The following is a 72,089-nucleotide window of genomic DNA, read 5'->3' as shown; positions in this document are numbered from 1 at the left end:
GTTCGAGTCTTTGATTGATAATTTAGCACGTTTAATTGGCACTCCAAGGTATTTGAAAGGTAATTTGCCTTCAATGCAAACTGAAACCCGAACTATTTCCCTTCCGACTTCACTAGCTACTCCATTAAAAAACACATTTGACTTTCCCCTACTCATCCAAGTCCCGATGCTTGAGAAAAGGTTGAGAAAGTGCGTAGCAAGATCATAATGGAACCCACATCCCCTTTAGAGAAGAGCAACAAATCATCTGCAAACACTAAGCTACTCAATTTCATTGATTTGCAAAGAGGGTGAAACTCGAATTCCATTGTAGAGGTAGTATAGGATAGCAACGGTAAGATATTCCATACAAATTGTAAAGAGCAAAGGTGACAAAGGATCTCCTTGTCTTAATCCTCTTTGTCCCTTAAACCAGCCAAAGCTATCCCCATTCAAATTCAAGGTATAAGTGGCAGTGGTGACACATTCCTTAATGAGAGCAATAAAACCAATTTGGAATATTTAATTCATGTAGCATCCGAAAAAGGAAACTCCACTCCACCGAGTCATAAGCCTTCTCGCAGTCTATTTTGAATAGACATCTAGGGAGACACTCTTCCTTCCATAAAGTTTAACAAGATCTTGGCAAATTAGTATGTTCTCCATAATGCTTCTACCTTGAATAAAACCTCCTTGAGTGACAGAAATTATATGGGGGAGAACCAAAGCAAGTCTTGCACAAAGAAGTTTTGAAATGCATTTGTATACCACATTACAACATGCAATGGGCCCGAATTGCATTACGGTCAAATGATTTGGCACCTTAGGGATTAAAGTAACATTAGTAGCATTCAACCGCTGAGCATTTTGCCATTCCTAAAGAATTCATGGATCGCAAAGACATACATCCCCTCCAACAAGATCCCAACTAGTTTTAAAGAAATGACTAGAGTAGCCATCTGGACCCGGAGCTTTGTCATCCGGTATATCAAGATAGTGCTTTTGATTTTCGCATCGAATTGGCATTAGTAGCATCCGGTGGTGAGACTCATCACATTTATTACCTTCTCGTACTACTCGGGACTAACGGGGTTGTGGGGTGAGACGGCCTAACAACCGGGTATAGAATCTTAGAAAACTCTCCGAACCCCCTCCTTATCGGTGTGATGATTTCCCGTTGATCGCTTATCTCAGTCTTGTCTCGATTTTGTCTCCTCCTAGTCTTCAAGATGCCAGGGAAGAATGAAGTATTTGCATCCCCATCTGCACTCCATTTCATCTTTGCCTTTTGTTGCAGGAACTGGTTCTGAGCCTCAGCCAACTGTTGATAAATTTCTCTAGCTTCACATTCCTGTTGAATAAGGCTCAGGTCCTGAGGATTCACTCCACTAGTAGAAAAAACCCCTATCACGACACAGTTATCGTGGCGGTTCTAATAGAAACGACGCGAAAAGCTCAAAAAATTGGCGGGAATGAAATTTTTATGTATGTAGGAGGTCTATAGTGGCGGTTTAAGTAAGAACCGACGTGATAACATAAGCTTTTTATGGCGGTTCCAAATAGGAAACGTCGCTATAGGTTAATTGTGGCGGTTCTATTAACAACCGACGTTAAAAATGACGCTAAAAGTTAATCCAAAGTTATACTTTTTTGGGCTAAAAAACCGCCATAATATGTTTTTATGTCGGTTTCTAATTAAAACCGAGTTAGCATTATACGATTAGTTTCCTCTTAAACGCCTTAGCATTATACGCGATTAGTTTTCTCTTAAACCCGTTTCTTTGTCTTCTTCAATTTCTCAGACTCCATTCTTGTTTCTCTCTCGAAACGCCCATGCTCCACTCTCCTACCGCCACCACCATAACCCTCACTCCCTTCAACACCTCTCGGATCTGCACGCTCGCTCACCATGTCACCCTCGCTAACGTCGTGCCTCTCATCATCCCCATCATTGCTGCTTTCATTCAACGCTCCGATCATGGCTGCAACTGCTCCCAAACACACCGCCGGTATGATTCAAAACACTATATTAATAATAATTTCTTAATCTAATTCAGACCCAAATTCATCATCCCCATACCCGAAACCCTAATTAATTTTATTTTTAATCTAATTTGATTGTTTAGACGATGTAAATTTGGTGGTAGAGTTGTACTATATCGATTTTGTTAAGTGATAATGTTAAGTAGTACTCCCTCCTTTCGGTCCAATTCACTCGATTTGACCAAATGTAGTGAATTGGGCCGAACAAAGATAGTAGTAAGATTATGTGGAAGTTATTGTTACTATGGTAGTTTCTATCATCAAGATTTAAAATTTGTTTTCTAATTGAATGATAATGTTGTTTCACACCTCTTTAAGTACTTAGTATATAGTTTAGTGGAGATTATTGTTCCTTTGATGATATTGTTCTTTTGATGAATTGATCATAGGGTAAATTTTGCGGTTTGATTGTAAAATTGTATGTCTTTTTGAGTGTTAATGTTGGCTAATTGCGTGGTTGTCATGGCAAATTTGGTTATTATACATGTACGCTTAGATAGTTTTTAATTTTTAATCTCTTTTTTTTATCATATTCTCGCTCCTTTTCTTCCTTTGGTTGTCCTACCATTTTATATGTTGGTGTGCAACGGTTCATGACAGTTTCAAATGAGTCTTAATCATTTTGGGATTAAGACTCTAATGTTGTTGTTGTTGTTGGCAACTTTGGTTTTTGTGGTCTGAAGTTTTGAACTTGATGCTTTCATCGGAGAAGGTGAACATCATGCTGTCGTGTTGACTGTTGCACTTACGGTATCATTTTTAAGCTAATTGAGTTTGTCCTATTGTTTTTCTTTCAAATTTACCTGTTAATTGAATTATCAGGGTTGGAAAGCTTTCTGGATTCCATGAATAAATACCAAAACTTGATTCAATCAAACTACTATATGAGATAGCCAATCCAAAATCATTTTGGGACTAATTTCTTGTTGTGATAGTGGCTGTTGAAGGCGTTGTGTCTTAACACTCTAATTTCTGAGTAGTATCTGTAAGTTATAGCGACGACTCTCATGTGGTTGTTTGCACCATTTTGACTCAGCTACAAGTATTATCTGCGACGGTGTTGATGTTTGACACGACTATTTGTGAAGAAAGTTTCAGGTTTTTGTACTAAAAGGTAGTGATGTAGTATTATGTTGAGTCAGATGGTTAGGGAGTTAGACACGCAGTAGTAGCTAAAGTGAAGTTTCAAAGTACTTGACCATGATGCCATTCAGGATGGTAGTGCTGAACTGCCAGTAGAGTTGGCTGGTGATCTTGTGCTTTTCTCTATAGAAAGCATTGGAACTAGGAAATTTGAGAACTATGTTTATTTAAACTGATACGCTCATAAATCTTCTGAATGTTAGATTTTGTTTCTCGATGTTTCTGGAATTGAACTGAGGTGTCGTCAACTGTAGTTATGCACGTTACTGTGTGCAGTTAACTAGATATTCACCAAATGGCGATTTGATATATGCAGGGTGTACCTCTCTTCACCAAAATCCTCTGTAAGTGCTGGATCACTTTTTTCGGTCCATGAAACCAAAGCTTGCATCACTCATGAGTCTTCTGCTTCAAAAGGATCACTCAACGCTTTTATGTTACTCAAAGAAAACCCTGCTGCTCAGGTATACTCACTCCCCTTTAATCTTATAATATGTCATCTCTTTGAATGGTTAATGTGAACTTTAGTGTGAGCTATATGTTGTTGCGTCTGTTATGCTTGGTTTTATCATTAATCTATTTATATTCAAGCTGTTCTTGTATCTTGAGCCCCTTGAATCCTAGTCCGGTTACTTGATCTCATACTTATATCTTCCTCTGATGTTGTGCTTAAACTGTAAAGCTCTTTTATGGTCACCTGTAATACACGTCGCTGTAGAATAGTGCTGGGTGGCAACGAAAAACAAGGAACTGTTGTGACTGTAAATTGCGCTAGAGTAGTGTTTATTTCTTACTTTCTCCATCCGCTGTGATGGTATGTACAAGGAACTGTTATGCCTTACTCTAGAATGATTCTTCAAAAAATATGTGCTTAATAGCCGAGGACTCATGATACTGTTGAACTATGGCTATACGTCTATACATCAGTCAGTAGGACTTCTTCTTATGACTGTAAATATGGACTGATGGAACCTTTTCTTTTTATATTTCATTTATAGTAAACGTGTGATAAATGGAGTCAGCTTTGGGTGATTTTGGGTCTATTGCTAAGGTCATTGCTGGTTCAAGTTATTTTCAATTGTGTCTTTACAACTCTTGCCAACCAAGTTTTTTTTGGTCATTTCAATCATGCCTGTAAAGGTTTGCCTTGGGTAATTTTTTAGTCAATCTGGATTCAGGATTATGTTGGGTTGTTAGTTTTGGGTTTGGGCGGCTCCATCAATCATATCGGAGATTATTGTTTCTTTGCCTTTTTCAATTTCTGCAGTGTCAACCAGGTCAGAAAGAGTGCCTTGGTTATGCCCACCCATTCCAAATAGCACTAGATTATTGTTGTAGCCTTGTCTAAATTGATCTTTTGTTTTTTGCAGATTTTTTAGAATGGCATTCTCTGTCTCTCTAACGCTTGAATCGCATTTTCCTTATGTATTTCTTAATTGTTTTTTTCATGTCTCTCTAACGCTTGAATCGCATTTTCCTTATGTATTTCTTAATTATTTTTTTCATGTATTTCTTAATTGTTTTTTTCATGTACAAAGCTATGCTTCCGACTCCCCAGAGCACCAGATTATGCACAGACCAAGATTTGGAAGCATTGGCAGGTGGTGTATCTATTAGAAAGGTTTCTATTAGAAACACAGATGAGGCATTTTATCAATATGCTGTAAGTTTTCTACTTGGGAGTGTCAAATCTCTTATTGCTGGCTTAGAAAGTGTTTAAAAAAATTCCAATCCGATGTTGTCTTGGCAGGTTAACATTATGTCTAAAGATGGTGCACTAATTGAGCGCAAGTGAAGGTCAAAGAGTACGAGTTGCTAAGGACGAGTTTCAGCGACACTACTGGCTGGCTGCTTTTGGATTCATTTATCGAGATGGCAAGGATACTCTTACGGCTAAGTATTAATTTGAAATTGGAGTCGTCGTCGCATTATTTTTGTTGATATGTTTGTTAGTTGAAGATCTTTTGGTAATTGACTTGGAATAATCGGTTAATTGTATAAAGATATTTGTTATTGATTATCGAATCATATTTGGAATTATCAAGTTTTTGGGGAGGTGCTGCTGAAATTTTCGTACAAAATTATTTTTTAAAAAAATAAATTTTTTTACGACGGTTCCTGCAGAAACGACGTGAAAAAAATTAAATAATTAGAAAATATTCCGCCTTTCATGGCGGTTCTTTGCCAAACAACCGTTGTTATAATTACCTTTAGTGGCGTTTCTGTAACAACAACCGTTGTTATTCCAACCTTGTACGACGGTTTTGTCAAAACAACCGTCGTTATAGGGAATATGTAGTGGGGCAATGATATTATTGAAATACCTATGGTGGCGGTTTTCAAACAATAACCGCCATTATAGATTAGTTATAGCGGCGGTTCTGGTCTAACAACCGTCGTTTTAAATAAGCCTATTATGGCGGTTTTGTTTAAAAACCGCCATCGTAGTAAAAGCTATAGTGGCGGTTGTACAACCGCCGCAAAGGCTATACAACCCCGTGATATACGGCGCACCCAAAATCTGTAAAAACCGCCATAAAAAGGTCATTTACAACCGCCACTGTAGGGGTTTTTTGTACTAGTGCTCCCAAGCTTTGCTGTATTTTATGTAGTTTAGTGAGAGCCACCTCAGCATTATTCTCAATATCAGCAAACCTGGACTGTTCAAATTGTTTGAGTCCCCGCTCGATTCTTCAATTTCTTAGCTAGCTCATACAACTTAGTTCTAGTTTGCATACACGTCCAACCAGCTTGAACAGTCTCTTTAAAGTTGGGAGCCAGGCTCCACATATTAAAATATTTAAAGGGTCTGGCTTTCTTTTCATCAGTTGCATTAGCCTGTACCACACAAGGAGTGTGTTCAAAGATCCCCTCAGGCAAAAAATGTGCATACAGGAGAGGGTAATCATTGAGCCATTCCTGGTTCACTAGGAAACGATCCGATCGCTATACACTCTGTCGGTGGGCATTGTTTGTTATTCCATGTGTACAGAGCTCCCATGGCAGGACTATCTATCACTTCACATTGATGCAAGCATTGCTCGAAATCTTCTCGCATCCCGCCTAGAAAAAGATCCTCCCACTCTCTCATCCTCAGTCAACACACAGTTGAAGTCTCCTCCAATGGCCCATGGTCCTGAAATGTTATTTGCTAGTCTGCTTAAGTTAGCCCAAAGGGACTGTCTCTCAATGCTGCCATTAAAAGCATAGACCATGGTGACATGAAACCGTGCATTAGTACTCTTATGATGTACTGTCATATGGATATACTGGGCATCATACTCTAGAAAGTCAATATCCCATTCATGCACCTGACACAAAATCCAAATTCTACCTCCTTGATGGTATGCTGAGTTTGTGGAAATACTCCAATTGCTAAAGGAATTCATGGTTGTGTGCAATTTATTTGGTTTAATTTTAGTCTCTAATAAAGCAAAGAAATTAACATTATTATTTATCAAAAATCTATGTATAACCTGTTGCTTACTCCTCCTATTCATACCCCGCACATTCCAAAATCCTAGCTTAATCATTGATCAGGATTATGGATGGGGTGTCCCTCTGAGCTATTAACCTTCTCTCGTTGAATCAAGAAGAAGCACTACTGATAGTCCCTCATTCTTTTACTTGGTGTACGCATTGTCAATGGGGGAAACTCTTTAATTTGAACCGTAATGGCTCTTCCTCCACCCGGGTGCGGGAACCCTAGGTGTGACTAAGATGTCGCATTTCCTGCTCCGATGTTTTGGGCTTCTCCACTTTTCTCCAAACCCGTTTAATGAGGTTTAATTGGTTGGACTTTGTTAGTGGTTTGATTTTTCCCTCTTCTGCAAGTGCTTTGATCATGCCCCAGTGTCTTGAATTGAGTACGAGCACCTTTGGTTTCCATTCATATTCAAGTTTAATCTCCACAGTTGCTTCTTTTCATCATGAAATTTCACCGCCTCTCAGAAATTTTTGATCAATTTGTACCTCCACCAAAACTCGGCATATGCTAGTCTTGTTTTCATCTCTCGTAGCATTGTCTTTTTGGATATATTTGCCTACCGATCCTGCTATTTTTGGCAAACTTTGTCCCCAAAATTTCAATGGTAATCGGTGTAGCCTTAGCCATGTTGGTACATTCTTAACATGCTCCTTCTCCAGTGCCACGTTCTCCTGCCATGGCTTAATGATGACAGGTTTACTATCAAATAAGTAGTGACTCGCATTTAACACCCGATCCCGCATGTCTTTCGTGTGTGAAACCCGACAATAAATATCCTATTTGGCATGAAAGAGATCTTGTCTATGGTATGCTTGTGCCATATTCTCCTCAAATATCCTTCCAAAGACCGCCATGGGTGGGTTGGCTTCCAATACATAGCCATAAATGTACCGCTTCTAATATTCAAGTTCGTCATGCACGTCCTCATCAGATAATTGAAGCAATGGTTCTGCCTCCTCTACCGCCTTAGGACTCTTACTCTTGGATACGTGCACCCAGTCTCCTTGCTCCTCAGTATCTGGTACTACCTCTCCCTGTGATGCTATATCAGTTTCTTTCATTGGTTCTGCATCCTCAAGGGAAAAAGCAGGGATACCTATGATATTCTGCATGCTCCCATGCTTCACAGCATCCTCCTCATTAGGTATAGGGTTCGTTGTTTTTGCAATTTTAGTAACCTTGGACTTCTCTTTAGATGTTACCCCTTTCCTCCTCGTGATGTTGCGTAGTTTTGCAGACTTTGAGGCTGAATTCCTCGCCATTAATGCAAGAGATTCACCTTACGTGGTCGGCAAAATCGCCTTCTCAGAGGAGCATTAGGGTTTTTTTTTGTTGGGTCTTGTTGAATTAAATACTAGTTACTTTAACTTTTTTGGTTAATATTATCTGACTCTTTTTTCACAAACCACCCACAAAAATAAAACTGCAATTACACACTACAACAATAGTTGAATAATAACAGATTAGTAATATTTATAAAAAGCAGTTCCACTTTTCAGTTTTCATTAAAAACAGTTACCTAACCTAATCTAATATAATTACAGAAAACCGTTTATATTCCCCAAGCCCCTATAAATACGCTATTGCATGGTTTTTTTTTTAAAAAACACACACACACCTTTGAATAAGCACGAAAAAACTGTTTGTATTCCGGGAAAAACTCGCATCTCCTCGCAAAAGGTAATTTCTTATCTTTTTTTTTTTTTTGTTGGTACACAGGTAATTTCTTATCTTTCTATACTTGATTACAGAAAAACTGTTTCTATTCCCCAAGCCCTTATAAATACTGCTACTTCGAGTAAAAAAACAAACACACACACACTGAAAAAGTCCATTCCAAAAAAAAAACTTTATCTCCTTTGCAAAAAGGTAATTTCTTATCTTTCTATTCTTTATTTTACTATGATGTTTATTTTTCTTATCTGTCACACTATACTCTATCTTTTAAAAGGTAATTCTCTTTCTTTCGCTTTGGTTTGCTTTTAATTTGGTTGAAATATTTTAAACATCTTTTTATAATGCAAAAAGTTTCATACTTCCAAAGCTGCAGGATGAGTGACGAATCGACGATAGCCGAAGGTCCCCGACAAGGCAGGAAATCGATGAAGCCAAACGGACGATAGAGTCCCTCACGATAGAGTTGATCGACACAAGGACAAATTTAGAGGCAACAGAAACCCGTGAAGAGGCCTTAATAAGAGAGGTCGACAGTGTAAAGGCACTGATTGAAGGTTGCTGAACTTCAAAATGAACGTATGCGAGAAAAGTTGAAGGAAAAGAAAAATAGGAACTACACGGAAGCCGACATGGACAATCAATTCATTGCTGGTGTGAATGCTCAGAGGAAGTATTACATCGAAGCCGATATTTCAATCTCGGCCATTGGACACCGCCGAAAGCCATGGAACTTATGGAAGCCTACAAAAACCCTTTTGAGGATGAGTCGGTGGAAGTTGAGAGCACTTGTCCAAGGACCCGGCGCGCAGCGTCGAGAATAGAATAAAGATATAAAAATCTAACGATGATGGTCCAGGGCTGCTGCTTTTAAATATGTTTAAAATATTTATTGCTTTAGAAATAATGGCTTTAATATTTTAGAACGTTAATGTTTATTATGTAAGTACTATCTTTAAGTGCTATTTACAACTATTTTTAAGTAATGTTGGAATAACAGAAGTCTTTGCAAGAATAATAATGCAACAACAGCATAATAACTGCTAATTATGCAGAATAATACTGCAATAACAGCAGAATAATGGTAGAATAACAGTGTAATAAAAGCAGTCTAAACCACTGCTTTTACACTTGACTAAATTTACACTTGGATAAAAATGAATAGTTTTAACAAAATAATGTTGGACTAACAGTGGAATAACAGCAGAATAAACTACTTGTTATGCGGAATAATAGTGCAAAAAGAGAAGAATAACGGTGCAATAACAATAGAATCACAGTTGAGAAAAAAAAAACCATTGTGAGTTGAATAGAAAATGCATATTCTTCGTAGAAATTGGATAGTGTTTGTAAACCTTAATTAAAACTAGTGGAATAACAGCAGAATAAGTGTAGACTAATAGTACAATAACAGCAGAGTAGCTGCTTATTATGCGGAGTAATACCGCATAATGAGAATAATGGTAGAATAACACTGGCAAAAACGCAGACTAAACCACTGCTTTTACACTTGACTAAATTTACACTTGAATAGAAATGGATAGTGTTTCTAGAAAACAAAGGTAATAAGAAAGCTTAATTAGACTAAAATAACTGTAGACTAATTGTGCAATAACAAAGACAACAAACCGCTCATTATCCCGAATAATGAGAATAACGGTGCGATTAGAGTAAAAATGGATGGTGTTTGAAAAAAGTACAAGTAATATGAAAACTCAATTAAATTAGAGTACACCTTTGGAATAACACTAGAGTAATACGGGAATAACAAAGACAATAAACTAGTAATTATACGAATAACGGTGCAATAACAGCATACTAATAGTTTGACAACACAGTTTACACTAACTTAGTCTGACTTCCCTGGATACACAACATTCAAAGGTACTGCATTCATGACGATGCCTGACTCTTCACTACCAGCAGATGATTGGGGTTGCACTTCGGGGGGCACTTCTGGCAACTTGTTCCTTGCTGCCGCCAAACCCAACGTCTTCGGCCTTTCAGTCTCACAAGCCTTCACTTTGTCAAGAACTACTTGCCTATAAAGATTAATATCCGCCAAGATCAGGGAAGCCGACATTTCAACACAGAAGCTTCGACGAGCAATCTTCTTTGTGAAGATTGCACTCAAACACGCTTCCACCATATTCCGCCATCGTGTACAAAGAAGAAACACCCCGACTCCGAATTCAAAGTAGTTCCTTCTTTTTCCATTTAAAAGGCACATCAACGATTTCGAAATTGCGGCAATCTTCAGACTTCAGAACATTATGACCCTCCATAAAAACACGCATATAGTTTGCCACAATCTCGACCAATCTTCTGTAATCGGCTATTTGCTTGGAATCATGAGTCATGTTGTCCAAAATATCAATCGATTCATTCAAAAAGTTGATGCAGAAACAAGAGTAATGATCATTGTACAGAATCGGCACAAACACAAGGTCGGAGTTCAGACGACATCTTCCATTGCAGGAATCGAAAAACACATTCCAGAATGCCAACAGCTTCTTACCCGGACCGTCAAGAGGACTTGAGGAATCAAAGTTCTCTAAGAGTGAATAAAGAGGATCCTTCAAAAGAGAAAGCATAAACAACCAAAAATAGTGCACAAGTGTTAACTTTATATCAATACTTGTGAGTCAATCTGTAGGTAATAACGCAAAATAACAAAGGAAAAAACAAAATACCATATGACGAACTCCGAAAAACATTGAGCTTGGTTCTGAGCGTTCCTCAAACTCCAACGAATTAAAAAGAACCGACCAAACATCAACTACTCTTGTTGTCATCATAGTAGCTGCATCTACAATGGAAATAATATCCCCCTTGTCCAAAAACACGCCGACATCGTCGTTGTACAACACTAACATCTCCCTGCATTCACAAAAAATAACATATGATGAGAACAGTGGGATTACAGTGGTATAACAGCAGAATAACAATTCAATAACAGAACAATAACAGCGAAATAATAGTGGTATAACAGCAGAATAACAAAACGGGATTGACAGTGGGATTACAGTGGACTAACAGCGGAATAATAGTGGTATAACAGTACAATAACAGGTCAATAACAGCAAAATAACAAAGGGACCTAACAGTGAAATTAGACGACTCGCTAGGTTGACAAAAATAACAGCATAATAACAGCAGATTAACAGCAGACTAACAGTGGGAAACAGAAAGACTAACTGAACAGGAACACCACAATCAAAGAAATGAAAATCGACACATACTCTTCATCAATCGAGCGTCTTCACGAAGAACAAAGTCCACCACTTGCTTCCGCACCTTCAAAGATCTTAGAGAACTGTTTTTTGTTCTTCCGAAACAAATCCGACACCGCAACAAACCTACTCGTCCTCTCGGTCCGCAATCCATAGAGCAACCCTTGACCCGTCGTCCGCCTTACCCCTTTTACGACTACCCAAAGCCGACTTTGGACTCACGGGGCTATCCACACCCCTGCTTCCCACTTGACAGCTGGCAGTAGGGGTCTTTCTAGAGAATTTAGTGTTGTCAATGACAGTAGGAGAAGCGACGGGCTCGACAACAGGCTGCGACGTCTTAACCTTCTTACCAACAGTTTTCACCCTGCCGGAACCACGACGTTTCTTACCGCTTTGAGAAGTCCTCTTTTCCGCATCCTCATTACGCCGTCAATCTTCAAGCACACTCAGGGTGTTCTTTCTTGTCTTGTTCAACTCCTCCAAACTTTTCAACACATCTCCCCTGGACTCGTTCATATCAGACAGCACCAACAAGGCAACGATCTCGGTAGCGGTAGAGGGTTCTTGAATCAGAATTACCCAAGTCACAATCAAAAACAGTTCCACGGTAAAAGAGCATATGCAACATCGTATATACACCGCAGTCCAAATTTTCAATCGCAGCCGTTTGCCAGGTAAAAGGGACGTTGACAATTTTATAATCTTTAACCTCCCCACCTCGGGCAACTCCTTTGTGGACCAGGAAATCAGACATCAAGTTCACCTTTTTTTTAAAAAAGGAAAAAGAAAACATAATTACTAACAATACTTAAACAAACTAGGCTAAACACCAAGAGAAAATTAAAACACAATAAATGACTTACAGCAGTTTGACAATACACCAAACGTACACACGCCTGTTGATCATCAGCAAACATCGCCTCTTGAAATACATTATCAAGATATTCAACCCTCTTCGAAATGAAATTGATGCACAAACAGCTAAAGTGCTCAAGCAAAAGAATTTGGATGAAAATCTGGGAAAATATTTGGCCAAAAAAAAATTATTACTAATTATGTGGTTCTTTTAAAAAGCGAAACACATCGAATAACATGAGAGTAATAGTAGACTAACAAAGGTAGAATAGTAGTAGAAAACACACAAAGTACAGAAAACATACCATATCAGAAGTAAGATCACACTCTTTCTTGTTGTTATTGACAAAGACAGTAAATGACAATTTGACTTCCGCACATAAATCACTCCTGGAAGCCTTATCATCTTTCGACGGCATACAAAGTTGCCGCAATGGATACTAAACAAGAAGTGGAGAAAAGATTTGAAACGTGATCCAAACATGAAAAATAAAGTAAAAGAAAAGATAAGATAGAATAACTAACCGTTGCACCCATCTCAAAGAAAAGTCGACTTGGGCTTCCTCTTATACAAGTATCATTAAGAAAGAGGGACCACCAGTGCACAACACCAAGCATTATCATTGTATCTGGAACCATCGATTCCATATCCTCACGATTCAGGTAACTGTCCTCACCCCAAGTGACAAGATTCTCCCTTCAAAACCGAATAAACAGGCAAAATAAGAGTCACATGAATATATTTTTGAAGAACAAAAAGCAGTATAATATATTAAACAGAAAGCCAAAAATTTTTACAATAAAAACAAGCTCTTACCCTTGCGAAATGTTATGATCATTCAAGAAGCAGTAGTCTGCAACCACTTTCCGCTTCAATAGCATTGGGTTGAAAACATGTCCCATCGTTATCATTGATTTTGACAGGATAACTAGCTGAGGAGCCACAGGACCACAATCATAGGTGAATCCAAAATTCTGAGGCACAACGGACAACAATAGCTCCTCATGTGCAGCAGAGTGCAGCAAATAACTTGTACAGATAGTAGGAGCATTCAACCCAGCAACGCCATTGTCCTCTGGGACAGCCTCACCAACAACAGTACCAGCCTCCGACACAACCTCGGAATCTCGTTTATCGATTTTTCTATCTCGACGCAACGACCCCAAGCAACAAGTCCGCATGACAAGACATCACCACATCCGCTACCTTCTCTTCTCGATCCACGAATGCTTTATCGCCAATTTGACTGGAATCTTTGAGTGTCATTACGCAATGGAATGTCAGCACCGGTATCCATCACCTCCGTCTCAGGCAAACAAGCATCAGTCTTTGGAATTTCAGTTGCTTGAACCTCTACCGGTGTACACTCAACAGTATTAGCCACCTCCTCTGGCGGATTATCAACAAGATAGTCTTCAACTTGAATGTTAACGTCCTCCACATCATTGTTAACATCCTCCACGTCAATGGTAATATTCCCAACATCAACTACTTTCTCACCGACATCAGCTGGCTCTCCATAACAAAACTGAATGTCAGCACAGATATCCGTCGTAATAGAATCTAAACCGAGTGGTGACAATTGTGGAGTCCCCACCTTTGCACTTTGTTGAATGACGGGACTATGTTCAACACCCTTCTTTTCAGCTACACCCTTCTTTTCAGATATAGTCGGCCGCACATCCGATGACCCGACACACTCCTCATAGAATTGAGAAAACAGGTTAAATGATGGGGGTTCAATGATGACATCTTCATGTCTAGCTTTTTTGGAAGCTCGTTCTTCAGGAACAGTTGATCGCGATTTATTGGCCGCTTGCATAGCCAATACATGCTTTACCCGTTCGTCCAGCTCACGGATAACTTGATCCGTGAAGAAAGATGGAGTGGCAACCAAATTCTCTGACCCTTCACAACCAACTTTTTCTGACTGTTTGTTTGTGCTTTCTTTAGCAGCTCGTCGGGTTACTTGGCTGGGCAACTTAGCAGCAGGTGCTTGACCCATAGCCTGCTGGGTCTTCTTCATCATCTTCGACTTTATAAGTTCCGCCCGTTCCAAGTATCGGCGGCATAAAATCTGAGAGTCCCTCTCATTAAGAAGTATAAGTTGATGAACATCCTGTCAAGTTAAAATCCCAAAATTTTACTTAAAACAGTACAATAATAGTAGAATAACAGAGGAATAATAGTACACTAACAGCAAAATAGATAACAGTGGATTAATAGTAGAATGACAGTGAAGTAATAAAATAACAAAGGAATAACAGTACACTAACAGCAGAATAAATAACAGTGGAGTAGTAGTAGAATAATAGTAGAATAACAGTGGAGTAACACTTGGAATGAAATTTAGAATAACAGTGGAATGACAAGAGGGAAAACCGAGGAATAACGGTGGAATAATAGTAAAATAATAGCGGTATGACAACTAATGCTTGAGGACAATAATGAGAATAACATTTTAGAATGATTCGTTTAAAAACAATCAAACAGGTGCTTACGTCGACCGCTGCGGACTGTACTTGCTCATCCGTAAGAATATCATCAGGTAGATCCAGAACAAGACATCGACGTTGAGTACGTTGACCAGAGCCAACGATGTTTGGGCGAGACAATGGTAAAGCAACGTCTGAACGCTCCCCAGTGCCCAGAGCACAGCAGCTGCCTCACGCTGCAACCTCTCATTGAATGACTTAAAATCTCAATGTTTAATGAGCGGCAGCTCATTATTCACCTGATCACCGCTAAAGAAATAACGGTGAAAATAGGTGATAGCCAACAACACTACACTACAACGAATATTTTTCCTCCCGATAAGGGCTTCACGCACAGAAGTCACCAAGTCTGAGAAGACAAACTGACACCAATTAAGTTCCTTGATCCTAGAAACATCTTCCACAGCGCTTAGAAGTCTAAGATCAAGCACATAACCCGACACAGGAGCAAGGAAACACGACATGGCAAGCAGAACAAAAGTCTTCTTAAACTCATCGTCCGCAACCAAAGACTCTAGCAGGGTCTCCTGAACTTTGTTAAATGGTATCCCACTTTTGTTATTGGCGATACCATACTTCTCACGCCAAGCACGCTTCAAAGCTTCTCCTTCAGCGTCTGCAGAACCAGGAAACCCAGTAATAACCAAATCCACTTTCGCACCAGAATTTGGTAAACCAAACACATCGTGCACATCATCTGCAGTCAACTCGAACTTCTCCGTTTCAGATATTTCAAAATACTTCCCACTGCTAAAAGCATATATAAACTCCCGGAACATGGTATGGGGGAGGGAAGAAAGCTTCAACTCAAGCAAACCCCCGAATCCCATTTTCCTAACAGCCTCCTTCTGCTCCTCGGTGAGGGCTTCAATAACTTTGAAAAGAAAAGCAGGCCGACAGCAGCTAGTAAATGGATCGGCACTGTGCACACAAAAGGGGAAAAAAATATACAATGCATTAAAACATTTAAGATAACATAAGCAAAAGCAGCAGAATAATAGCAAAATAACAGGAAAGCATCAAAAAATAACACGAAAAGTAACATATTAATGGCTAAATAACAGCAAAATAAAAGTAGAATAACAGTAGTACATACAGTGGGATATTTCCTACAGCAACTCCAGCCTGAGGTTGCTTGCTACTTACCACAATTCCCTTCTCATGCTTAACTTTGCCAGTCAACTTACTACTAGTCTTGGGTGGACTAGACGACAATTTCGCAAGTTGGGTCTCGGCCTTTCGTTTGGTTTTTTTCGTGGGTGGTTCGGTTGTACATATTTCTTGACTACGAGTACTCCTTCTCTGAGAAGCAGTGCTCTTTGATGGAGATGTGACACGGGATTTGGATGGAGACGGACCAGGAGAATTTGATGATGACGGTTGAGTAGACTTTGATGAAGCGGTGGATTTGATTCTTAACTTCATTTTCTGCTTTACTATCCAGAAAATAAAGATAAGGATCACTTTCAATGATAAATAGGTATTCAGCTAGACTTTTTTAATAATGACGCCAGAATGAGAGTACCGTAACAGCAGAATAACAGAACACTAACAATTAGTAAAACAAATAACAGCAGCGAAAACACAAAAAGAACATGATGGATGTGTATACAAAAACACGAAAGAGAATCAAAAGAAAAGCCTCTTTGAATAAAGAGTCAAAGACAGTTTCAAAATTACATACGACCTACATAAGCCTTCATAAAAACAAAATTGCGTACTAAATTACAGCCAGAAACGGTTTCGAAGTACATAAAACCCAAAATACATTCTTTCCCACAAAGAACCAAAATGTACTTCCGAAAATACAGGACATAACATAAAAAGTCAGTCAACGTCAACAACATCGACTGACTTATAATACAATTGGTGAGCAAGATCATAAGCAGAAGGAAAGTCCCTGAGTGCGTCAAAGTACTCGTGAATTAGACTGATCCGTTCAGATACAGGACCATTAAGGATCTTGTCATAATCGTATATATACTGGCAAGCATGCAACACCGCCTTTCCTGGCTCACTTGCAAGCATATAGCACTTGCATCGTTTGGAAACTACTGTCGAGCCCCTTGACAAAATCTTAAAACCTTGACTGTGACTTGTTGTTAGAACTTTCATATATTCGGCGTGAACATCGGGCGCACTTTTATGAAATAGGAACATTTGTGACCATTTATTACAAACAAGAGACATATTGCTCTTGTCCAAAGTAGTCTCTACAAAATCGAAAACTCTTTCCATTAGGTCCTGGCTATTTAAAACTGCCGACATTGATTGATTACGACGACGAACTCGTACATTAACTTCAAAGCACTTCTCACTCTCATCTTCCAATAACCATCCCAATTTTTTTTTCTTTTCAGTAGCGAACTCTCTAGCAAATAACAATTTATCTTCATTCACTATATTTATTGCCCATCCCTCACAAACTAAGTCCATTAGTGATGCTGAAACCTACAAACAAACAAAGACAAACAAACAAAACCACTAGAATAACAGCAGAATAACAGGAAAAGAATAACAGAAAATTAAACACAGGAAAAACACTACAATGACAACAAGACTAGCGCTGCAATGACACCATAGGACCAAAGATAACGGCGGAATAATGAAATCGAAAAGCGAAGACACCACGAACAAACACAAAAACCCTAGAAAAACACATTAAACAATTAAAATATGACAAATAACTTGACATCAAACTAAGCGATAGAATAACAGCGGAGTAACATAAAAACTAAAGTCTGTAGAGAACAATAGTAAAGTTCTCAACACAACGCGTCACATAAACATGCGAATCACTTCAAAACTATAGAAAACTGCAGAAACGACTAAGAACATGCAAATCCGTTCAGGAAAAAATCAGAAACTCAAAAATGCAAGCATAATATTACAATGAAAAAGCGCATAAACGCAATAACGACATTAAAGTACTCGATTAAGTAAACCTAGCGATAATTACACTGAAAAACGAATAAAAAAGCATACAAAAGCATGAAATAAAACAAAATAACAAAATAAAAGAGGAAAATGACATGGATTTACCTTCAATAGAAAGGAAGATGATGAACGGCGAAGAGAAAACGGGAGAAAAAAGCGAAGGAGACGAACAGTTGAAGAAGAATAACACAATAATAATAGCAGATAGAGGAACGCTTTGCAGTTGTGATGATTATATAAACGGTTTGCAGTAATGTGGATAATTAATTAGAGAGAGAAATCGTTAGAGAGTAAATGAGGGAAAGAAGAGAGAGAGAGAGAGAAAAAGAAAAAAAAAGAGAAAATAAACTAAATAACAATGCTTTTATATGACAACTAAGATTAATCTTGGCCACTCATCTCTAATTTAAACTAATGGCTGAGATTCACCCAACTCACAACTCACCATAAGAACCAAAAACACCAAATTCAATCTCTCTCTCTCTCTCTCTCTCTCTCTCTATATATATATATATATATATATATATATATATATATATATATATATATATATATATATATATATATATAGAGAGAGAGAGAGAGAGAGAGAGAGAGAGAGAGAGAGAGAGAGAGAGAATTAGGTTCATCTAAGTCCACTTACCTTAGATGAGTCCCTAAGTCCTATTTCCCACCCTTGGATCATAATAAATCAATGGCTGAGATAAAAAACAAAATAATTACCCAACTCAATTTTCTATGCACAGCAGTAATGATGAAAAACAAAATAACCCCTTCCCCATAAACAAATCTCACACTTTACTAAATTTTAATTTTACGAAAACCGTTATTAATTTTTACTCTTCTTCTTTTTTTCTTTCTCTTTCTTTCTTTCTTACTTTCTTAACGTTTCAACTTTTTCATCCTCTGCAATTTAAAAAACCGTCTGATTAATTTGAAAAAATTCCTTCTGTTTAATCCTGTGAACTCCCAATCAACTAAACCGCTTCGCAAATTCATTATCATCCTACTTCAGGTATACTTAATCATTCTTCAATTTCTTCTATTTTTAATTGCATTAACTCTATATTAATCCTCATCCTTGTATTATTATTTTATCGTCTTTGTTTTGTTGTTGTTGTTGTTGTTGTTGTTGTTGTTGTTGTTGTTGTTGTTGTTGTTGTTGTTGTTGTTGTTGTTGTTGTTGTTGTTGTTGTTGTTGTTGTTGTTGTTGTTGTTGTTTTTGTTGTTGTTGTTGTTATCGTTGTTGTTTTTTTTCTGGTTTTGTCTTCATCTTCATCTTCAAAACTCGTCTTTTGCATGCCCAAAACACGAGTGTATTTATCTTCATAACTCGATTTTTGCATGCCAAAAACTCGAAAGGTTTCATCTTCATAACTCCTTTATAGTTCTATTGTCTTCTTCATCATTTGATTCAACTCGCATACCCATCTTTGTCTTCACCTGCATTCGTAGTTTTCATGCCCTATTGATTTTATTATTGTGAATTTATTAATCAAGTATTGAAATAGGTTTATTATTGTTTGGGTGTTAGTTAAAACTTGAAAATGAATCGTCAAAGTTTCAAGGGTTTGAATTAGAATTTAAATATTATCTGCTTAGTTGAAGTTTGAATGTGAGTTGAAATTTCAAAGTTAAAGGATTAAAGTTTCAAAATTGAGGCTTAAAGTTTCAAAGTTTCATAATTGAATATACCATCTGCTTAGTTGAAGTTTCAACTTGAGTGTGTTGAAATTTCAAATTTGAGGCTTAAAGTTTTAGAATTTTTTTAAATAAATCAGCATCAATTACTTAACTTCAATACACCTATTTGTCCAGAAATTTAACTTTAACCCATTTTTTATAATTTCTATTCAGATGGATGGTGAAGGTGATTGTGAGGTCGTAGAAGCCACTGTTAAACCTACCCCCTCCACAATCGTAAAATGTCGAGGTAAGAGGCTTGTGAGATTGATATCTAAGCTTACTAATGCACAAAGAGAAGCGGTAAAGAGAGTCGGGTTTGGTGGGTTGCTCGAGTTACGTCTTGACAAGTACCCTCTTGATCATGTGCACCTGTTTGTAGAAGCTTTTAATGACGGCTCACATGTTTTTAGGGCTTCTGAATCTAAAGAGTTTGTCGTGTCGAAGCATGATGTACACGACTGCTTCCTATTACCATTAGGTCCTAGGGAACTTGATTTAGTAGTGATTTGGTCGTAAGAAGGAGTCGTACGAGCTTTTAAATAAGCAATTGAAGGAACAATGGAGGAAAAAATATAATGTGACAAGTGCATCTCAATACATCCCTTTAGGTAAACTATATGATGATATGAGGGGGGACAAGGACGGGGGGACGACTTTATTAGATTTGTTTGTATTGTTCAAGTATGTCGGAATTCCTAGCCCCTACCTCAAATGGTGTCGACTGGAAGCTTCTCTCGGTGTTGAAGATGTTAGTCTTATTAATCAATATGAGTGGTGTTCATATGTGCTAGATGGCATTGTCCTTTGCTGTCTCGAGTCCGGGAATAATAAGACCGCTTACGTGGTTGTCTTCCTTTTCTTATGATTACCTATTTCCAGAGGTTTCTCTTCCGCGGCAAAAGTTCACCTCATGAGCTCCCACTGATAAAATATTGGGATCAAAGTAGTATTAATTCTAGATTAGATGGTGAGCTGGTTGGTGGGTCTTTGGGTGGTGACATTTTCACCGAGTTGTCTATCCCTCGCCTTGACCCTACCTATAATAATAATCTCATCTCAAGTAATGCCACTCGTCCGTTGTTGTTGGATTCCACACCTCATCCTGATAACGAGAAGAAGTTCATTCAGATCGAACTACCTTCAGGTGTTGAGGATGACCAGGAGTTGCATGCTAGAGCCGTGGATGTAAGTCAAGCTTGTCAATCTGTCATTCTGTTTAATTAGAAACGAGTAAATCTGATGAGCATTCATTAAAACTATGTGCATTCATTTATGCCAGGTGGTTTAAAGTTTCAGATAACTTTGGGCATTCATTAGAAACTTTAGCCGTCAACTTTGAAATGTTATAACCACAATATGAAACTTCAACAATTTTCATTGATTTTAACACCCAAGCTTCCTACTGAAGTTTAAATGTGTACTTGAAATTTTAACAACATTATCTGAAGGTTTAGCTGTGTACTTTGAAATTTTAACAGCATTATCTGAAACTTTAAACCACTTGGCATAAATTCTTGTATAATTTGAAACCTGAACTTTGCAATTCTAATAATACATTTGGATTGTATTGTTGCATTGCAGGCTGTACATGAGCTTTACCTACAGATGCAGCGTAACTCAATCGTCTTCCATGCATGGTACTCAGATGCGATTTCGAAGATTAAGCGTCTAACAACTCCAGAGATTGATCCAACCAAGCTTGTTCCTTCACAGTCCACACAAGCCTTCTTTCAATCTGATGAGCTTCAATTTCATGTTGATGAGGTAGCTGATATATCCGTTCGAATGAAAGATGTATTTAACAACGCACCTGTGTTTAAGCAAGATCCTGTGGCCAATCCAAATCGATAAGATGAGGCTTCTAAATCAATGGAGCAGATTAGTGGCGTTTTATGTGACCTCGCTGTTGTACTTTCTGCTGACAAAAATGATGAAGTGTCTGTTACTGCTGAAAAAGAATTATCGCCCCTTCATATGGTCACCAATGACTATTATACTACTTCGGGAGATAAAGACATACACCATTCTGCAAGGCTAGAGGAAGGGGTTGATATGATGGAAGGTGAAGCTGATGGTGAGTTCCTTGAAAACTCATCAGACCAACACTTGAACAACATTGAAATTTCTACACCCATTCAAAACAAGGATAATGCTATCGATTTGATGGACGTACAAGCTGTTGGGGATGTCCAAGGAATTCAACAAAAAGTACCGGATTTGTCTATTACACAACTGATTGGTTCTGCGCCGGTTTATACTACTGCTGAAGTAAATGCCATTCTCCAGGAGGTGCGTGAAGAAGAGATTCAAATTGAGTCGCTTTCTTCGGGGGATGTGGTTGCGGCTGTTGTTGCAGTAGACGTACCTGAACAGCGTTCAAATGATATGGTGCAAGGTTTGGATGAGGTAAATAAAGAGGCTCCTGCAATATATGTCCCTCAAACTGATGGTGTTCACCACCCATTCCTATTTCATTCAATAACCAAACTTTCTTGCATGTCTATTGTCCCTGAGAACCTCGGTTGCTCTTTTGATTGTGGTGGACCCGATCCGAGCCAGGTTTTTGTGTCTGATGTTTTACGCCGCAACAACAGACTATTCACATCCGTTTTTAACAGGAGGAAGGATGTAATGGATTACATCTTCAACAAATCGGAGAACTATAGTAAACTGTAAGTCACCTATAAGAACTTTATATTAGTTGATATTGTTTTACCTATAAGAACTGTATACCCTTTGTTTTGTTGTGTATTGACTTCCTAGTTGCACATTCTTTGTAGGGAAACAATCATATCCTACACAAGACTGTACTTCATTCCGAGGGAGGACATTTGGTCATTAGAACCCGGTCTTGAGATCACGAACAATGTTATCGACTGCTGGTCTCTGTTACTCAACAAGATCATGACTGATAAAACTGCCCCAGTCCAAACTTCCCGCTGTTTCTTTGGCCTTAGCCACACTGTATGTGCGCATTTTTCACAGTTACTTACTTTTCACAACAAAGTGTGAAATTTTTATGAGTTCCCTATCTTATGACAGAGTCTTGTACTGCAAATTTGGGAAGCCAAACAAAAGGGGGAAGTGCTAGACCTAACTAAAGATATATTCACAACATGGGACATTTGGGTCAGTGATTGTGTATCTCAATTTCAGCTGGATTCTGATTTGGTATGTGTAACCTTTTTAAACCCATTATTATCTCCATTTTTAATTTTAATATTTTTAATTGTAAGTTTTATTAATAGGTTTATGTTGGATTTCCTCAGGTCTTCATTCCTGGGTTATCAGGTGATTCGCCTCACTATAGTTGTGTATGTATAAATTTCCCCGCAAAGCAGGTTGAATACCTTGACAACCGTTCATACAGCGAAGATTTCGATACTCTACCTATCTCAAATATTGTATTTATAACTGTAAGTCATTCCACCCAAGCTTTGTACCTTTACTTCTACTCCTACAACAGTATTAAAACTTCAAGTCATTCATCAACTTTTGAAAATTTAGCAAAAAGTCGATATTAAAACTTTAAACGTCCAACTCCAAATTTTAACACACATTGTCTGAAACTTTAAACCAGTACTTGCTAAATTTAATCAACATTTAGTTTAGAAACTTTAACAACGAACTATGAAATTTTATACTCCAAAAAATGAAACTTCAAGAGTCTACATGGATTTTAACATAATCTTACTAGTGAAACTCTAACTGTGGCATTTGAAATTTTAACTACAATTTCTGAAACTTTTAACCAGTTGACATACATTCTATTCTACAAAAAATTAAAACCTGAACTTTGCACTTTTAACTCACATTTACTGAAACTTCAAACGTCATCTTCAAAACTTTAACTGATATTTACTGATACTTCCAATTTCAAATTTCAACATACATTCTCTGAAACTTTAAACCACTAGTTTGAAACTTCACTCACAAAACTTAAGTCAAAACCTTTAACCACCAACTTTGAAATGTTATATTCAACAATATGAAACTTTAACAATTACCAATGATTTTAACACCCAATCTTGAAACTGAAACTTTAAATGTGAACTATGAAACTTTAAGTATGATATTTGAAACTTTAACTTGTTCACATAAATTCTGATCTACAGAAACTAAACCTGACCCCCAAAATTTGAAACTTAACTATAATTTCTGAAACTTTAAACTAGTTCACAGAAATTCTAATCTACAAAACCTAAAACCCGAGTTCTTTGAATTTTAACTCAAGTTCAATGAAACTTTAACTGATATTCATGAAAGTTTAATTGGTTTTTTTTTTTAACTTTAAGCTGTTGAGGAATTTCATATATCTGCCTTCTACATATAATGCTCACATGTTTGCTTATTATCTATATTCATTTCCATTTTCAAATACATACAGGCAATCGAAATGGGCAAGTATTTGGTTTCCAAAGGGTTAGACAAAGGCAAGTCAGTATCTGAGTTTAAACTTGTTAACATTAACTTTGCATGGCAAGGTCTAGGATACTCAGCCAATGACTGTGGTACCTATATGATGATTCACATGCTCGTTTATAATGGCAAACCCTTTGACTGCGGGCTAGGCACCATGGACGCAATGAACTTGTACAGGGCTGAAATTGCTGCGACGCTTGTACTTAGTGACATTAACAAGTCCAGGGAAGAGGTTCTTTCTGCGGCTAAATCATTCAAAGAAGGTAAACTTATTGTCTGTGCAGCACCAACAACATCCACAAAATCAGCTTCTAAATCTGCTAGCCCTAAAAGAAGTAGCCAACCACGAGTTGAAGGATCCAAGCGTCCCCGTTTAAGTGTAACTGATCCAACCACCCCTCAACCAACAACTCCAATAGCTCATTCTCCGGCAACTGAGTTATCAGCTGTTAAAAGTCGTCCTAGGGGGAGCGGTGATGGTCTTGGTTGCTCTCTTGACTGCGGTGTTGCTGATTTGACAACCCTTGTCATATCTAAGACTCTTAGGGGCAACCAATTGCTAGTGAAGGATATGACCACAATAAGGAAGCACGAGTGATTCGCTTCCTTGACGACCACGATTTGGACCCGAGGTAAGTTGGTTGTCTAACCTGTATTGGTTCATATAGCCAATTGAAGTATATTTGTAATGTGAGTAAGCACTTACCATATAAGTTGCATTGGTTTTTTATTTTTATTTCAAGTTGAAACTTCAACCGAACGGATGAAAATAAAAAACCAAAATCATATTTTGAAACTTTGACGAGACATTCTGAAATTCTAACTCACAACTATTGAAATTTTAATCTAAACTATTCACATTTCAAGTGACTCCTCCACATTCTGAAACTTTAAGCATCAACTTTGAAATTTCAATTCACTAAAGTTCAAACTTCAACCAAGCAGTTAATATTAATATCCCAAAGTTAACTTTTACGACGCATTTATTTCACGCTGCAGGGAACAATTGGCAGATTACGGAGTCAATGCCGTACTTTGTAGGGATGGGATTATGTCATTGCTACCTGATAGCAAAATGTCCTCAACTGTTATTGAATGTTGGTCCAAGTTGTTGAATCAAATAGAGTCAGATGCAAACGAAGTACAAAGAATGGCTTTCCTAGGCATACGCCACACGGTACGCATCTACTTTTAAATTCAGATGACATTTAGTTGATGAACTTTATATAATTCAAATGGAAATATTCGGTACCCAGTCATAAGAACAAATATTTCGCAGGACGTGGTGATGCGATGGTTGGAAAACCAAGAAGCCGGTGTACAGGAGACGCAGACTAGTGCGTATTACGATACGTTGTTCCATATTTGGGACTTGTACATCAAGCACTGTGGTCATACCTTCAACTTGAATGCAGAGCTCATCTTCGTACCAGTAAATATTGACGATCATTTTGCTTGCATATGTATCAATTTCATTTCAAGGACTATTGATGTCCTTGACCATCAGCTATACCTGCAGTTTAAGAGTTCCAAAGTCTTCAAGGTGTCTAAAATCATTGTAAGTTTCTTACTATATCTACGATGAATATTGACGCAACTAATATGTAACTTAACTTATGACTACATCTTACTTATGTGCAGTCCGGTGCAATGAGTGACTACCTGGAATCAAGAGGCGTATCAGGAGCAGAAGAGGTTGCTAAGTTTAGGCAACGCCAGATCAAATTAAGTTGGCAGAGTCCAAAACCTAACGATCTCGAGTCTGGATTATTTACAATGATGCACATGTTATGTTACGAGGGTGCCCCTTTCGAGCACGAAGACCTTCCGGAGAAGGTTGGCCGGCGCTATCTGTGTATCCAACTGGCTGCGACCCTTGTATTATCCGATATGAACAAAGTTCAAGCAGAAACCATGGACAATGTGAAGAAATTTATTGCTCAAAAGGAAAGCTTATGGCAAGTCGTATATGCTAGGCGTAAAGTTTCGAAGATCTTGAATAAAAAATAACAATGTTTTATTAATATTTCATGTAGCCTACTACTGTTTGATCTTGTGTACTGTTTTGAATGTAGTTAAATTGGTACTAGCTATACTTTTCTAGCAGGATCAACATTAAATGAAAAAAGTCTGCAAGTTTTCAGTTGAAACTTTTTGGCCATCGTTTGAAATGTTAGTTTAAAAATTTTGTAACTTTATTGAATTTTCCAGTCTGAAACTTTAAGCCTCCACTTTGAAATTTCAACTCAGTCATGTTGAAATTTCAACTAAGCATGTACTAATAAAATTCCAAACTAAACTTCTGAAACTTTGACGAAGGATTTTAAAACTTTAAATCAGAAATTTTAAAACTTCAGCCAACAATATTTAAATTTATAATATTTAAATTCCAATTTTAACTACTGAAACTTTGACAGCGCATTTTAAAATTTTAATTCACAAATTTTGGAATTTCAACCTACAATATTTCACTACCACGTGAATTTTCCACATTGTGAAACTTTAACCGTCAACATTGAAACTTCAACTCACTGAAGTTGAAACTTCAACCAAACGGATGAAATTAAAAAATCCAAAGTCACTTTTTGAAACTTTGACGACACATTCTGAAATTGTAACTTATAACTTTTGAAACTTTAACCTAATCTATTCACATTTCAAGTGACTCCTCCTCATTCTGAAACTTTAAACATTAACTTCGAAATTTCAATTGACTCAAGTTGAATCTTCAATCAAACATACAATAATAAAATCCCAAAGACAACTTTTGAAACTTTGACGACGCATTTCGAAATTTTAACTCACAACCTTTGAAACGTCATCCAATTATATTTAATTTCCATTTCAATAGTCGACAATCTGAAACTTTAAGCCTCAACTTTGAGATTTCAACTCAGTCATGTTGAAACTTAAACTAAGGATGTAATAATAAAATTCCAAACTAAACTTCTGAAACTTTGACGAAGGATTTTAAAACTTTAAATCAGAAATTTTAAAATTTCAGCCAACAATATTTAAACTTGTAATATTTAAATTCCAATTTTAACTACTGAAACTTTGACATCGCATTTTTAAATTTTAATACACAACTTTTGGAATTTCAACCTGCAATATTTCACTACCAAGTGAATTCTCCACATTGTGAAACTTTAACTGTCAACATTGAAACTTCAACTCACTGAAGTTGAAACTTCAACCAAACGGATAAAATTAAAAAATCCAGTCACTTTTTGAAACTTTGACGACACATTCTAAAATTGTAACTCATAACTTTTGAAACTTTAACCTAAGCTATTCACATTCTGAAACTTTATGCACCAACTGTGAAACTTCAACTCACTCTTGTTGAAACTTCAAAGCAATAGTTTTAAAAATTCATGCCTGAACCTCGAAATTGTAACAGAATAACTGTGAAACTTCAATACTGCATCGGATTTTTCAATCCAAAAATTGTCTACCTTAAATTTCACCATAAACTTCAAAATTTAAAAATAAAAAAATTCGAACATAGACCATGACTACACAAACATCTACTTCCAAGGAATACATTTTAATATAAAAAAATTCCTACTCTTCCGACAAGTCGTCTACTTCTTCCTCTTCCTCCTCCTCTTCTTGGATGATTCCGACAATTGCGGTGGATGCTCGGCAAAAGGGTTAGGACAGTTCCTCTTGTCATGGTGTGCCATTTGCTTGCAATTATTGCACATGCGTTTCGGCTTACTGGCAATTGCAATGGCCTTCGCCTTACTAGACAAAATCCTTTTTCCACTCCCTTTGTTTTTGGAATATTTAGGTGGCAGTATAGAAATCTCCTTACTTGCTTTACAACCAAGCAATTTCTCCATTTGCTGTTGTTTATTCAACTTCTCACCTACCGGTGTCAGCTTCTCTCTAAATTCCCTTATTAAATTAGTAAGACCTTCAACGTCTTCCTTTTCCTTATCAACAAGCACCCCAATTGTTTCGTGAATTTCCGACCACAATTTTGTCATCTGAAGTTGCTTCTTCGTCTACAATATCCATGTCATCTGTACACTCCCTGTACTATTGTGTCCACTCCGCAATGCATCCTTTGTCCATCTCCTAGCAATTGCAGATTCCGGAATTTTTTTAACCCCATTACCGGAATAAATCCAAATTATGTGCCTGCAGAGTAGTCCCTTCCTCTCAAAAAGTTTACAGGAACAGCTCGCCTCAAAAGTCCCTGAGTTATCAAATGAAATTGAAACTTTCATGACTAATAGAAACTTTATCACTTACACTTTGAAACTTTAAGACAATTTCATGAAATTCTAATACCTCAACTATCTAAAACACTTCTTAACAAGTAATAAATTAACGTACTAATACTTCAAATATGTAAAACTTTATTTCTTATACTTTGAAACTTCAAGACAATTTCATGAAATTTTAATTTTTCAACTATGTAAAACACTCCTGAACAAGTAAAAAATCAACGTACTAATACTTCAACTATGTAAAACTTTATTACTTAAACTTTGAAACTTTAAGACAATTTCATGAAATTCTAATACTTCAACTATGTAAAACACCTCTTAACAAGTAATAAATCAACAACGTACTAAATTACTCATACCAGGTTATCTTGAACATCAAAATTACGGCCTCCCAATGAATCCTTCAAGGTAGTAACCTCTAAGTTGTTCGACTCCAAGAAACCCTTGCAACTAAATCCACCAATTGCATTTTTTAACTCCTCTTGAAACTCCTCGAAAATATCATGTGTGTAAATCTTCGCACCATCACTCTCTATTGCCAACTTCTTTGCATAAATTTGGGTTTGAGTGACGGTTTTCGTTATCAAGCCTCTTTTGGTTGTGTCTTTGTTGGTCCAAAGCACTTTCAAAGCGCATCCAAAACTCAACAAGAGTACCATTTCTCGCCTCAAACCTCTTGAAAAAACTGTTTTCACTTTCCGACCGCTGTGTCGTCCTCATAATACCACCCATTCTCAAGTCCTTACAGTGCGCCATCACCCCTCGCCTCCTTATATCATAGCAGTCCGTAAACCATTCAATGTCAGCGGGTACGTGTTCCTCCATTATTGCTGACCATCTATTGTCGAACTCCTCTGCTTCAAGTTCCTCGTCCCATACAATAGCATTTAACTTTTTTAGAAATACCTGGTAATCTTTCCTTTTGCTACCATACTTACAAGGAACCTTATTCATAATGTGCCACATGCGAACCAGGTCCGTCTTTGTCTTGAATTTTTCGGGTACTGACGCAATTATTCCAGGATCTTGATATGTTATTATGTACTCTGGTTCCTTTCCCCCCATAGCAATCAAAAACCTCTCGAACACCCAATTAAACGATTCCGTAGTTTCTTTCGCTATAAGGGCACAACAGAAAGTTATTGATCGTTTATGGTTGTCAATCCCTGTGAAGGGAGTGAAAACCATCTTGTACTTGTTAGTGGAGTAAGTAGGGTCGTACGAAACGGCATCTCCAAAGACAGAGTAGTTCCTCCTACCAATGCCATCCGCCCAAATTGCGCGTCGTAGGCTACCATCTACGTCAACATCATAGTCGAAGTAGAAGTCTGGCCGAGTCTCTGCCATGCTCTTGAAGTGATCAATGAAAAGTTGTCCGTCCCTTTCATGAATAAAACACTTTATGTCTCTTTGAAAATTTTTGAAGTCGTTCAAACTAGCCCCTATATTGTGGAACCCATTAACAACCTCCTTACACATTTCGTAAGTTCTTGTTGCTCCAATATTCAGCTGCAATGAATTAACAAACGAACGTCAGAACAGAAATTAAATTCACACTCGAACATTCAAACTTTAACCCTGTCCAGTTAAATTCATTCTCACAAACGTAACTGTCAATGAAATTTTAACCGTTCCATTCAAAAATTCAACACTCTTTTAAGAAACATTAACTCAGATCATGGAAAAAAAAATTACAACATTATCTTTCCTGTCTTTTAACATTTGAACTGAGCACTAAAACTTTAGATGTTAACTTTAAAATTTTAACGACAAATTTTGCAACTTCAACACAGTTCATGTCTGCAAACTGTCAAATATAGCAGTGAAACTTTTAAAGACAATTTTGAAAGTCTAATTCACATTTTATGAAACATTAAATCTATTTCCGGAAATTCAACTACATATTTCAATAATGGAACTTTATGCGTGAACTACGAAATTGTAATATACAAAAATTTAAACATCAACAACTTACAACATAAAAACTATGACTCCATAACCCACACTCACTAATGAAACTTTAAAAGTACATTGTGAAACTTTAACCTCTAACTTTTAAAACTTTAAGTTACTAACCCTTGAATTTGAGACAATTAGTCCCATGTGATACTTGGAAATGTTTTTGGATAATTTTTGAAACTCCCTATCTTTGACAGCAACAAGCTCGTGATTATGTTCTTCATGAAACCGGTCCACTAAAAGCACACCATTCTTCGAAAATAACCTCATCCGAGCTTTACAACCAATCCTCTTAAGCTTATTTCTTCTCTCCTGCTTACTTCCATCTTCTTCCTTACCCGGACTTTCGTTACTTGATTTTGTAAACCCCTCCCTATTACAAACCAATAATTTTGATTTTATAGTACCGTCACGCCACTTTTTAGTTGTGTATTTTCTCACATCGAACCCAACCCCAAGTGCGTACACCTTATAAAATGTTATAGCTTCCTCAATATCCCCAAACTCCATCCCAATGTATGGAGTAAATACATCCTCCAACTGCTTACAAAAGTCTTCCTCTGACACCGGTGGAATTGTTTCATCATCTACATCAGCTGCAACTGACGACACAAAATAATCAAAAAAAAAAAACTTCAGTACAAAATAAAAAATAAAAAACATTAATCAACGGAAACTAAACCAACGTACAAACATAATAATTACCAAAAATCTGCTAAAAAACCCTAATGTAAAACAACTGAAACTTTAATAAAGCCAAAAGTTGTCACCAACCCTAAACCAAAAACTAAAGCATACGACTACTCGTCTCCCTTACCTCCATCGTCTAAAAAAAAAAAGTTCTGTAACCTTTTTTTCGCTTACTTATTTTCCTCTGCCTCTTCTAATATGTCTACTTACAAACACGACATGTTCATCTTCCATCACTTAAAAAAATATAAAGATAAATTTCACACCGTGCAAATATTACTACTCATATAAACACAATTCCTTTTCTAACTATACATACGTTTAACAATGATAACTAGTAAAATATCTCTATAGAACAATTAAATTAGAAGTACTCATCTTACCATTCTCAACAGCCTCATAAGCCACAATCTCCATATCAGCCATGAAATATAAGTGATGAACTAAATAGAGGATGAATATGGTCGAAAATTTAAGTAAATATTAAAGAACTAACTAAAGGATGAAAGGATGTTATTAAACCAGTATGAAGATTAATTTTTTAGGGAGTAATATGAGGAAGAAGAAAGGGTTAGAGAGAAGAATACAATTGAACGTGAAAGGGATATTACAGTTGTGCTAATGAATACGAGGTAATCAGTGTTGGGAGAATAAAAAGTGTATTGATTATGATTATTAGTTGATTTCTTTTTTTTTTTAACGTAAAACTCAAAACAAATCTCAACCCTTGGTTTCACCTAATCCAATGGCCAAAAAAAGGACTTAGGGACTCATATATTTGAGTGGACTCATTTGAACTTGGCTCTATATATATATATATATATATATATATATATATATATATATATATATATATATATATATATATATATATATATATATATATATATATATATATATATATATATATATATATATATATATATAGTGTAAAGATCAAGTGAGTCCATGTCTTACATTTGAGTCCATAAGTCTCATTGTGAGCCTTTAGATGAAGAAGTTGGAGGGCTGAGATTAAAAGCAAAAATAAGGGGATTAATGCCTAACAAAACACTCTCCCTCTCTACTTTACTAATCAACATTAATTAATTATTAATCCACTATATAACATTTTTTCTCACAATAACTTCTCACTCATCCCTCACAATTTCATCCATTCATCTCTCTAAAATCCCAATTAAATCAAATACCCAAAAAATCCACTTCAAAATCAGAAAAATTCAAAATCCAAAAAAATCCCGCCCCCCCAACCCCCTCCTTCCACCAACTCCACCGGCCACCACCACATACACCACAACCACCTTTCCCCACAACCACCGCCATAGTCGATCCCGCGCCCCCAACCACCCTCCTTTCTCTCCGCCACAAACCCAGATCCGCGCCTCCCACCAGCCTCCCCCAATGCCGCCACCACCACCGAACACCAACATCAAACACCACAAGCTGTCTCCTCCCTCTTCACCACCACGCACCATCCTCCAACTACCACCACAACCACCGCCTCCTCCAACTAACAACAACAAACACAACCACACCCTCCGCGACAACAACTTCACCACGCACCTCTCCTCCCCTGCCTCACCACCACCACCGACGACTCACGACCTCAACATCACACCTTCCACCGCCCTCCCATTCTCTTTATTCCAGATCTGCCGCCGTTTTGTTTTTTTTTTTTTTTTTTTTTTTTGTTCTTTTTTCTTCTTTGTTCAATCTCACGTGAATGTGATGTGGGTTTGCAGTTTGTTTTACTTTTGTTTTGTTTTTTAGTTGTAGATGTGGGTTTTTGTTTGTTTTTCTTTTTTCTTTTTTTTTTCTTCTTTCTTTAATCTCACGCCCCCATTTTTTTTTTTTTCTTGTGACTTTTTCTTTACTTTGTTCTTTTTTAGATCTACTTTTTTTTCTTCTCTTTTTTTTTTTTGAAATTTCTTATCTATTTTTGTAAAATAGGATGGTGGTGGTTATTGTTGTAAAATATGATCCTAATATCAATTTTTTAAAGACGAGATGAGGGAGGAGGAATTATATCATTTCTTTGGTATATCTTCAACAAATGAAGATAAATACTAAAATCTGAGTATATTGGTGTTAAAATTAAAATTTTCTCCATTAAAATTACACTTTTTGTTGTTAGAATTACACTTTTTCTCGCTTAGAATAACACTATTTTAGCCTAAAATTACACTTTTTCTTGTTAAAATTACACTTTTTTCTATTAAAATTCCACTTTTTTCTGCTAGAATAACACTTTTTTCGACTAAAATTACACTTTTTGTTGTTAGAATTACACTTTTTTCGTTAGAATCACACTTTTTTCATTAAAATTACACTTTTCTTCATTAAAATTACACTTTTTTCTGTAAAAATTTTTCTTGTTAAAATTACACTTTTCTTGTTAGAATTACACTTTTTTTCTACTAGAATTACAATTACACTTTTTTTTTGCTATAATTACACTTTTTGGCTAGAATTACACTTTTTCCTGCTAGAATAACACTCTTTTCGACTAAAATTACACATTTTTTCGTTAAAATCACACTTTCCTCCATTAAAATTACACTTTTTTCTGTGAAAATTATACTTTTTTTGCTAGAATAACACTTTTTTCGGCTAAAATCACACTTTTAGTTGTTAGAATTACACTTTTTCTCGTTAAAATTACACTTTTTTTTGCTAGAATAACACATTTTTCGGCTAAAATTACACTTTTTGTTGTTGGAATTACACTTTTTTCTGTTAAAGTTATACTTTTTTTTGCTAGAATTACACTTTTTCTCGCTAAAATTACACTTTTTGTTGTTAGAATTACACTTGTTGTTGTTAGAATTACACAATTTTCTGTTAGAATTACACTTAGCTCTATTGGACTAATGTTATACTCTCAATGGACTTGGTCATATTCTCATATTCTCATTGGACTAATGTTACATTCTCAATGGACTAAAATTACATTCTCGGATTTGAAATTATACTTTTCTCGGACTAAAATTACACTTTTCCGGACTAAAATTACATTCTCCTTGACTAAAAATAACAATCTCATTGGACTAAAATTACACTTATCTGGACTAAAATAACACTTTTTGTCATTAACATAACACTCGTAAAATGCTAAATTACAATAACTTGTGATAAAATGACAAAAATTCAAAATATTATTCGTTAAAATCACTCGGAAAAGATTGAAGTTAAACTTGTAAAACGCTAAATTCTCGAAAATATTTCTTAAAATTACACTTTTTACCGTTAGAATTACACTCGTAAAATCCTAAAATGTCGAAAACTTGTCTCGAAAAAAAAAACGAAAAAAACGAAACGTCGAAAACTTGTCTCGAAAAAAAAAAATACGAAAAATACCGAAACAGGAAAAATGTTAACAAAATTTTCATAAACTTTGAAGTATAAGACAAAATATGGTGTTAATTGTGTATGATAATGAATTAGTGAATGTATTATTAAAACTAGAGAGAGAAGTGAATTAATTAGTGTTAAGTGTGTTTTTTACTTTCAATCTCAACCTTCCACCATGCATGATCCAAGGGTTGTGGGAGGGACTTATGGACTCAAAAAAAAAAAAGGGACTTAGAAGAACTTTGCTCTATATATATATATATATATATATATATATATATATATATATATATATATATATATATATATATATATATATATATATATATATAGGCAAGATCCGGTGAGTCCACCTATATATTTGAGTCCATGAGTCCATAACACAATATCACGCACTATACAAAACAATATCACGAATTTTTTTTTCCGAAATTTTTTTTTTCAAATTTTTTTTTTTCGAATTTTTTTTTATTCAAATTTTTTTTTCGAAATTTTTTTTTTCAAATTTTTTTTTCAATTTTTTTTTTTCAAATTTTTTTTTTTCAAATATTTTTTTTCAAATTTTTTTTTTTTCCGTTTTTTTTTTTTTTTTAGCTGTGATATTGTTTAGTATAACGTGTGATATTGTATTACAAAATAATATCACGATTTTTTTTTTTCAATTTTTTTTTTCGAAAAAGTTTGTTTTTTTTTTTTTAAAAAAAAAAAAATTTTAATGTATGCTGTGATATTGTTTAGTATAACGTGTGATATTGTATTACAAAACAATATCACAATTTTTTTTTCGAATTTTTTTTTCAAAAACTTTTTTTTTCGGTTGTGATATTGTTTAGTATAACGTGTGAAAGCGAAAGTGTGATATTGTGTAGTATAACGTGTGATATTGTATTATGGACTCACAGACTCAAAAAGATAGGGTGGACTCATGTGATCCTAATTCTCTATATATATATATATATATATATATATATATATATATATATATATATATATATATAGATAGATTAGGGGGTGTTTGGTTTGACCTTTTGGAATGGATTGGAATGGATTCAGTCCATTCCAATGTTTGGTTGGAGCATTTTGGAATGAAGTTAGATACCTGATAGATTCTAACTCCATTCCAATCCATTGGAATCCCATACCCACATCTCTCCCCAAGTTTCCAACTCCATTCCACCAACACATTATTATTTCCATTCCCGGATTGAACCAAACAACTTTAAACATATATAGGGTTCTAACTTCATACCTCAGTTAGAATCCATTACATTCTATACCTAATGTTTGAACCAAACGACTCCTTATTTTTCTTTGGTTTCCATTAGATTTGTTTTTGATTATAATTATTCTTTGTGAGTGTCGTATGACGTTCTATTAATGAATTGTTCTTTTCTCTCAAAAAAAAAAAAAAAAACTACTATAATCTTAGACAATATTACCATATTGTGAATTATATTATAATAGCAATTATATTCCTTATACGCCCCCGCAAGATGGACGACCGGAGGGAAAAGACAATCTTGAGAAGTAGAAAGGCCGTAGTGTTGATCCACAAGAAGTCAGCTGTAGACAAGGATATTGGAACCGGAATTTGATCATAGCGGTTAAGTATGGGGAGGGAGAAAAGAGAAGCAGTGTAACTTGTACGGTGGCAAGATAAAAAGGTATCCGAATTTGTAATAGATAAGAGTAAATTTGGAGAAAGAATTCATTCGAGAGATGAAAATAAGAGTAATTGAGAGATTGAAAGAGTTGGATTTTGAGAGGGAGGTACAACGGAAGCATTTTTTCGAGAGGAACTTTATTTGAAGACGGATGAATGATAGCAATATTATATTCCTTATAGATAAGAAGTCCAAGAACACACAGGAGAGTCAAATACAACTCCTCTGTCCCATTTCGTGAAAATAGAGCTTAGTCTGTATAACAAGAGATAAAAAAATTGGATAACTATAGCAAAATTGTCAAAAACTGATACTGAATAACACAGGAGACAACTCCTCTGTCCCATTTCGTGTCCCATCTTGTGTCTCATCACTTCTCTTATTGACACATAAGAGCACTATGATATGTACGACACAAGATCTTAAGGTAGTGAGACACAAGATTGGACATAAAAATGGGATAGGTAACAACCCAACGCCAAGCCAGGAGCTCTCGTTCACATTATTAGATGATTCTAAAGGAATGTAATTGCTTGCATTATCATTCATATGAACAAAGTATTTATACAAGTACAACTATAATCTATCAACTTTAGGAAACCTAACAGAATAATTACAAATATATAAAATATATCCTAAAACGAATATTTACATATTTAATAGAATAGAATATGTAAATACGGAGTATTCGTTTTAGGATTACATTCCTTTAGATTCCAATTGGAGTAAGTGGCCAGAACAATGAGTTATATGCTTCCTATCAAGTTGTTGTGGGAAAGGTCAATAAAATGAAGAGAACGAAGAGAGCACAATGTTGATGGAATAACACAGACGAGTTGATTTCCTTGTAGCCTGAGCACTTGTAAACTAGGATGTGTTTTTACTCCCCAATTACTTGGTATATTCCCAATTAGCTTATTATCGCCAAGATCCAGAGTTTGCAAGCCTGAACCAGTACCCAATGTTGGAGGAATCAGGCCTCCAAGTAAATTGTTACTCAACTTTAAAAATTCTAATGACGGAAGAAGTCGCATCGACAAATTCAAGCCAGGAGGGCAGAGTGCCTCCAATCATGTTATTGTTGTAACGGAGGCGTCCCGTTACCCAATAGTTAGTTGATTAGGGTGATAAGAACAAAATATAGCGAATAATAAATAAAGTGACACACAGATATACGTGGTTCACCAGTAAAATAACTGGATACGTCCACCCTGAAGGAGAGCAAATTCACTATTGTGGAGATAATAGTACAAAAGTAGACCGGTATACACGCGCTCAATATGAGCCAAAAATATACCCTATTCTACCAACAAAATAGTAATCTCAAAAAGACAAAAGAGACTACCCAAACGAGATGAAGGACAAATGATCTTGTGGCCGCCAAGATCCGAACAGACTCCTTCAATCTCTAAAGACAGAAGAACGCCAATCTACTTGAGCCCGGAACAAACTGAAACTTCCTCTCCGGAAGGAACCTCACAAATCGACTCTCATAAGATTGTGCTCAAATACTATCTCCACCTCCTTGATTTGACCTAGACTAATACAAGGGTCTTTATATAGATTTATTCCACCCTAAATAAAAGATCTAGTCTAATTAGGAAACAAAGACAATTAGGAAATTAATTAATTAATTAATTTCCTAATACAAGCAAAAGACCAAAACTCACCAAAGAACTATCCTACGTGAATATTAACAAGAATGACCAAAAGCAATTAGGAAATGACGTGGGACCCATGTCCACTAACTTCCAAGATAGCAATGCACTTGTTCACATAACAATTCACGCATACGTGATGAAGTCAGGTCCGCGACTCACACCACACACGGGCCTGTCTTTCACTGTTCTTTGATTCGTTTATTTGTCTCGCCTTAGCTTAATCCGTCTTCGACACAAATTCAAGGCACAAATTCCTAACAATCTCCACCTTGACTTGAATTATCCAAAAATGAACTAAACCCAAATCAGCTTTAATTGAGTCGATCCTCAAGTCACTACTTGTCCCAGTAATCTCCACTGACTTGAACACAACTCACAAATGGACAAACGAACCAAGTGTGCAACAAACGTGACCAAATATACGAAGTACCAAATGTAGCAAGCTGCAACTACCAAACGTACCAAGTACCATATATCTTCATACTAATAGGAAGACCAAACGTAGCAAACTCCGAACAGGACAAAAGCTACTAAACGCCAACACAAATATATGAGATACCAACGTCACTAATGATGGAACGGTGTACCAAAAAACACACACACTAGATTCCATAACAAAATCTCCTCCAAACTTCATGGCCAATTGTACCGTCGTACCAAATTGCCCCATAGAAGGACACAAACGCCATGAACAAAACAGAATGTCTCACTTGGTACAAAAGAAAGTGTCGCGAACACTACCAACATGCCTACACCAAGGCAACAAATACCCATGTCGAAACCAAAAACACCATTCTATGCGAGCACAAATCACCTCCATCAAAGATGCAAATTGTTAGACTACCAAGTCCAACCCAAAAGCTCCATAGAACAAACTCCCGTCGAAGTTTCAAATGACCCCTTATGAGATCCCAACAGCTCTTTTTCAAGAAGCCAAATAGCTCCACCTGGAACTCAAATTGCCTCACTGAGACGCAAAAACAGCTGTAAGTTTGTCTTGAAGGATCCATTAGCTTGACCTGTATAGTAGCAAACTCCACCTTACCGCCAACACTACCATTCCTTCCACAAACTCACCAAACCCAAAAGTATGTCAACTTTCAAAATATTCGCTCCCAAAATCTTTCCACCCATAATTCAACAAAACCCAAATTAACGCCTAAAATACAATTACAGCGGAAGCAGATCCCAAATCAGAACTCTAGCTCTGGTGCCAATTGTTGTGCGGAAGCGTGAATATCCCCGTGTTGGGCCTCTGCTGCATCTGTGTCCACAACCCATAATAGTACGATATTGTCCGCTTTGGGCCAAGCCCTCACGGATTTACTCTTGGGCTCCTTCCCAAAAGGCCTCGTACTATTATATTTTCTGGACACTTATAAAGATGATCTTCCATCTTTATTCTACCGATGTGGGACAAGGGTTTGCACCCTAACAATTATTATATTACTCAAGGACAAATTCTGCAAATCATAGGTGCCGCATTTGGAGAAATTGTGATTAGTTCCTATGTTACTACTTCTGTCAACATAATTCATATAATAATAACAATTTTTTGAATAATTTGATAATCAACTTTTACAGTCTTATACTTTCCGAAAACACATTACACTAAGGTACTTTGATTAATACACCGTATTATTTAACTCAGTTGTATAAATACACATTTTATTCTTTAACCATATCATACATTCATTTTTCATACCTACAAGTCTACAACAATCAATTATCTATAAATCTGTTTTATAATAGGATTTATGGAACATTCGTACATCGTAGTTCTGTCTGTACCCATTATTTATTTGAACATATATTTGAAGTCAGGGGTGAGAATGGGTATTGGGTAATAGTATAAGTAACACCTAATACAGTAACACTACGGAATATCAAATATCACAGTTATTAGCATTCAACACTTAAAGTAAATTTAGTCACCATTGCATATTTATATAAGAACTGAAATTGCATCCTAATTTAGTCACCATTACAAATTTATGTAATAAAAACAAAGGCTTACATAAACTGTTCTGTATTCAACAGAGAAATTGCATTCATATATATGATGATAATCAGGTTAATTTCTGAGCCTGTTGAGCCTTATCATAACTTGAATATACAAGTAATCCGCGACATTTCCCATGAGCACATAGAAAGCGAACCTGAACCTCGTCTTAAGCAGCAAACTCCCCACTACTCCCCAAAATCCAGTTGCAAATCCCGACATTATCACCAAATACAACACTGGTTTATCCCAAACGTCCGACTTTTCTTGTCTTTGTATAGGCTGGTTTTCACCATGGTTGGTCCTGCACTTGTTTGGCAAAGGATCGCCACATAATCTCGGATTTCCCTCGTAAATGGACGGGTCATTAAGAGTTTGTAGTTGCCTTCCGGTAGGGATTTGTCCATGAAGTTTATTGTAGGACAGGTTGAGGGATTCTAACGAAGTTAAGACAGAGAGACTTGATGGGATTATGCCAGAGAGATTATTGTTTGATAGATCGAGGGATTCTAATGATTTCATTTCACCGATCTTGTTTGGGATATTCCCAGTCAGATGGTTGTGAGACAAGTTGAGACCGATCAATGCTGATAGGTTTGTGATCTCTTCAGGGATGGTGCCTGTCAAGGCGTTACATGAAAGGTCTATGTTTACAACATACTTGAGAGTGCTGGTGTATTGTAGTTCTGCTCCTTTCATAACTACCATAATGTTATCAGCTTCGGTTTCGGTATAAGAATAAGCCGGTTAAGAAGAAAGCCCGTGCACATTAGATGATTCCATCAGGAGTAAATGGCCAAAACAACGAGGTATGCCTCCTGTCAAGTTGTTGAGGGAAAGGTCAATGAATTGGAGTGTATGGATAGAACATAATTTTGGTGGAATAGAACCGACAAGTTGATTTCCACGAAGCCTGAGCAGTTCTAGACGAGTGTTTCCTCCCCAATTACTTGGTATATACCCATCTAGCTTATTCTCACCGAGATCCAGAATTTGCAAGCTTGAACTAGTACTTAGTGTTGGAGGAAACAGGCCTTGAAGAGAATTGTTACTCAATTTTAGAAATGATAATTGCGAAATAAGTGCCATAGACAAGGGAATAATCCCTGAAAGATTGTTAGAAGCTAAGTTTATATAACCCAGATATCCTGAAGCACTCCAACAGTCAGGAATGCCTCCCGAAATGTTATTCATCTGAAGATCTAGGAACCACAAGCTATGAAGTTGACATATGGGAGTTGCTGACGTATCATTCTTAGCAGAAGGATCATGATGTACAAGCGACCCTGAAAGCAAGTTATATGAGAGATATGGGACTTGACCCATAATTCGGTTGTGAGAAATATTTATATTAGTCAATTGATTGCTTGAGAAACATTGAGGTAGCCCTCCGGAAATATTATTATCCGAAAGATCTAACACCTGGACCTTTGTTTGCTCATCAATCCACCGTGGGAACTGAGATTGGATTTTACAGGATGTCATATGGAGCTCATTTAGTTGAAATGGCGGTGACCAATTAGAAGTAATATTCCACTCCACAACATTGAGGCTTAGGTCTAGATATCCTAATCTTGAGAGGTTATCTAAGTGGGAGTCCGAAAGTGCACCATGTAGAAAGTTGGACGAGAGGTCAATGTGAACAATGTTGTATTTTACCCAGAAATATTGTGAAGTTTTATTTGCACACAAACAACGAAAAGAAGGGAGAAACTATCACTTGCATTTTAAATGGAATAAATTACACTGCTTAAATAGAAAAAGAAAATGGAGTAGCTGACTCCATGATGCACGATTATGTGAGTGCCTGAGAACAAGGACCAACTCTCCCACCAACTCTAAAAAGCAGGAGACATACTTTAACTCACCAACTCTAAAAAGCAGGAAACAAACTTTAACTAAGGCCACTCCTAAAGGCCACTAACAAATTTATTACTAAATTATAGAACTTCTTTTAATTAAGAGTATATTTGAATTATATTCCAATACCTCCCCTTAATTCAAATACTCTTAATGCCAATCTTCTCCATGAAAAATTGATGCTTGACCTGAGGTAAACTCTTTGTGAACAAATCTGCACATTGATCATTGGTTCCATGAATTTCAACTCTACCTTTCTTTCACGACAAGTCCTCGATGTAATGATTTGAACTTCAATGTGCTTTGTCCTTGCATGATATCTTTCGGATTTTTGGTCATGGCAATTGCAGATTTATTATCACACCAAATTTGATAGCATTCACCTGCTCATTTCCCAAATCGTCAACAACTTTCTTAACCACATAGTCCGTCTTCCAGTGCACTGAGGCAACATATTTCGCCTCGTTGATGACATGATCTATCGTATCCGCTTCTTTGAACTCCAAGTGATTGCACCGATCCAAGAGTGAAGATCGAACCGGATGTGCTTTTCCGTCATCCAAACTTCCCGCCAATCACAAGAAACCCAATTAACTTGAAGTTTTCAGAAGCCTCATACCAGATGCCCATCTCAGAAGTTCCTGCAACATATCTCAGAATTCTCTTTGCTGCACCAAGCTGCTGCTTAGTTGGATTATGCAGAAACCTTGACACCACACTCACACTATAGGCAATGTCGGGCCTTGTGTGAGTAAGATAGTTTAATCCACCTACAATGCTCCTGTACATTCTTTCATCAACCTTGACTGTACCATCATTTTTCGCAATTTCTCATTAGTATTCATTGGAGTAATTGCAATGTCACATTCCTCCATTTCGAATTTCTTCACAGATCTTTTGCATATTTCTTCGTGAGAGAAGTACCATCTTCACTTTGATTGACTTCCAATCCAAGAAAGTATTTGAGCTTTCCTAGATCAGTCATTTCAAACTCTTCCATCATATCTTTTTGAAATGCATCTAACATCTCTGGTGATGAATCGACATAAATAATATCATCCACATACACACACACCACAAGATACTCATCTTTAGATGCTCTTTTGATATACAGAGTAGGCTCATTCTCACTTTTGTCAAAGCCATTACCAGAAAGGAAAGCATCCAGCCTACTGTACCAAGCCCTTGGTGCTTGCTTAAGACCATACAAGGCCTTTTTTAATTTATAGACCTTGTATTCTTCTTTCTCCTTGCCAAAACCTAATGGCTGTTCAACATATACCTCCTCCTGCAATTCTCCATTGAGAAATGCTGACTTGACATCAAACTGAAACACTGTCAATTTAAATTGAGCAGCCAAGGCAAGAATTACCCTAATTGTTTCAAATCTTGCCCCTTTGGTGAAAATGTTTCTTCAAAATCAATCCCTTCCACCGAGCATACCCTTTGGCTACCAGTCTTGCTTTGTGCTTTCAGATGCTCCCATCTGTTGAACTTGGTTCTAAAACCCATTTCAACCCAATAATATTCTTTCCGGTTGGAGGATCAACTAATTCCCAGGTTTTATTTTTTGAATAGACTCGATTTCTTCTTCCATAGCAAGTGCCACTCATTTTGTTTTGCGGCTTCAAAAAATGAGTTGGTTACAGCGATGACAAGTGCAAATCCACAGGTTTCATAAATTTCCTCCAATGATCTCATTTTCCTTGGTGTTGACTCATCTGATGAAGATGAATCTTGGATGTATCTTGACTTTTGCAGGAGTGATGGTGGAGTAACATTCGATCAGTGTGTTATTATCCTCCTGTGAATCATTCCCAACTTCAAAGGTGAACACCCTTTGATTTTCTATCTGCTGTGACCAATCCCAGACCTCTTCCTCAGCAAAAATAACATTTCTGCTAATTATAATGCTTCCATTTTCGTGGATTATATAGCCTGTAAGCCTTGGACATGTAGCATAACCAATAAACACACACTTGTGATTTCTCATCAAGTTTTGTTCTTAAATTCACTAGAGTGTATGCTATACGACCAAACACTCTCGGGTGATCCACATTTGGTCTCCCCTTTCCAAACTTCATAGGGTGTTTTATCCTGAATGGCCCTGGTAGGTGATATATTTAGAATATACACTGCAGTTGATACTGCCTCACCCCATAAATCATTTGGCAGCCCCTGACCTCTAAGCATACTCCTAGCCATCTCAACCACTGTCCTATTCTTCCTCTCTGCCACACCATTCTGCTCTGGTGTATAGGGAGCTGTCAATTCCCTATTCACCCCATGATTTTCACAAAAAATTGTGAAATCTTTGGAAGTAGACTCACCTCCCCTGTCAGTCCTCAGACATTTCAATTTTTTACCACTCTGAGTTTCTACCATAACCTTGAATTTTTTAAAATATTCAAATGACTCGAGACTTGACCTGCAGAAAGTATACCCAACTCATCCTATCAGTCATCGATAAATAATAAAAAATATTTACTTCCTCCTAATGACTCTGTCTGCATAGGGCCACAAAGATCAGCATGCACCAACTCTAAACATTCACTAGCCCTCCATGCCTTATCAGTTGGAAATGAACCTCTAGACTGTTTTCCATAAATGCATCCCTCACAAATTCCAAGTTCACCAATCCCAGGCAAACCATCCACTAATCCTTTCCTACTCAAAAGTTTCAAACTTTGAACATTAAGGTGGCCATACCTAAGATGCCGATCTGGCCTTATCATCCTCCTTCTTTGTCAATGCTCTACCCATCGACTTGACTAAATCAAGGGAAAACATTTTATTCCTTCCCATTGATGTCATGGCCACTATCTCATTTGATTTTTTATCCTTAATTTCACAAGAATTATTATCAAATGATAGTGAAAAACCAGACTCAAGCAATTGACCAACACTTAACAAATTATAGGCCAATTGAGGTACATATCGCACATGATGAAGTAATTTAATATTACCTTGCTCAGTTTTTGACGCGCAACAGTCCCAACACCTTCCACACTTAATTGCTTATCATCCCCAAGTCTTACTTTGCTTATCCTGGATTCATCCAAGTCTTTGAACAAAGACTTGGTACTTGACATGTGATTAGAGCAACCCTTTGTCAATATACCGGACATTCCTCAGATCTCTTGTGCCCCATTGCTTGTCGAAAAAGCCTTTCTTTGCTTTTGACAATATTCACTTTTTGATCGGTGTTCGATCCTTCTCCTTCTCGCCAGCCAGTTCACCTCCTTATGACCTGGCTTGTTACGGTAGTAACACTTCATAGGACCCTTTGGAGTGTCATTAGCTTGAGTTTCGGATGAGTGGCGGATGTCCCGCCACGTCCTCTTCCTCTCGAAACCTCCCCTTCCTCTACCTCTTCCGGACTGTTTGATCTGTCCTTGGAAGACTCACCCTTGGAGACAAATGCCTGCTCCTCCTTCTTCTCTGAAGATTTGTTGACTCTTTCTTCATGAGCTAACAGTGAGCCCATCAAGTCATCAAATGAATATTTCTCTAAATCATTTGATTCCTCAATGGCGATCCACAATGTAGTCATACTTCTTTGTCAGGCTTCTTAACACCTTCCCAACAACCTGCTCATCTGATATTTTCTCTCCATATGCCCTCATCTGCTGCACTACTCTTGATACCCTGGACAAATAGTCTTGTGCAGACTCTTTGTCACTCATGAGAGAAGTCTCAAACTCTCTCCTTAAAGTTTGTAATCTCACCTTGATTACTTTCTTGTCACCTAGATATTCTGATTTCAGAATATCCCAGGCCTCCTTTGATGTAGTAGCAGAAGCAATCCGAGAAAAGAACTCCTCCTCCAAGGCTTGTTGAATGATAAACAAAGCCTTGGCATCTTTCTTTCTCTTCTCCTTAAGAGCTGCATCTGGTTCTTCTGGTTTGGTATCTTCAAACCCATTTTATTGAGTTCCCAGAGCTCTTGTGATCTGAACAGAGTCTTCATCTTCAATTCCCAGAATTGATAGTTGACACCCTTAAATATTGGCAATTGAGAGTAACTATTTGAGCTTGCTCCATTGGAAGCCATGACAAGTCCTAGGATACGAAACCTAGAGCTCTTGATACCAATTTGTTGTATTTTACCCAGAAATATTGTGAAGTTTTATTTGCACACAAACAACGAAAAGAAGGGAGAAACTATCACTTGCATTTTAAATGGAATAAATTACACTGCTTAAATAGAAAAAGAAAATGGAGTAGCTGACTCCATGATGCACGATTATGTGAGTGCCTGAGAACAAGGACCAACTCTCCCACCAACTCTAAAAAGCAGGAGACATACTTTAACTCACCAACTCTAAAAAGCAGGAAACAAACTTTAACTAAGGCCACTCCTAAAGGCCACTAACAAATTTATTACTAAATTATAGAACTTCTTTTAATTAAGAGTATATTTGAATTATATTCCAATACCTCCCCTTAATTCAAATACTCTTAATGCCAATCTTCTCCATGAAAAATTGATGCTTGACCTGAGGTAAACTCTTTGTGAACAAATCTGCACATTGATCATTGGTTCCACAGAATTTCAACTCTACCTTTCTTTCACTGACAAGTCCTCTGATGTAATGATGCTGAACTTCAATGTGCTTTGTCCTTGCATGATATGCTGGATTTTTGGTCATGGCAATTGCAGATTTATTATCACACCAAATTTCAGTAGCATTCACCTGCTCATTTCCCAAATCAGTCAACAACTTTCTTAACCACATAGTCTGTCTTCCAGCTGCACCTGAGGCAACATATTCTGCCTCAGTTGATGACAGTGCTACTGTATCCTGCTTCTTTGAACTCCAAGTGATTGCACCTGATCCAAGAGTGAAGACTGAACCAGATGTGCTTTTCCTGTCATCCAAACTTCCTGCCCAATCACTGTCAGTAAACCCAATTAACTTGAAGTTTTCAGAAGCCTCATACCAGATGCCCATCTCAGAAGTTCCTGCAACATATCTCAGAATTCTCTTTGCTGCACCAAGCTGCTGCTTAGTTGGATTATGCAGAAACCTTGACACCACACTCACACTATAGGCAATGTCAGGCCTTGTGTGAGTAAGATAGTTTAATCCACCTACAATGCTCCTGTACATTCTTTCATCAGCCAGACCTGTACCATCATTTTTCTGCAATTTCTCATTAGTATTCATTGGAGTAATTGCAATGTCACATTCCTCCATTCTGAATTTCTTCAGCAGATCTTTTGCATATTTCTTCTGTGAGACAGAAGTACCATCTTCACTTTGATTGACTTCCAATCCAAGAAAGTATTTGAGCTTTCCTAGATCAGTCATTTCAAACTCTTCCATCATATCTTTTCTGAATGCATCTAACATCTCTGGTGATGAACTGACATAAATAATATCATCCACATACACACACACCACAAGATACTCATCTTTAGATGCTCTTTTGATATACAGAGTAGGCTCATTCTCACTTTTGTCAAAGCCATTACCAGAAAGGAAAGCATCCAGCCTACTGTACCAAGCCCTTGGTGCTTGCTTAAGACCATACAAGGCCTTTTTTAATTTATAGACCTTGTATTCTTCTTTCTCCTTGCCAAAACCTAATGGCTGTTCAACATATACCTCCTCCTGCAATTCTCCATTGAGAAATGCTGACTTGACATCAAACTGAAACACTGTCAATTTAAATTGAGCAGCCAAGGCAAGAATTACCCTAATTGTTTCAAATCTTGCCACTGGTGAAAATGTTTCTTCAAAATCAATCCCTTCCACCTGAGCATACCCTTTGGCTACCAGTCTTGCTTTGTGCTTCTGTATGCTCCCATCTGTGTTGAACTTGGTTCTAAAAACCCATTTCAACCCAATAATATTCTTTCCAGTTGGAGGATCAACTAATTCCCAGGTTTTATTTTTCTGAATAGACCTGATTTCTTCTTCCATAGCAAGCTGCCACTCAGCCTGTTTTGCAGCTTCAGCAAAATGAGTTGGTTCTGCAGTGACAAGTGCAAATCCACAGGTTTCATAAATTTCCTCCAATGATCTCATTTTCCTTGGTGTTGACTCATCTGATGAAGATGAATCTTCAGATGTATCTTGACTTTCTGCAGGAGTGACTGGTGGAGTAACATTCTGATCAGCTGTGTTATTATCCTCCTGTGAATCATTCCCAACTTCAAAGGTGAACACCCTTTGATTTTCTATCTGCTGTGACCAATCCCAGACCTCTTCCTCAGCAAAAATAACATTTCTGCTAATTATAATGCTTCCATTTTCAGGATTATATAGCCTGTAAGCCTTGGACTGTGTAGCATAACCAATAAACACACACTTGACTGATTTCTCATCAAGTTTTGTTCTTAAATTCACTAGAGTGTATGCTATACAGCCAAACACTCTCAGGTGATCCACATTTGGTCTCCTCCCTTTCCAAACTTCATAGGGTGTTTTATCCTGAATGGCCCTGGTAGGTGATATATTTAGAATATACACTGCAGTTGATACTGCCTCACCCCATAAATCATTTGGCAGCCCCTGACCTCTAAGCATACTCCTAGCCATCTCAACCACTGTCCTATTCTTCCTCTCTGCCACACCATTCTCGCTCTCGGTGTATCTTTGTATAGGGGAGTGTCAATTCCCTATTCACCCCATGATTTTCACAAAAAATTGTGAAATCTTTGGAAGTAGACTCACCTCCCCTGTCAGTCCTCAGACATTTCAATTTTTTACCACTCTGAGTTTCTACCATAACCTTGAATTTTTTAAAATATTCAAATGACTCAGACTTGGACTGCAGAAAGTATACCCAACTCATCCTACTGCAGTCATCAGTAAATAATAAAAAATATTTACTTCCTCCTAATGACTCTGTCTGCATAGGGCCACAAAGATCAGCATGCACCAACTCTAAACATTCACTAGCCCTCCATGCCTTATCAGTTGGAAATGAACCTCTAGACTGTTTTCCATAAATGCATCCCTCACAAATTCCAAGTTCACCAATCCTGAGTGCAAACCATCCACTAATCCTTTCCTACTCAAAAGTTTCAAACTTTGAACATTAAGGTGGCCATACCTAAGATGCCACGATCGGCCTTATCATCCTCCTTTTTATCGTCAATGCTCTACCCATCGACTTGACTAAATCAAGGGAAAACATTTTATTCCTTCCCATTGATGTCATGGCCACTATCTCATTTGATTTTTTATCCTTAATTTCACAAGAATTATTATCAAATGATAGTGAAAAACCAGACTCAAGCAATTGACCAACACTTAACAAATTATAGGCCAATTGAGGTACATCTTTGCACATGATGAAGTAATTTAATATTACCTTGCTCAGTTTTGACTGCAACAGTCCCAACACCTTCCACACTTAATTGCTTATCATCCCCAAGTCTTACTTTGCTTATCCTGGATTCATCCAAGTCTTTGAACAAAGACTTGGTACTTGACATGTGATTAGAGCAACCATTGTCAATATACCGGACATTCCCTCGCAGTCTCTTGTGCCCCATTGCTTGTCGAGAAAAAGCCTTTCTTTGTTTCAAAGACAATATTCACTTTTTGATCGGTGTTCGATCCTTCTCCTTCGCTGCCAGTTCACCTCCTTATGACCTGGCTTGTTACAGTAGTAACACTTCATAGGACCCTTTGGAGTGTCATTAGCTTGAGTTTCGATGATGGCCGGATGTCCCGCCACGTCCTCTTCCTCTCGAAACCTCCCCTTCCTCTACCTCTTCCGCACTGTTTGATCTGTCCTTGGAAGACTCACCCTGGAGACAAATGCCTGCTCCTCCTTCTTCTCTCAAGATTTGTTGACTCTTTCTTCATGAGCTAAAAGTGAGCCCATCAAGTCATCAAATGAATATTTCTCTAAATCATTTGATTCCTCAATGGCGATCACAATGTAGTCATACTTCTTTGTCAGGCTTCTTAACACCTTCCCAACAACCCGCTCATCCGATATTTTCTCTCCATATGCCCTCATCTCGCCGCACTACTCTTGATACCCTCGGACAAATAGTCTTGTGCGGACTCTTTGTCACTCATGAGAGAAGTCTCAAACTCTCTCCTTAAAGTTTGTAATCTCACCTTGATTACTTTCTTGTCACCTAGATATTCTGATTTCAGAATATCCCAGGCCTCCTTTGATGTAGTAGCAGAAGCAATCCGAGAAAAGAACTCCTCCTCCAAGGCTTGTTGAATGATAAACAAAGCCTTGGCATCTTTCTTTCTCTTCTCCTTAAGAGTCGTATCCTGGTTCTTCTTCCGGTTTGGTATCTTCAAACCCATTTTCAACCAGGTTCCCAGAGCTCTTGTGATCCGAACACTGAGTCTTCATCTTCAATTCCCAGGAATTGATAGTTGACACCCTTAAATATTGGCAATTGAGAGTAACTATTTGAGCTTGCTCCATTGGAAGCCATGACAAGTCCTAGGATACGAAACCTAGAGCTCTTGATACCAATTTGTTGTATTTTACCCAGAAATATTGTGAAGTTTTATTTGCACACAAACAACGAAAAGAAGGGAGAAACTATCACTTGCATTTTAAATGGAATAAATTACACTGCTTAAATAGAAAAAGAAAATGGAGTAGCTGACTCCATGATGCACGATTATGTGAGTGCCTGAGAACAAGGACCAACTCTCCCACCAACTCTAAAAAGCAGGAGACATACTTTAACTCACCAACTCTAAAAAGCAGGAAACAAACTTTAACTAAGGCCACTCCTAAAGGCCACTAACAAATTTATTACTAAATTATAGAACTTCTTTTAATTAAGAGTATATTTGAATTATATTCCAATAAACAAGGGACTTGCATTGTCCCAAGCCTTGAGGGAGAGTGCCACTAAGATTATTAAATGAGAGGTCTAAGTATTCCAAGTAAGATAAGCTTTCTATTGATATTGGAATACGACCATTTATTCTATTGCGACTTATATCTAGCACTCTCAAACTTTTGAAGTCCCCCAGAAAGGAAGGCAACATACCTCCAATCATGTTTCGACCCAACCCCAAATTCTCCAAATTATAAGGGAGACATTTGTAAGAATTACTGTGGTTAGCTTCTATTCTCCCTCAGATAGAATTATCTGACAAATCAAAATCTATGAGGTTGCATAAGTTCCCTAATAAACCCATGATTGCATCTCCTTCAACGCTACTAAAACTGTTAGAGCTAAGGTCGAGATACTCCAGTTTTTTCATGCTTCTCATCTAGAGCGGGATTGAGCCATATAATTTATTGTCTGAAAGGTCAAGGTGTGTTAGGGAGGTCATATTTCCCAACTGCAATGTAATTGAGCCATTTAATTCATTATTTGAAAGGTCAAGGTACCGTAGGGAGGTTATGTTGGCCAAAACACAAGGCAGTGTTCCACCTAATGAGTTTAATGAAAGATCAAGGTGTTGAATCCTAGAAAGTGTAGTGGAATTAGGAAAAAGGCTAAGTAATACGGGGTTAGAAAAATCGTGACAACCACTAAGATGCAGAAATAGCAAGGAAGGAGGCATGTTGAGTGCGTACATGGTATTATCGGTGTGAAATATATGATTACCACCATAGTTCAGATATTGCAAACTTACAAGTTTAGAAACCCAGTGTAGATCACTGGATAAGTCATTGGAGCTCAAATCGAGTGTCTGTAATCTAGTAAGCTTGCCAAGCTGGAATGGCACAATGCCGGCAAACTTTGAATGCGATAGGTTCAGATACCTGAGATACTTGAACGTGCCTATGAATTTCGGGATTTGACTACCTTGGAAGTCATTGCAGCTCAAATCCAAGTAGCTCAAGTGCCTCAGTTCAAGCAGAGAAGGATCTAGTTTTGGAGAGAGTAATGGCAGGTTTTGATTTGTCAAATAATATGGTAACTGCCATGCGTTGGTGATGAGCTGGTACGGTTTGTTGTGAAATAGGCAGAAAACTGATAATAATAAGGGTTGGGTAAGTCGAGACGGTTGACGAAGGCTGTAACATTATCACAACCCACTCCTTCCCAATCACAACAACCCTTACCTGTCCAAGATGACAAGCTATTTGACGGATGCCTAAGGCTTTGCTTGAACTTGAGGAGCGCTTCTCGTTCCGCCTCATGGCAGGCAACTGTCAAGCCTTGGTGTACATTTAGTGAACCCAATTTCAGTATCAGTATGAAAAGAAACTCAAGACATGTTCTCAACATTGTTCATTCAAAGTAAGAAATAGAAGTCAGGTATTTAGTTTGTTATAAACAAGTTTTTGATTGGTATGTTAACTGATTATACATGGTCCTTTTTATATAGTATGTGACTTCACAGGGTCTAATATATTTTTGTTTTTTGGTTCAAATGAGCGCATCGCGGGTGAAAATCGAACCCCTTACCTTACGGTTGGAGTAACTGTAAGAGAATTCTTACCACCCTTGAGTTAACTCTTGTTCTTAGCACTAGATATATATTTCATTAATTTATCCGGTCACAATTTGAGGTTACGCAAATATATTTTGTTACATAATCTTGGTATTTCATTTTCCTTTATTTTTAGGGTACCTAAACACTAGTATGTTTCTATCCAATGGTGAAGCGGAATATCGTGCGGTGAAGGTTGAGTTTTACATGTACCATCTCGCCATTGGACAACAGAATTTTTTTTTTTTTGGGTTATGAACTCATAATTACCACACTTAGAGGATTATTGGTGTAATACTTTCCTTAATTGGCTTCTTATCATGTGTCCATTGGGCACATGATAGAAAAACCCTTTTTTTATACGTTTTCCTCGTTCTATGTTTGATGATTATAGAGTCCGTCTTAGACTCTTAGCGTTCATGAACTTGTTGATAAGATTATTCTACGGAGTAGAGCCTTGCAGGTCTCGAGCCGGGTCAAGTCTTCCTTCTGCCCGTCAACTACGTCCCTCAAGGTTCAAGTCTTCCTTTTGCCCATCAAGCACGTCTTTCATATAAATAATTGAGGTAGAGGGACCGTGCTCAAGTTACAACCATGATTTATTCTCTTCCTTGTTCTGTTCTGGTCTCTATCACATCAATTTCTCACTCAACAATTGCAATTGCAAGTCACAGACAGTAATTGTGAAGTCATGAAGATTGTTTTGTCAGTATCAATCAACCCAAATATACTTTATCATCATTCACGCTCATCACTGGCCACACAATTAGTTTCTCGATTCAAGTCTTTCCCGCTACAATCTATAACCTTAAAAGTCATTGATTGTTTATCGATCAATATTAGCGTAAGTGCAGAAATATTTCTCGATCAAAATTAGTGCAAGTGCAGACATATTTCTCGTTATTCTAGTGGTTCCTCAAGAGAAAAAGAAGTTTGTATCCAATCTTGCCAAAAATATACTCTCTCCCGTTGCCAAACAATTAGTAGAGATCACTTGTTCCACCGTCTCATCTTATGTCTCATCCACTTAAGATCTTGACATATCACACATGAAATTAACATTTGTGCAAAATTAAACCATGGTTTTATCCAAGAACTCTCGTAACAAATTAATCTTATACGGATCACTTGTCATTTTTTAATAATATTCATTTCATCCTAATTTTATTGTCCCATTTCCATTTTGGAAGGATTCTCTATGTTGGAGTAGCAGCGGAAATTATAGACTTCTAATAGAATAATATGAAATATATTCTCACTAAAGTTGAACAAGAAATAATATAGCTGAACAATAAACTTGTATGAAGAAATGTAAATGTCTACGAAAAAAATTGATTAACTGACAATCTATTTGTTGATATATGTTGTAATTAAACTACAAAATTACTGAACACTTTATAGTAACATACATACTATTAACTGAGTGAATGACATTGCACATGAATCTAAACCTTTCAATTAATTTATCCTTGCTATTATTCCTCCACACTTTACCGAGGAAACTTACCTTTGCATTATGTTTTCTACTTTCCTCATTTACCACTTCCATATTTAGTAAACACTAAATATTACTCTTATTTTCCCACAGTAAAATATTTTAGATATTACTCCCTTCGTCCCGGTCATTTGTTGTCCTTTGGTTTTGGCACAAAGACCAAGGAAAGGAGAGAGGGTCAATTACTAAATGACAAGTGGAATAAATTGAGTGTGAATGATCAAATTACTCATCAAATTCATTCTTAAAATAGAAAGGACAACAAATGACTGAGACACCCAAAAATGAAAAAGGAGAACAAATGACCGGGACAGATGGAGTACGTAGCAAGACGCCGCCTCTTAGACTTATAATACTCTCGATTTATCAAATATCTCACACCAATGATTCAGTGAGTGTCATCAACATGCCTCGCTCCCATGATCAGATTTTGCAATCTTACAAGTGTAGAAACCCCATGGAGATCAGTAGATTATTTGATAAATCAAGAGTCTGTAATCTAGTTAGGTTATCGAGCTGGGATGACACTGTGCCACAAAAAGTTGAAGAGCCTAGGAACTTTGGGATTAGACTACACTGAAAGTCAATGCCGCTCAAATCCAAGTGGCTCAGCTGACTCAATTAAAGCAGGGAAGCATCTAGTTTTGCAGCAGTTAAGTAGCTCAAATAATCCATATGTGGGTTGGGTAGAATGAAGACGGTTGACGAAGGATGTAACATTGTTGCAGCCAACTCCTTCCCAATGACAACAGTCTTTGCCCTCCCAATATGACAACCCATTTGTTGGGTCACTAAGGCTCTGCTTGAATTTCAGCAGTGCATCTCGTTCCTCCTCCTGGCACCCAATTACCAAGACTCCAATCACACTTAGCCGAGACAATCCTTCTCTTAATAGAGCAACACTCCAATCTTAGTAGAAACTTTAAGATTATTAGTAATAAACAAACTAATTTTATTAATCTGTATAACGAACTGAAATTGCATCTTAGCTTAGTCACCATTATTACAAATTTGTATAATAAAAACAAAAAAAAGGCTTACATAGACACTGACAATTACAAGTACAGATATAAATGTAAACTATTAATAGTGACTATTAGTAGTGACCCTTGCCAAACAGTTAACTCCATGCTATTCAGCAGAGAAAAGCATTCATAACATGACAATCAGGAAACATACTGCTGATTTCTGAGCCTGTTGAGCCTTATCATTACTTGAACATACAAGTAATCCGCGACATTTCCCACGACCTGAAAGAATGCGAACCTGAACCTCCTCTTGAGCAGCAAACTCCCCACCACTCCCCAAAATCCAGTTGCAAATCCTGACATTATCACCAAATACAACACTGGTTTTTCCCAAACTTCTGACTTTTCTTTTCCTTGTATAGGCTGGTTTTCACCATGCTTGGTCCTGCACTTGTTTGGCAAAGGATCGCCACATAATCCCGGATTTCCCTCGTACATGGACGGGTCATTAAGAGTTTGTAGTTGTCTTCCGGTGGGGATTTGTCCATGAAGTTTATTGTAGGACAGGTTGAGGGATTCTAACGAAGTTAAGACAGAGAGACTTGATGGGATTATGCCAGAGAGATTATTGTTCGATAGATCGAGGGATACTAAGGAGGTCATTTCACCGATCTTGTTTGGGATATTCCCAGTGAGATGGTTGTGAGACAAGTTAAGACCGATAAGTGCTGATAGATTTGTGATCTCTTCTGGGATGGTGCCTGTCAAGGCGTTACATGAAAGGTCTATGTTTACAACATACTTGAGAGTTGTTGTGTATTGCAGTTCTTCCCCTTTCAGAACCACCATTGTGCTATCATCTTCGGCATAGTCAGGATCAATATCAGCCAGTGCAGAAGAATACCCATGCGCCATCTGGAATAATTGGCCAAAGCAATGAGGTATGCCTCCTGTCAAGTTGTTGAAGGAAAAGTCAATGAATTTGAGCGTAGGGATAGAACACAATTTCGGTGGAATAAAACCGACAAGTTGATTTCCTCGTAGCCTGAGCACTTGTAAAAAATAAAGAGTTTCCTCTCCCCAATTACTTGGTATACTCCCAACCAGCTTATTATCACCAAGATCCAGTATTTCCAAGCTTGAATTAATACTAAGTGTTGAAGGAATCGTGCCTTGAAGATAATTGTTACTTAACCTTAGAAATTTTAATTCCGAAAGAAGTCCCATAGACAAGGGAATAATCCCTGAAAGATTGTTGGATGATAAGTTTATATAATATAGAGATTCTAACCCATCCCAACAGTCAGAAATGCCTCCTGAAATGTTATTCTTCTGAAGATCTAGAAAATACAAGCTACGATGTTGACATATGGGAGTTCCAACTGTATCATTCTTAGCAGAAGGATCGTGATGTACAAGTGACCCTGAAAGCAAGTTAAATGAGAGGTCTATGTTTATAAGTGGAGAAGAGAAGTATGGGACTGGGCCTGTAATTTGATTGTGAGAAATATATATATTACTCAATTGATTGCTTGTAAAACATTGAGGAAGCTCTCCGGACATATTATTATCCGACAAATTAAATTCAATGAGCTTGGTCTGCTCAGCAATCCACCGTGGGAACTGAGATTGGATTTTACAAGATGCCATAAGGAGCACTTCAAGTTGAAATGGCGGAGACCAATTAGAACTAATATTCCACTCCACAACATTGTAGCTTAGGTCTAACCAAACTAATCTTGAGAGGTTATCGAAGTGGGATTCTAACACGCCAGTAAGATTATTATGAGAAAGGACTAAAAATTCCAAGTAAGACAAGGTTTCTATTGAAGTCCCCCAACCATTTATACTATTGTAACTTATATCTAGGTCTCTCAAATATTTGAAGTCCCCCAGCCAGGAAGGCAATGTGCCTCCGATCATGTTTTGACCCAAACTCAACATCTCCAAATCATAACTGGCGCATTTTGAGATATTTTTATGGCTAGCTTCTATGCTCCCTCCGATAGAATTATATGACAAATCAAAAGTTATGAGGTTGCATAAGTTCCCTAATACACCCATGATCGCACCTCCCTCAACGTCACTAAAATTGTTATTGCTAAGGACAAGATACTCGAGTTTGCTCATGCTTCTCAGTGAGAGCGGGATTGAGCCGTTTAATTGATTGCCTTGAAGGTCAAGGCCTCTTAGGGAGGTCTTATCTGTCAACCACAATGGGAATGAGGTCGCAAAATCATTTTGAGAAGCGTGGAGGTACAGTAGGGAGGTCATGTTGGCCAAAACATAGGGCAGTGTTCCACCTAATGAGTTAACTGAAATATCAAGTTGTTGAATCCTAGAAAGCCAAGTGGAATTAGAGAGAAGGCGTAGTAACAAGGGGTTATCAAGATTCTGACAATAACGAAGATTCAGGTCTAGCAAAGAAGGAGGCATGTTGAGTGCATGCCTGGAATTGTTGGAGTGAAATATATAACTACCACCAATATCCAGATCTTGCAAACTTGCAAGTTTAGAAACCCAATGTAAATCAATGGATAAGTAACTCATATTAAGGATGTTGTCAAACGAAGACAAATCGAGTGTCCGTAATCTAGTAAGATTGCCGAGCTGTGATGGGACAACACCGCCAAAGTTTGAATAGGATAACCTGAGATAGCTGAGATACTTGAATGAGCCAATGAATTTGGGGATTGGACTGCCTTGGAAGTCACTGCAGCTCAAATCCAAGTAGCTCAACTGACTCAATTCAATCAGTGAAGGGTTAAGTTTTGATGCTGTTAAGGTATAATAAGATTCATAATAGCCAAAATCAGAAGCACAACCTGGGGTGGGTAGATGAAGATGGGTGACAAAGGCTGTAACATTATGACAGCCAACTCCTTCCCAATCACAACAACCCTTACCCTTCCAAGACGACAACCTATTTGTCCGGTCAGTAAGGCTCTGCTTGAACTTGAGCAGCGCCTCTCGTTCCGCCTCATGGCACCCAACTACCACGCCTTTGTGTACATTTAGTGCACCCAAGTTCAATAGCAATATGAAAAGAAATTGTGTTATAAGACATGTTCTCACCATTGTTTATTCAAAGAAGCAGAGGATTTTTCTTTATTATAAAGAAGCTTTGATGGGTGTGTTAAACTGATTACACAATGGTCCTATTTAAATAAGACTAACTCATTAATTCTAAGACCATGTTCTTTTGGACTGAAATTATCTGAACTTAATCGAATCGAATCGAATTTAATGGAATTGAATCGAACTAAATCTGAACTTAATAGATTTGAATCGAATCGATCGAATCGAATCGAACTAAAATAAAATAAAATAAAAGATTATAATAATAATAATAATAAAATTAATGCCAATAATAATAATAAATATTATAACAATATTATTCATTATTATTATTATATTAATATAATATAATAATAATCTAATAATATATATAAAAATATAGTAATATAAAATATAGTAATAATCAATGTGTATATATAAAAGAGACTTTTTTTCAGACAATTCTAGAGACTCCAACTTTTTAAAATTACCTAATTAATTTTTATTTAAAATAATATATATAATTATTCCCAATATTTATACAAATTCTATCTACATAAAGTTTTATTAATTTTGATGGGGCATATTCTGTGCCCGCTGACCAAGTCAACATATTGAACGAGGTCAAAGATATCCACAGCAAGCCAATGACTTAGACATCCCGGCCGATGCGACCTTTCTACCGCCACTGGTCTCGGATGGCAACCTACAAATGGGCACATACCGCGACTCATATCCAAGAACCCTCGGCATGGAGTCAACTGGCTCAGACTGCCATAGGTCCCTCGGCCGAGGGTAGATCGTCTTTCCACCGCTATGCCACTTGGCCCACTTGGCTACCACGTGACAAAAGGTGAAAGTCTATAAATACTCCTCAATCCTCATTGAGGAAGGGATCCAAAATCTAACCTAAGAACCACTTAAATTGGTATTATCTCTCTCATCTCTCTACAATACACGTCATCAAGCAACATTCTACTTAATCACAATAAGTTCACTGACTTGAGCGTCGGAGTGAGTACGCTTGGCACAAAGCCAAGCCCTCAGGTTGCTCATTGTTGCAGGAGAGGCCGAGGAGAGCATCAAGGCTAGAAGAGGCATTATTCGACAAAGCTAGCGTGGTAAACAAACCTACTTTGAATTCATACCCGGAACAATTGGCGCCGTCTGTGGGAAAACAGATACTAGAAGCTAGTCATTCCCTGAAAAAAAAAAAAAAAAAAAAAACCCACCCAAAAAGCTAAGAAGATGTCAAAAGAACAAGAGGTGTTCGAATCAAGAGCCCTCCACCCGTGAGGATACCGTCCACAGTGAGGTTGTCGGCCCTCCACCAGCCGGATAATTCAACCGGAGTTCGGGATGCCAATAATGCCAGATACGCCACGCCGCCGACCAGTCACCGTCATGGGGCGTGTGGTTGATGCAGCAAAGCTGAAAGGCGCTCCTGGACTGATTGTCGGCCGCCGGCTCACACTTTGTCACACCGACAAGAGCGGGGCGGGACCCGTCCCAGAAGCTAGGGCCCAAAAGGTGACTCGAGAAACCCGAACGAAGCACCGAGAGAGGCCGAGCCTACCAAGACGCGGGGGAGCCCAGAGTGTCGGTGGTAGAACTAAGCCCTTCCCGCACTCGCGGAAGGACGATGTCGCCGCGACGCCCACGAGGCATGCCCCAGACGAGCGAAAGGAGTCCGACTCACCGAGTCGGAGAGGAGTCCGACTCACCGAGTCGGAGAAGGAGTCCGACTCACCGTAGTCGAAGAAGGAGTCCGACTCACCAGTCGGAGAAGAAGCCCTTCCGCCACGGGGAGAGGGGCGGACTAGGGATGCGAGGAGCCGATCGCCGCGTGTCATTAGACACGTGGTCGACAGCCCCTCGGTGCCTACGTCCTAGAGACCAGTGCCGCCAAAGCTAAAGCTACCGTCTATATCATACAAAGGAGAGGGCGACCCAACCGATCATGCCGAGGCTTTCGAGTCTCACATGTCGGTGTGGGAGCAACCCGACGAGGTCTGGTGCCGAATTTTCCCAACGACCTTGGTTGGAATGGCGCAAAGTCGGTACAAGGGCTACCCGATGGGTCGGTATACTCCTATTCCGACCTAAGAGACGCGTTTTTGGCCCAAAGACTCTACCAATAAAAGGAGAGCCGTTGAGACATCGGATCTCCCGACCATCAGCGGGAGGGAGGCGAGTCACTCCGAAGCTATGTGAAGAGGTTCGATGCCGTGGTTCAAAGCAGATTAGGGAGCCGAAGCGAACCAGCGGCCTTCGACCGATGAAAGGCCTCCCGGAGGGACTTGAAAAACGAGCTCATCATCAAGTGCGGTGGCTCGAGCCTTGAGTCCGCCAGAAATTGGCCGACTAGGCCATTAAGGTCGAAGACTATCACAAAATATGGATAGGCCACGGCGAGGCCGGCACTCGTAAAGAAAGAGCCACCGGGAGGACAAGCGGATGAAGGGCGCCGTGACAATAATAGGTCGCGGACCGACAGCCCGCCAGAAGCGGTAACCCAGCCGGACGCCGGGGGGGAGTTCAGTCCGTACTACCATAAGAAGTACAAAGATCACACCCCCGGTCGTATCGGCCGCCGAGGTCTTCTCCCCGAGCGTAAACGAGGGGCGAAGTGGGAAAGGCCCCCAAACCTAGGGGGACGGTGACACGAGCCTCATCGTGAGTACCACGGCCACACCGGCCACTTAACCAACGCATCACGCTAGGCATTTGAAGAATGCCATTCAAGAGCCGATCCGAAAGGGAGCCTCGGCAAGTATATCCGGAGGCTAAAAGACTAACACCGGTGGCTCGGATAAAAAATCCGTCTTTGAACGGATAGGAACAATTCATGTTGTCATCGGGGGAAACGAGAACGGCGGATCCGCTCGCGGACACAAACGGCACTGAACGGATCAGATCGGGCCGTCAACTTCGTGCCCACTACAAAGGCCCGCGCTTCCAACATCCCGAACATAACTATTGGGAAGGAGGACTACGAAGGAGTCATCGCCCCACATAGCGACCCACTCGTAGTCCACTTAGACATAGCTAACCACCTGGTCATGAGATGCCTGATTGACACGGGTGCTTACACAAACATCATGTTCGGGGAGTGCTTTCGGGGCTCGGCACTGAAAGGTGCGGACCTTAGCCCATGCACCAACCCATTGACAGCCTTCTCTCCGGCAGGCTTGGTCCCCCGGGGTCTATCAAGTTACCAGTGATGTTCGGCCGGCCCGACGCGGCCAAGAATGTGATGTCCGAGTTCGTGGTCATCGACGGCTCATCCGCATACAACGTTCTCATCGGTCGTGTCACCCTGAGTGAGGTCGATGTCAGAATGTCCATCCGGGCCCCGACATCGATGTATATCTCGGACCGCGGGAGGTTCATAAACTCGTCTCAAAGAACGAAAAGACGAGGTGGTCAACGTCCAAATATCGGCCGCAGGATGCAACATGCAATCCTTCAAAGTGGCAAAGAAAGAGGAAAAAGGGAAGAACCCATCCTTAAGACAGGAGGACGAACCGATGAGCAACAACCACGTCGCCATGGTCGAAGGGGCTGAGACCGAGCAGATAGAGATTGATCCAGACGCACGTGCGATCGTCGGTGTCGGCGCCGGAACAAAATTCAGGGCCGATCTCCTAGACCGCCGAGAAGGAACAAAGACGTCTTTGCGCACTCACCGCCGAGATGCCAGTGTAAGCCGAGAAGTCATCGTTCACAAGCCGAACGTACTCCCCGCCGCGCCCGTGAAGCGGAGGGTGAGAAACTCCTCGGCCGAAAAGGAAGATGCCATCAAGGCCGAGGTTGATAAGTTGTTAGATGCAGCTTTATCATCCTTGTACATACCCCGAATGGCTAGCTAATGTTGTAATGGTTAAAAAGTCATCAGGGGGGTGGAGGATGTGTGTTGATTTTACGCAACTTAATAAAGCATGCCCGAAAGATTGCTACCCCTTGCCTCGGATAGATAGCTTAATAGACGCAACGGCAGGCTACACAATGCTGAGCCTGCTCGACGCCTTTTCAGGATACCATCAGGTATTCATGGCAGAGGAAGACATGCCTAAATGCGCATTCATCACCATACACGGCACCTACATGTACAAGATGATGCCGTTTGGTTTGAAAAACGCCGGCGCGACTTACACAAGACTGGTGGACAAAGTGTTCCAAAATCAAAAAGGGCGAAACATTGAGGCTTACGTCGACGATGCTATTGTCAAGAGCAAGTCCGACGGCGAGCACCTAGCCGATTTACACGAGACATTTTGTTCACTAAGGAAATACAAGATGAAGCTTAACCCTACAAAGTGCAACTTCGGTGTCCGGGCCGGCAAATTCCTCGGCGTGCTTGTTAGCGCCAGGGGAATTGATGCCAATCCAGAGAAAGTCCAAGCAATTCTAGACCACGGAGCGAGGAATCGCAAAGAGGTTATGAATCGACCGGGAGGATGGCGGCCCTTGCCCGTTTTATCTCTCGGTCAGCCGACAAGAGCACCCCATTCTTCAAAGTGCTAAAAGGGAATAAAGACTTCTGCTGGGGGGAGGAACAGAGCACGGCTTTCAAACAACTGAAGGCCCATCTGCAAACTCTCCCGACCCCGTCCGCACCGACTGGGGAAACGCTATATCTATATTTAGCAAGAACCTCGGCCACGGCCGAGGCCGTAATCGTCGAGAGAAGAAAACAAGCAAGAAAAAGACCCAATATACTTTATCACCATACACTCGTTGTTCGCCGAGAGAAACTACCCACCGATTGAAAAAGCGCCTTTGCCGTGGTTGTTGCCGCAAGGAAGTTGAAACCCTACTTCGACGCACATCCCATGACGGTCTTAACCGACCAGCCGTTGGAGAAAACACTGGAAAAATTCGAACAATCAGGCAGACTTATCAAATGGGCAGTGGAGCTATCCGCCGGCATTCAATACAAACCAAGGCCTTCGATAAAAGGGGGCGCTGGCAGACTTCTTGGCCGAGTGCACGATCGGGAAGAATCGTGTCCGGCATGTGGGAGGTATATACCGATGGATCCTCCACAACGAACGGCTCAGAGCCGCATCCTTATCATCGGCCCAAACGGGACGAGTTCGAGCACGCTTTGAAATTTACCTTCGACCTCAAACAACGAATCCGAATATGAGGCGGTGATAACCGGAGTTGAGTTAGCCGAGCCGCCAGGCGTAACACATCATTTTGAAAATGACTCTCTCTTGGTGACTAACCAATACGAAGGAGAGTACTGAAGCTCGGGACGATGGGATGGTAAGATACCCGGAAAAGGTAAAAACCGAGACCTCAAAATTGAAGTCATTCAAAATGCGACACATCCCTGTGTCCGAGAACAACCGGGCCGACGCTCTCTCAAAGTCGCCGTTCAACCATAAAGAATATCAGCCGAACCGTGCTGGTGGACATCAGGAACGCTAAAAGCATTGACGAAACCATCGGCATGGTGTGCGACGTGGAAACCGAGACGACATGGATGACTCCGATAAAGGGGTATAAACTGTCAAATGAATTACTGAGAGGACCGCAACCTCTCACAAAAGATAAAGAGGATCGCAGCAAGGTACTTGGTGTTTGAAGGAGAGTTATATAGGAGGTCCGCGACAAGGCCACTCCTAAAATGTGTCGGTCCGGCCGATGCGTAACTAATCCGAGAAATACACGAAGGCATCGTGGACATCACATGGGGGCAAGAACACTAGCCCACAAAGCTCTCCGAGCCGGCTACTGCTGGCCCACCATGCTTGAAGATTCCGTAAACAAAACCAGAAAATGCAACAATCGCCGGATGCACGCTCCGGTGATACACGCACCTTCTCGAGACCGTGAAAGTGCTTAATCCCCTTCCCTTTGCACAGTGGGGAATGGATCTACTAGGGCCATTTCCAACGGCATCCGGAGGAAGAAAGTTCCTAATCGTCGCCGTCGACTACTTCACCAAATGGGTTGAGGCCGTGGCAGTGCCTGCGAAAACTGCGGCGGCCGTAAGAAAGGTGATCTGGGAAAATGTCATAACTCGTTTTGGGTTACCCCAAGTCATGGTGTTCGACCATGGCCGAGAATTTTGGAGTGACACAATAATGAGCTGGTTGGAAGAACTCGGCGTCAAATTTGCATACTCCTCCGTCCGCCACCCCCAGCAACGGACGGCGGAGGCGACCAATAAAACGATCCTCAACGGCTTGAAGAAGACAGTTGAAGACCTCAAGGGAAGATGGGCCGATGAGCTACCCGGCGTTCTATGGTCCCTCCGGACCACGGAGAAAGAAGCAACGAAGTGCAGTCCTTTTCACCTAGTCTACGGTCCGAAGCGATCCCGCCGATTGAAGCAACGGTGCAACATTCGAACGGCCACTTTTAACTGGGGATGAAAACGAGGAAGGCCTAAGAACCTCCCGGACTGGTCGAAGAAAGCCGAGATACGGCACGCCTCAACTTAGCAAAGATATATCGAGCCGAATGAAAAGGGCCTACAACCGAAGAGTCCACAAAAGGGACTTAAAAGTAGGAGATCTGGTCCTAAGGAAGTCAGCCGCCACCAACAAAGGAAACATCCATGGCAAGTTGACGGCCAATCGGGAGGGTCCCTACAAGGTAGTTGAAGAAATGAGGCGGGTACATACCGCCGACGGACATGGGAGATGTACCTTTGATGAGCCATTGGAACACCGACAATCTCAGAAAATACTTTGTATAACAAATGAGTTGCCCAAAACAATTGTTGGCACCCCAATGCATATTCATATCTAATGAGGAGTCATCCAAGTTTTTCATCAAAGTGTTAATCCACCCCAATCAGAAGGCATACTAACATATGTACACAAAGAGACAGAGCCAAAACCTCGATCATCCCGGCCTTTAACGGGAGTGACGAGCCGATATGCTAACATATGTTCAACGGCGGTCAAAACGTAAACTCCGTTGCCCGGTGAATGGCCGGGAAGAGACGAGTGAAACGCGATCGCCCTCGGCAAATTAAGACCGAGCTTAAAGACGTTAAACACCGTTGAGATACGCATTCTAACCGCTCGGCCAAGCCGAAGGTAAAACGAAAAGCGCTCAATTAATTAACGCAACTACCCTCGGAAAATTAAGACCGAGCTTAAAGACGTTAAACACAGTTGAGATACGCATTCTAAGCGCTTCGGCCAAGCCGAAGGTAAAACGAAAAACGCTCAATTAATTAACGAATCGCCTCGGCAAATTAAGACCGAGCTTAAAGACGTTAAACACAGTTGAGATACGCATTCTAACTGCCTCGGCTGAAGCCAAAGGTAAAAACGAAAAGCGCTCAATTAATTAACGCCAGAAGGCAAGCAAATTCTCATTAAGAAAAAGATAACGAGTTACAAGAAGGAGAAACACAGACGACGGCCGTCCCCTTTGGGATAAGCCAAGACTCTACCTACCAAGGTCTTACAAAATACAAGGAAAAGTAAAGCAAAAGGTTACGGATTTGGTTCTTTGAAGCGCAAAAGGATGGCGGGAGAAAAGGCTTAATAGTTGGCCCCGAATAGTGAAGCTATCCGAGACGCCGGTGAGCTCGGTGACGACCGCCCGTCTCCCTATGCCTGTTCTTTGCTTGCCCTTACCGCCATCGCCAGCGTTACCCTCGGTGAGCGACTTAGATGCGATCGGGCAGCCTTAGCATCCTCGGCTTTCTTGGCGGCCTTAGCATCCTCGGTGCCTTATCCGCCGACTTTCTTAGCAGCCTTAGCATCTCTCGGTGCCTTCGATCTAGCGGACTCCTCCTTGGCCGCCCTCGTCTTCTCTGCAAGGGCCGCCTTTGCAGCGGTCGCCTCCTCCTCCTTCTTGGCCCTCACATCCTCGGCAGCCTTATCCGCCGCAGCCTTCTCTTTAGCCTCGAGCCTATCGTCGAACAGCTCGTCAAATTTTGTCCACAGAAAGGAGCCATCCGGATAGACCTCATCTATCACCTCCCTGAAAGCTTCTTCGGTCAGGTCCCTATACTGAGCGCACATGCGAGGGAGAATCGTGCTTTGAAGCGTCTCAATATCCTTCTCCCTTTGGGCAAGGATAGCACTAGTCTCCCTATGCGACTCCGCTTGGAGCCGATACGCCCTTTTCGACTCCTCCCTTTGGGCGACAACAACGTCGTAGCCGCCCTTGTACCTGTCCCGTTCCTCCTTCAACTTGGCGGCGCAGAATCAAGCACCTCTACCTTGGCCTTCTCGGCCGACAAAGCAGCCTTCTCAATTTCCTCGACCCGCGCTTGTGCGGCGGCAAGGAGGTCAAGCTTAGCCTTCCCGCCACCCCTTTGCGCAACAACATCGAGCCTCATTTGCTCTATCACAGATCCGTCTCGGCCAAGGCCTTTCTTGCTCCCTAATACGAGAGCCGACCAGGTCGGACCAAATCCCAATCCTCTTGCTCAGCCTTGTACCCTCCATTTGTGAGCTGGTCGTTGGATATCGACGCGAGTACGGAGTCGGCATTTTTCCCGCCGTCTCGCATAGGCCTCTTCTCAACTCGCCGCTCGCAATGGTGGGATGATCGCGCCGGTTGATCTACAAAAATTCAACCAAAGAGTCCACGTCAACGTTCATGGACATACCGAGAGCTTGGTCATCGGGTATATCTAATGAGCCGGCTAACCGAGCCGCAAGTTAGACTGCACCAGGAGGGCTTGCTCTTCTTGGCGGTTGACCCGTTTCCTCGGCTACCGGCATTAACATGAGCGACGGAAGCGAGAAGCATCGGTGGCATGGGTAGATCTTTTCCTCTTACGCCTAAGCGGAGATCCTCAAAGATCGGAATCCTCTCCATCGACAATGTCAACGACCTCCACCTCGGTAGAGGCGGGAATCGAGGTTGACACCGTCGCCGCCGTAGACTTGGCTTTTTCGGACCGGCGAGGCAAGGCGGCAGACTACCTTGGCACGGGCCGCCGTCTCGTCCAAGCCCTTCAGAGGTCGAGGCGACGGACGGCGGTCATGCACATCGACCTTCGGATTCTTCTCCTTAACGTTTCCGTCTTTGTCCAGCCCCATCTTCTCGAGGAGTTGCTCGGCACGTAACGGGACCAAAGTGCTCGTAAAAGAAACAAAGTAAAACTTAGACAAAGGGACATGTCAAGAAACAAACAACGAAAAACATTAAAGCAGAAATGGGCCTCACACCGACCCCACTCACCCCGTGCTAGGGCCGGTATGAGGCCGACATAGCAAAGCGGCTCGTCCATCAAGATGACTTGCGTTGGGCAACCAAACCTTCGGCGCCCATCATCATCGACCTCGAAAAGCTTCGGTGCACGCTTCTCGTCCTCATTAAGATAGACATTCCAGCGTCCATCTTATTCTTGCCCTTGGGGATCATCTTCTCACGCTCCCCTTTGCTCTCGCACCGCAAGTTAACGTGGTCTTTGAAAAGACCGAGGCAACGGATAATCATCCGGGACCTCGACATACACCCACCGTTCCTTCCAGCCCTTGCAAGAGGTGAGCTTAGGCACGGTGAGATAGCCCCGCTCGTCCGGACGCTATACCACCCCGGCCACCTTGAACATTCATTCAAGAAAATGAATTCGGCGGAATAAGTTTACCGTTGGGATCACCCCTGGCGACACGACCACACGAAGCCAACTATAGTCCTAACGCCAAAGGGTGAAGGCGCCGCCGCAACGTTCATCGCCCGAATTATGGTAGAGACGTACATATTGAGAGGAAACCGGAGACCATACTCCAAGTGCCTCATATATACGCCGATGTGACCCGGGGGAGGGCAACAGACGGTCTGACCCTCTCCAGGGATGACAATGTTGTACCCCTTGCCAAAAAAGAAGTGCTCTTCGAAAAATTGAGCGGTAGCGTGGCGGCGAGCCCATCGGCCCAAGCACGATTGGGGCCGATGGTACAGCATCGTAATGATGCAAGATGCCGCCCTCTCCGCACCGGAAGGATTCCTTTCTCATCATCAACATCATCTTCCCACGCTCCGAACTCTGCGGTCAACTTCGGGGAAGGAGACCTAGGGCCCTCGACCTTAACGGAATTGCGGCTACCGCCTCCTCCTCATCAAAACGCGATTTGGGAACCCCGGCGCACGGCACGGGACCGCATCGTAGAAGACATGGTTCACAACAATTACTTAAACAAAACAAAAAATTGAAAAGGTTTTTCGGTTTACCTTGAAGAAAAGTGCTACGCCGACGTAAAAATTCTGAAGATCGGAAGAGAGGGAAAGACTTGGAATTTTGGAAAGAAGAAAATTTTTTAGAATGAGTGAAATTATTAACCAATTTCATTCATTGATCTGGTATTTATAGGCAAAGGCCCATAAAGGAGGACCAATCAAAACGCAGCCCATAAAGCGTCAGCCAATCAACGAAGAGACACATGTCAGGCATGCGTACACGGAATGTCAATCGACGCAACAGTTGAATATCAATCAAAGCAACAGTAACCAAGCGTCTTCAACACGCCCCTTCATATCCCTTAGCCTATTCATCTTCCTCAAAGAAACTCCTAAAGTATCTATTCTCCGCCTAGAAAGCAACACGACTAACCAAGCTAGGCAAAGACGGCCGGGGCAATCAAAAATACAGGCACTCTCAACCTTGGGTCCACCGGCCAAGAAGACCTTCTCTTCCACATTTTGATGTCCATTACACATCCATGTGGAGGGGGATACTGATACGGCCTGTACGTAAGTAAGCCGAGGGAGAAAAAGCCGGCGTAAAATTTTCACTTGCACGAATATACACTCAAAGATACATCGGAGCCCATACCACGGCATAGACTACGCTGGGGCAAATTGATGGGGCATATTTCGTGCCCGCCGACCAAGTCAACATATTGAACGAGGTCAAAGATATCCTGACAAGCCAGTGACTTAGACATCCCAGCCGATGCAGCCTTTCGGCCTGCCAGCCTGGGTCTCGGCATGGCAACCTACCAGCCGGGGCACATACCCGCGTACTCATATCCAAGAACCCTCGGCATGGAGTCAACCAGGCTCGCCGGCCTGCCATAGGTCCCTCGGCCGAGGGTAGATCGATCTTTCCACCGCTATGCCACTTGGCCCACTTGGCCACCACGTGACAAAAGGTGAAAGTCTATAAATACTCCTCAATCCTCATTGAGGAAGGGATCCAAAATCTAACCTAAGAACCACTTAAATTGGTATTATCTCTCTCATCTCTCTACAATACACGTCATCAAGCAACATTCTACTTAATCACAATAAGTTCACTGACTTGAGCGTCGGAGTGAGTACGCTTGGCACAAAGCCAAGCCCTCAGTTTGCTCATTGTTGCAGGAGAGGCCGAGGAGAGCAGTCAAGGCTAGAAGAGGCATTATTCGACAAAGCTAGCGTGGTAAACAAACCTACTTCGGAATTCATACCCGGAACAAATTTTTATTTAAAATAATAATATGTATAATTATCCCTAATATTTATGCAAATTCTATCTACATAGAGTTTATAATTTATATACCAGTGGAAAATCATACGCCTATATGCCTATATATATTATAATAATAATAATAATAATATGTATAATTATCCCTAATATTTATGCAAATTCGATCTACATAGAGTTTATAAGTTATGTATCAGTGGAAAATCATACGCCTACATTGCTATATATATTATATACCATCAAAAGATGGAATTCATATTTGCACCGTACCTTCAATTGGTTTCAAGTTAGTACACCTAACAATTTCTCCCTATATTATGATGGAAAGACGCCCATGTTGCTTCAAAAATATTGTTGCTCCTTTGGTATTTAATTCTTTGTTTGCATTAACACGGCTTCCCTTATGTTTTATGTATTTCAGTTTTATGAACTTTCCTTCCCTCAAGTTTCGATGGTTAAATTGGCTTAATAAGGTGAGCATGGGTACACATATAAATACATATAGTGATATGCTATATACATACGGAGTATCATTTAATCATTTAAGTAAATATATCTGACGATTATGGAGTACGTACGACCTCTTATTTCCCATCATCGCTTTCAAACATAAAAAAGGTTCATCTATGAAGCTACAAGAGGTCGCTTTCTTCGCGAACAAAGTTCAGTTGTTATAAAAATATTTCACGTTTATTTTCAATCTTTTTGAAGAAACCTTCATAGAGTAATATTATAAACAAAGGCGAATATGCTATGTCCGAAGAAGAAGAGCCATTGAGTTCAGCCGTCCAGGGTCACTCATATTTCATAGGCTAACTTTTAATATACATATAATACATAGATATATTAGCAAGGACTCTTAAAATCATCGATGTTCTCTTACTTACATCCATACTCGTCAAAATAGGCGGAGTATTGATAAAATTCCCTGATATAGGAAACCAAATTATAAAAAGGAGAACTACATTTAAGACTTAGGGTAGGAGTTAACTTATCGTAGATCATAAACGGAAATTATTGGTTTTGTTTTTTTATAAAAATATTTCATTTTTCAACTTACAATCTTAATGAATAAAAACCTCTCTCATAAAAGAAAATTATTATTTTATTATTATTTTTATTTAATTTTTATATTTTCCCTTGAAAATAAATGGTGTAATATTTTATGGTAATTTTTACATTTATCTAAATAATAGAACTATGTTATTAGATGAAGTCCTTCCCGTAAATTTGACACTTCACTCCTTAACTAAGCCAAAAAGTCCATAATAATTAGTAAACAGCTACAAGTTTTGAGGGGTTTGTAGTTTGTACGTACATATATTAATTTGATATGGAGATAGCTATATGGTGATTTGCGCATGTACGGATAACTAACTTAATTCACAAATTACTAAGTTATATTCCATTAAAAGATTTATCTATAAATTTGAAAAGTGAAACCTAAAAGGATAAAATTTTAAAATAATTTGTTATTATCTTCTTATTCAAACAAATTGTAATTCCTATTCCTAGAGTCCTTACATAAACGTACTTCTTAATCTTATACGGAGTATAAAATTAATAAGATAAATTTTTGAAAAGAAAGAAAAAGCTACATTGAACAACTTCAAATGATATTAGACTAAAAATTCACTTACAAACTCTTTGAAAAATATGCATTGTTGTATTTTCACCTTAGCACGCATGGGTAACAAAAGGTCAACTGGGAGGGGTGCAAGTCGGGTCAACTCGGATTGGATCATTTCGTATTTTCCAGAATTCGGGTCATATCAGATTGGCTCGGTCATTTATGGTTTGAGTAATTATCAAGTAAGTTATTTTATGTTATTTGATTATGGACAACATGAAGCAATAAACATTTGAGTCAGGTACTGTTGGAATTTGAGTCAAGTTCGAGTCCTATTTTGGGTCTCGGATCGAATATGACTTGATCAAAGTTTTGATAGTTATGAACACTTTTATTAACAATTCAAGTCAACTTCATTAACAATTCTTATATTATAAACATTTTCACCAAAAAAAAAAATTGAACATGCTTTTTAATAATCAAGAATTTTTATATTAAAATCTAATCAATAATTTTGATTTTCAATAATAGTAAAATATTTAATTAATAAATTTTATTATTAAAAATAAGATATGTGGTTAATTGCACATTAAGAGAAACTTATGGGATTAATTTGCTACATTTATAAGTTAAGGGGCTTGATTGCACATAAATACATAATATCAAATTTATGAGAGTGATTTGCTATATTTCCCCTTACGAAATAATACACCAACCAGGTAATTCCTAATAAGTTCGATTTCTTATTTTGTAAAAAATTTGATTTATGTCGTATAACGTTTGTTAATAAATGTCTCTCGATCTTGCAAAGATTGATAAAAGGAAATTTGAAAAAAGAAACATTAATATTAACTTTTTTACTTCATTATATAAAATCAATAAAATTGGTTTTATTAATTTATTAAAGTTTGAAATTAACAAAAAAAGTCAGATGTTCAGATCTCCAACTGAAATAGAAGAAATAGTTAAGGCCCTTTTTTAATCCATTAATTATATATTCTATGAAAACTGACTTATATTTTTCAAATGCCAAAATAAACCTACATTTTGTACAAGCTAACTTAAATAGAACACTATTTAGTTACTCGTGCATAGCATGAGCACAAAATCTAGTAATAATAATATATTAGTAATATAAATGATAACATTATTAATAATAATATAATATTAAATAATACAATATATTAATTATAATAGCTAAAAAATAAATACGATAAGTATAATATAATATAAATATTATAAATAATTTAACAATTAATAATAATAATAATAATAGTAATAAAAGTAAAAGTAATAATCAATCAATATCTATCTATCTATCTATCTATATTATTAAAAGAAGCTTTTTTCGAGCCATATTAAAGTGTCCAACAAATATGAAATTCTAAGAGCTATAAAAATATATATAAAAAGTTAGATTACAATAATAGAAAATAATACTCGGCCAAAAATCAGGTTCGGTGGTGGTTGTATCAAAGTGAAATATATAATCCTTTTCAAATTTGAATATAAAATAAAGAGTAAAAGAAATAAAAGATAAAAGTTAGGAGTCGTTTGGTTCATGAAGGCATTAGATTTTCCTAGGAAATGCTAATTCATAGGAATTAAGTTCCTAGATTGAATTCATGTGATTTGAGAAAACTTGTTTGGTTATCAATGTAGAAATCTAATTCCACCGGAACTTTCAATTACCTAAGGGGGGTTAGGTAAGCCAATTCCCCCATTATGTAGGCATTGGAAGTTCCTAGGAAGTTAGAATTCCTCCATTTTACAAAAAATATGTCAACCAAACAAGTCTTGATTTTTCAATTCATGGGATTTCTC

The 72,089-nt window shown here is 38.9% G+C and overlaps 4 protein-coding genes and 1 pseudogene across 4 annotated transcripts; 1 reads left to right on the top strand and 4 right to left on the bottom strand.

Annotated features, from left to right (window-relative positions):
* The first annotated feature begins 1,782 nt into the window (after positions 1 to 1,782).
* LOC141656043 (uncharacterized) lies at positions 1,783 to 5,214 on the top strand. Its single transcript, XM_074462997.1, has 4 exons — positions 1,783 to 1,988; positions 3,482 to 3,629; positions 4,704 to 4,828; positions 4,916 to 5,214. Exons 1-4 carry the CDS (start codon positions 1,813 to 1,815, stop codon positions 4,944 to 4,946), a joined length of 480 nt encoding a protein of 159 aa, XP_074319098.1. The 5' UTR covers positions 1,783 to 1,812; the 3' UTR covers positions 4,947 to 5,214.
* Positions 5,215 to 27,545: 22,331 nt separating this feature from the next.
* On the bottom strand, positions 27,546 to 31,444 carry LOC141655164 (protein FAR-RED IMPAIRED RESPONSE 1-like). Its single transcript, XM_074462254.1, has 6 exons — positions 31,232 to 31,444; positions 30,276 to 30,754; positions 29,941 to 30,006; positions 28,873 to 29,708; positions 28,559 to 28,649; positions 27,546 to 27,971 (listed from the first exon to the last, which is right to left on the bottom strand). The coding sequence occupies exons 1-6, from the start codon at positions 31,272 to 31,274 to the stop codon at positions 27,546 to 27,548; spliced, it is 1,941 nt and encodes a 646-aa protein (XP_074318355.1). The 5' UTR covers positions 31,275 to 31,444.
* An 8,154-nt stretch (positions 31,445 to 39,598) lies between these two features.
* LOC141655163 (receptor-like protein EIX2) lies at positions 39,599 to 40,234 on the bottom strand. Its single transcript, XM_074462253.1, has one exon. It carries the CDS (start codon positions 40,232 to 40,234, stop codon positions 39,599 to 39,601), a length of 636 nt encoding a protein of 211 aa, XP_074318354.1.
* Positions 40,235 to 44,660: 4,426 nt separating this feature from the next.
* On the bottom strand, positions 44,661 to 45,312 carry LOC141655162 (uncharacterized; annotated as a pseudogene).
* A 9,126-nt stretch (positions 45,313 to 54,438) lies between these two features.
* Positions 54,439 to 57,318, bottom strand: LOC141655160 (receptor-like protein EIX2). The gene has a single exon (XM_074462252.1). It carries the CDS (start codon positions 57,316 to 57,318, stop codon positions 54,439 to 54,441), a length of 2,880 nt encoding a protein of 959 aa, XP_074318353.1.
* Between the last annotated feature and the right edge of the window lie 14,771 nt (positions 57,319 to 72,089).

The sequence above is a fragment of the Silene latifolia genome, chromosome 5 (assembly GCF_048544455.1).
Source record: "Silene latifolia isolate original U9 population chromosome 5, ASM4854445v1, whole genome shotgun sequence".
NCBI lineage: Eukaryota > Viridiplantae > Streptophyta > Magnoliopsida > Caryophyllales > Caryophyllaceae > Silene > Silene latifolia.
Note: the sequence above shows the minus strand (reverse complement) of the source record. Positions and strands in the feature narration are given on the sequence as shown.

Coding starts and splice junctions, on each gene's coding strand:
- LOC141655160 (XM_074462252.1), bottom strand. CDS start 57,318: ATGGTGAGAACATGTCTTATAACACAATTTCTTTTCATATTGCTATTG.
- LOC141656043 (XM_074462997.1), top strand. CDS start 1,813: ATGCTCCACTCTCCTACCGCCACCACCATAACCCTCACTCCCTTCAAC. Junction 1,989..3,481: donor TGCTCCCAAACACACCGCCG/GTATGATTCAAA, acceptor TGATATATGCAG/GGTGTACCTCTCTTCACCAA. Junction 4,829..4,915: donor AGGCATTTTATCAATATGCT/GTAAGTTTTCTA, acceptor TTGTCTTGGCAG/GTTAACATTATGTCTAAAGA.
- LOC141655163 (XM_074462253.1), bottom strand. CDS start 40,234: ATGGTAGTTATGAAAGGAGCAGAACTACAATACACCAGCACTCTCAAG.
- LOC141655164 (XM_074462254.1), bottom strand. CDS start 31,274: ATGGCTGATATGGAGATTGTGGCTTATGAGGCTGTTGAGAATG. Junction 30,007..30,275: donor TAATTGTCTCAAATTCAAGG/GTTAGTAACTTA, acceptor TATATTTGACAG/TTTGCAGACATGAACTGTGT. Junction 27,972..28,558: donor TTGATGTTCAAGATAACCTG/GTATGAGTAATT, acceptor TGGATATTGTAG/ACGAAGAAGCAACTTCAGAT.